We start from the raw sequence: 72,089 nt of genomic DNA, 5'->3' as shown, positions 1-72,089 counted from the left end.
TATAGTAACTTTCATCTTTAGTGGGTAGAGATTAGCTATTGCACTTGGCTAGAACCAGCCAATCTCCAACCAGTGGCCAGAAACCATAATGACCATGTTGCCCAGGTACTCAGAGGGAGAGTTCTCAACCTCAAAGCTGCAGGGCACAGCATGGCTCATGTCCGTAGGCCTAAAATCTCTTACACTGCAAGAAACGGTTGATGCATTCAAAATGCTTCTTAAGAATGGTCCTTGGTCCTCCTCTTTTTGGGAGACTGCTGTTTGGCATGGGCCAAAATCATGCCAGGAGCTGTGCTCCTAAAACAATGATATGGATATGCTTGTACAAATGCTTCCACTGTGATCCTGTTTCATTAACAGCAACAAGGTCAGAAGGACAAAGAGTGTGGAAAACAGTGAGGCAGGATTCATTTGCTGAAAACCAGACAAGTATGAGAGAGAAACATACATCTATCTTAGTCTTTGGGGTACTACAGTAAATGAAAAGAAAGGGGTATTTCTAATGCATAATTCTGCTTTTCCTAAAGTATGTATTTAAAACAGGTCAGATGAATTATACCCTTAAAATGCTATAAGGCATCCCACTCCATTGACTATAAGAAGTCTGCTAACTTGGAGATGGGTGTCTACAGTGTGGACACCAAAAGTTAGGGAAGATGATTGCACTGTCGTTGTCTGCAGACTCAGCCCTAAAGCAGAATGCTTAGGACAAGCTCGGAGGTAAGAAATATTCAAGGGCACTCTGAAAACATTTTTCTCCTGAGCTCTGAGCTACAAAAACATGTAACACCACCAGGGTTTTGTGGTTTTGATATACATAGTTATGCTAGCAAAGTCCATATGATAACTACAGTTTTAGTGTATAAAAATGCTGTATTTCAAAACATGACTATTGTGTCCCCTCTTAGTCTAGAATAAAAGACATAAGCTCTTTTTATTGAGATAATTGCATGTATACTGAGCTGGTTAGATGCTTCAGCTGCACTTGCCTACCTGAAGGAACACAATTCTTTAAGGCATAGAGGGGAACAATGGTTTCTTCACACCGTTTGCACAGTATTTCAGTATGTTGGCTACATTTAAACACATTGTTAAAAAAACATTTACAAATTAATAAACTTAAGAAGCACTTAAAAATATGCCACCACTATGAAATAATGAAGATGATAACACAACATTCTGCTTATACAGGGCTTTGTCATAATAACAGATGGGTGGGATTCAACTCATCTTCAGAAATCTACAGTGTAGTTGTCTTTGAGATCTCTGATCTCTTCTGGCAAATGAAGAAAAATAAATGCATGCAGCAAGTGATTCATCTCATTCTAAGTGAGATGTCTAAAATAAGCAAGATTCATGCATTTTACAAGTGCCTGTTTCTTTCCTCCCACCACACAGGGAGTCCAGATGAATAGCTCTGATGTAGGTGGCTACAGTATAGACATTTATAGTTGGGGAAATTAATCCTGTTCCACGTTTCTCAAAAGGGTAGCCAAAAATGGGTGACCAAATAAGGGATAAGATGTTGTCAGAGCTGTTCCTCACATAATCATGGAGTTCTTCCAAAGTAACATAAACTTTTTCCTCTTGGCTTAGCAAACAAGAAACCAGGTTTTGAAAAAAAGTCAGTGTCAGACCAGGTTTGTCATATGTTAGTCCCTAGGGCTAAACAGAGGTCAAGAATCAATGTTTTTTAAATTAAACAGTTCATTAATGTTACATTTGTATATAATGTAGGGGGCGGAGGGTGTGTGCTTTTGTGTCAGAGGGAATGGTTAAGTAAAGAACTGGCTTTCTCACATTGGTTATGTGAGAACTGTGGAACGGTTTTTCTGTTCAGCTCTGTGGTCATTTGAGAAAACTGCCTCCAAGAGCCTCAGGGAAAATATTATGTCTAGAGCTGCCAGAACTGCTCTTTACTGTTAAAACTGCAGATGCGGACAAGGGGCATGTACAGAGAATGGCTCTCGTGGCTCTCCTCTCTACTATCCACAAGAAATTGTGTAGCTCAGAGCAGATCCTGAACTATTGCCGCCAATACTGAGGGACTTCTGAGTACCCCTTAGCCCCAAAGTGGCTAAGTGGGAGGCTGTTTAACAAGAGGGCAGACATGAATAACATTTGCAGAAAGTTCTACTAATAATCATGCTTTCTTCACCAAGGAAGAGAAATGGCTCTACACTTCAATGTTTATATTATTTTTTACACCTATGTCTACTGGCATTCTTCTTAAATAATCACCTTTTCCATCTAACTCCCACAGAACTTGATTTAGAAACAAAAATTTCCAATCATACATAGAAAAATGAAGCTGGTTAGTATCTACATCATACAGCAACCTGAACTGATGTCTCTATCTACAGATTTACTGTTTGGTGTAATTCAAAGAGCTGGAAGCAGCACAGCACTAGCATAGAGATGTTTGTGCTGGGGACAGGTGGTACTTCAAGGTACTGCTGCTTCTCCTGTTATATGAACCAGACAGCACATGAGACACTGCTGCGGCCCTACACAATGGGCCTCTCCAAACATAAATCCTTTGGTTCAGGAAAATATAGCACAAAAGCAATGACTGTCAGGAGCAAATTATTAAGCAGTATTTGATCACTCTAAATTTGTGTCAATAATGTAACTAAATTCTTTTGTCCTCTCTTCTGTCCTCCTTCTTTCCTTCTTTCTTCCCATCCTCTGTTCCCGCCTGCCTTCCCTCCTTCCTTCCTTCCTTCCTGCCTTCCTGTCTTCCCGCCTTTCCGCCTGGCTTCCTGCCTGCCTTCCTTCCTCTCCCCTCCTCTTTCTCTCTTTTTCTCTCCTGGTGCCTAGGTTTCACTGCGTCACCTTAAGGCTCCTTGAGCAGGTAAAGTAATATTTGAGCTAGAACTTGGGGCATGTGCCGTACTTTCTAATTCTGACACACGTTTTTCTTTAGTAGAAGTATCTCCTACCCTTGATCTGGGTCATCTGACAAATCGTGTGGAAACCTTTAGGCTTATATGCCAGTGGTCCTAGTTTGCTTTCATAGTACTGCTAACTTAGCATTTTGAGTTGACACTATTCTGAAGAGGAAGAAATCAATATTTATTTATTTATTAAAACTGAGCAGACAGCTCATTAGAGGGATGATCTTCAAGCTGTTGCTGTGAGAGCTCTTCTTGGCTCTGTACTGTACTACATACGGATCTCATGTGATAATACAGAAAAGTCATGTCCTGGGAGGAATATGTGACTAAAAATTAATTTGTTAATTTGTACAGATATTTTATATCTCTTAATCCTGCAGAAATTTCTGTCACATTGGACTGTGTGTGTGATATCTGCTAAACCTCAGAAAAATTATTCCCACATTTTACATGCATTTGATACCTTGTATGGGAGCATAAAGATTGTTATAGCTAGTTTGTGAAGAGATGACTTCTACAGCTGAAACATCCTCTTAAAGCTCTGGTTTTCATTGTTAGGGCGAAGAGAGTGAACTTTGCTTCCCATTCCTAGTTGACTAGTGTGTTAGTGCTACAGATGTGGATGTCAAATCCAACATGGGAAAGGGCTGCAGGGACTATCAGAAGCCCAGAAACAGGGTTGTCACTGGGTCACTCACACCAGCAGAAATGTGACATCTGAAGGAACTTCTGTTAAATGGCTTCACTGAACCTATTCAACTCAAAACTGGCCTACGGGCCTTGCAGTGCTGCTAAGTTTTGAGAGGAGCCTTTTGTGTGGAAAGACTTGAGGCTGTCTTATAAGCAAGAAAGCATGGAGTCTCATGCTGTAGTGTGTCTACCAGTGCATGTGTTCTCAGATACAGGTCACTCCAGCTTCTCTAGGAAAGTGATTTGTAAGGATACCATGAAGAATCTACATGAACTATAAAGGGTTAAACTGCTGTCAGATGGCAAAGCTGCTTTCAATGTAGAATACTATATATGCTATTACATTTAAGTTATTTTAATGCTTTAAACAAGTTGCCTTCTGTTACATTTTATAGAACTTGGCTTGCCCTTGCTCAAGGACAGCCAGACAGATTGAAGGGATTTGAATCATGACCCTGTCTCTTCAACTCCTCCCTGATCTCCTTCCTTGCTATAAAACAGGGGGTCTGTTTTTTGTGCTTAGCACTCTGGACAGTTGTGTAATGCACCAAGGGTGCTCCAAACATACTCACAGAAGAGGCATCAGAGCTAGGGGTGATTAAGACCGTCCTTTTTGCTGAGTCACTAACAAAACCAACATATGGCACTTGTGGCAGCATAATAAAGTCTTAAATGATCCACAGGAGAGAATCACAGATATTTTGGCCATGAAACTTCTCAGCTTATCATCCCCGCTAGATCTGCTTTCTCAAAACTTCACGGATAATTGAGGCCCCTGCATCATTCTGGTTCTTAGCTGCCAAAAGAGCTTCCCTAAAATATATAAATAAAGTGATGGATTTTTTTAAGTTTAATCCATAGTTTCACAAGTCATTATTACTGGGAGAAAATGTTACCTGTTTTTCTGGTCTAGCTAGATGTTAGAGTGGTCTTTAATTATCCTTATTTTTATCCTTCTGTCTCCTTTTTTTGTTTCTTTTTTTTTTTTTTTTAATTTTTATTTTTTTCCTTGTTTGGTTGGTTGTGGGTTTGTTTTTTTGTTGTTTGTTTTTTGTTTTTTTTTTGTAATGAATTCATTTAAAGTTTTGCAAAACTATGAAAACTGTTTCAAGATTCAAATCAAAAGGATTCAGTTCAGCAAAGGAGAATTTAATTTTTCATTCTGTTATTGGCAAATATAAATTCCTGTTTCAAGTGTTACAATGTCATAGTGAAAATATCAATAGGTTACACTGCTCCAAAATACAATTAATATGCTGAAGGAAAGGGTTTCAATTTAGATCAGCTCTTATTTCATGGAATTGTGGACCAAACTTCTTGAGGAACACTGGTCTTACATTTGCTGCACATTGCTTGTGATAAATTAGGCAGAGTGAGGTCTGTGCTTTTTCTAGCTCTGTCACAAGTGGAAATATGTAACAATATGTTATCACAAATACAATTATAATAATTTATAATTATGCCTTTGGAAATGCATATTTTAAATCTCTAGATTGTTCCTTATGTTCCATTTTCTCCTTGTAACTCATGTGGCTGGAAATGGCCACTTGTATTATGAAGATTTCTTATACCTTGGCTGAAACTTCTGTTAATCTTTGTCACTATGAGCACTTCCAGGATATCAGTTTCTTTTGCTGACAAACATGTTTTCCAAATGTTCTTTGTCAGTTTATGCCTGTGAGATTTTTCACAAATCCAGTTTTCCTCAACTTTCCACAATGTGCAGATTTGTATATAGTATTACCTGCCTCTGGCACGGAAGTTAGAGAAAGGAATAATACTGGAATTTTGTAGCAGGTCTTTAACCCTCTTCTCTGCATCTGCCCGTGATGAGAGGCTGAAATGTGAAGAAGCAAAAGGATCAGGCCTCAGGAAAAGCTTGTTAGGGCTTCGTTTCTTTTTATGCCAAATAATTCAGTTCAGGGAATAGAATAACAACTTTTTTTTTCTCATTCTCCCCACACTCCCTCCCATTTTACAGCAAACAAAACTATTCCTTGGAAAAGCAAAGGAAGTTGTATGGATCCAGGTTATGTATAATCAGAAAAGGAAAGGACCTTTGAAATTCTGAAAGTTCTTGTGCTGACAGGACATTACACCACACATGTTTTTAAGAACAGTTCTTGAAATATATACAAGTAGAGGTGAACTGAATCAAAACTTTGAGCCATATATTTCCTCACTGTTCATGCTTTCTCTGTGTATAAGTCCTTTAATAAATTTTTCTCAGCTGACATAACACTGAAGATTTTTTTGTTCATTTGATTTAGAATAAAATACATCTTCTGACATCAGTGCTTAATATGAAGTTTTCATATTCTCTCGTCTGGGAATTACAGGTCCATCAGCCTAAGCTCTGTGCCTGGCACTATTACAGAGCAGACCCTCCTGGAAACTGTGGTAATGCACATAGAGAACAGAGCTGTGATTGGTGACAGACAACATGGCTTCCCTAAGGATTAATTGTGCCTGCCCAATTTGGTGGCGTTCTGTGAAAGGGTTAAGATATTGGTAGATAAAAGAACAACTGACATAATCTACCTGGACTTGTGCAAAGCATTTGGCACTGTCTCACATGGTATCCTTGTCTCTAGATTTAAGAGAATGGATCTGATGTGTGTACCACTTGGTGGATAAGAATTGGCTCATATGTCACACTCGAAGTGTTGTTGTCAACATCTCCATGTCTGGATGAAGATTATTGATGAATGGTGTCCCTCAGGGATCCATATTGGGGCCGGTGTTAGCTAACATCTTTGTTGGGGACAAGGACAGTGAGATTGAGTACACCTTCAGCAAGTTTGCAGATAACAAGCTGTGTGATGCAGTTGATACTCTAGAGGAAAGGAATGCTATCAAGAGGGACCTTAACAGACTAATGAGGTGGGCCTGTGCAAAACTCATGAAGTTCAACAAGGCCAAATACAAGATCCTGCACCTGGGTCAAGGTAATGCCAAACATTGAAACATGCTGGGCTATGAGTGGACTTAGAGCAGCCCTGCAGAGAAGGTCTTGTGGGTTTTGGTGGAAGAAAAACTGAATATGAACTGGCATTGTGCACTCACAGCCCAGAAAGCCATCTGTATCCTCGGTGGCATCAAAAGAAACATGGTCAGTAGGTTGAGGGAGGTGATTTTGCCCCTCTACTTGGTTCTCATGAGATCGCACTTGGTGTACTTTATCCAGGTCTGGGGCTCTCAGCATAAGAAAGACCTGGTCCCATTGGAGAGGGTCGAGAGAAGGCCACAAAGATGATCAGAGGGCTGGAGCAACTCCCCTGTGAAGATGGGCTGAGAAAGTTGGGGTTGTTTAACCTGGAGAAGAGAAGGGTCCAAGGAAACTCTATAGCTGCCGTCCAACAGTTATAGGAAAGGAAGGACTCTTTATCAGGGAGTGTGGTGACAGGATGAGGGGTAACAGTTTTAAACAGGAAGGAAGTAGAGTTAGATTAGATATTAAGGAGAAAGACTTTACTGTCAGGGTGATGAGATACTGGAACAGGTTAACCAGAAAAGTTGTGGATGCCCCATCGCTGGAGACATTCAAGGCCAGGCTGGATGGGGCTTTGAGCAAACTGATCTAGTTGAAGTTGTCCCTGGCTGTGACAGGTGATTTGGAAATAGATTACCTTTAACATCCATTCCAACCCAAACCATTCTATGATTCTATATAAAAGCTTTTCGACTCCAGCTTAAATTTGTCACTCAATCTGTGATTTCTGTGGCTGCATGGAAGTACTATCCTCTTTCTCATGGCACAAAGGAGTACATTAAGCATTAGGTTATTCCCCCAGACTAGAAGTTAACAGTGTTCCTCTCTGTACCCTGTCTGAGGGCATTTACTTCCCCTCATGGCTTGGCTGCCTCCTCTGCTGCCCTCAACCTCAGCCTCTTGCTGGTTGACCTGACTTTGCTCACACATTGCATTCTTCTTTTGCCCTGTTACCTCTCTTGTCTTTTGCCCTTTCCACATCTTTCTGGTTAGCTCAACCATGGTTAGCTGAACCATTTCACGTGCAAATACATGAAAGAGGGAAGCATATTAATTACAAACAGGGATAGTTTGTGTTGCCTTTCTACTTGCAGTCTTTACCTCATGTCATTAACATGTTGCTCTGATGGAGACTGATTTTTACAGGCCTGTGCTGCCTCAAAAAATACACTCAGTCACGTGGGTAGGGCTCAGAAACAGAGAGTTCTCTGAAGAAATGGTCCTGTGTGGCTCTTTGTTGAATAGTGAGGAGTTGTCTATACCCCATCTCTGATTTATGCATGCTTTATTCTCTTGTGTATTTTTGCCTTTTTTTTGCCTTTTCCCCCCTAATTTCAATAAGATATTAAATACATCCCTTTGCATTACATTTTCTTCAATAACAAAAGATAATTTATATACACAGATTCATTTTTAATAAGTTAATAATTGAAGAAACTCCTCTAATGAGTCTTAAAGAACCAAAGGCCAAATTCCTTGTTGTCTTTAGACTTCCATATTGAGATGTTCTATTATACTGAACTTTAAATGCTGGGTTAAAAACAAAACAAAACAAACAAACAAACAAACAAAAATGACAACAACAACATCTTTTCAGGCTTCTTACAACTGAACGTAAGAATTTCAGGCTATGGTGAGAGTGAACTGAAATATAGAAGAGCTCACAATGACATGCAGCATTCAGAGCTGCAGAAATCCATCTGCACTCACATGTCTTAACTAATTGCTGCAAGACTTAGAATTTATTCCTTATAAGACATGTTCAGACAAAAAATGGAAATGTTTAGTCTGTGCCAGCTTTGTAAAGTACTTGCTCCACAAAGAGACTTTGCTGTGAAATATTGTATAGTCCTTTTAAGGACCGAACTCTGGAGAATTCTTATACTGTGTTGCAAGAATTCTTCTGTGCAGTAAATATTGTTGGTGCTACTGTACAAGAAGCCTCTCCAGCACTTGGCCTTATGTGGTAAAGACATTAATGTCAGGAAAAATATTGTTCAGTATATAGGGAAGAGGGTGGCTTTAAAACTTGGCAATGTTCACTCTGGTAGAGTTTCTAAATGTAATGGTAGAAGGCCTATGTTCTGCAATTCTTTAATGTCAGGTTATTCAGTTTTCTGCTGCTGTGGTTTATGCATTGGGGTCTAATGACATCTTTAATGGCAAGGGTTTTTCAGAAACCTGCACAAACCTGGCAGATACGACACAGGGTTCTTGAGAGACCAGTGTTATCTCTAGCTAGTCTCCATTCCATTGGGCATCTAGCATGCATGGTGCCCCACCTACACACATGTGGTGCAGCCCTAGGGATTCTACGGAGAGAAATAACAGCTTTACAGCCATGGCACAGATGATCACACATGACTTTTTGATTTCTAACACCTGTGGTTATTAGAATAAAGAAAAAGGTGTCAGACTTCATAGTATTCCAGAGCAGACAGTGCCTTAAAATATGATTTGGAGACAAATAATGTTTTAAATTCATTTTCTTTCTGACTAGTTGTGGCTATGAGTTGTGTTTGACATTTCACTCTATTTAAGGTCTAAAACTTGTTTCAGAGTCGGTTTTGAATACTTCAAATTCAGGCTGCTGTGGCTAATTGTGCAGCTTTATTTCCATTGTGTTCTGTTGTTGAAAGTGGTAAATACCAATTTGAAATATGCTTTTTAATGAATATATTTTCACTTAATTTTACTGTTCTAGTGAAAGTTCATGACAAGTAACTCATTTCATCTGTGACTATTGGAAAGTAAGCACAACAGGGATTCAAAAATAATGTCAGTGATTTTATTTAATAGCTCTGATTAATATTTTCAGGGATTTATTTTCTTTTTTTTCTGGAGTGCATTAGTTGCTCTTCTCCTCAGCAAGCTATATGAATAAGTGGGGCTACTGTATATCTGCTTTAAAACTGTTGTTCTTAGAATAGTGGAAAAATAGTGAAAAATTGTGTTTTCAAATGTTGTGAGGGTTATCCCAACAACAGTAGGAAAACTGCAACTGAGCTCTATGTGAAAAGTATCCACATGCATTTCGGAAGCAAGCAGGTCTAGGAAAGAACATAATGCTGTCTTAAATCTTAACCTTTGACTATTTTTGAGAGCAAAGCCTCACATATTACTAGCTTTCTTTATATTTTTTTATTCATTGCTCTGCCTTTTCTGGAGACACAAAATTACTGCTGATTCTCCAACACTGAAATTATCCCAGTGGATTGGCCTAATTCTGCAGTGATACTCCAGAGCTTAAGTAGTTAGTTCAGCTCATCATAAGAAAGGGGGTAATTTACACTTCCATGTGATAAGGCAGAAATTAGTCTTTTATGTCTTAACTTTTTGCGTGTGGCATGCAGCTGCTAACAACAATCTCCATTTCAAAACCCTGAACCAATAATGCAGACTAAATCTGATTCAAAGCCATTGTGTTTGTATTTTAATTAACGGTTTAGAGGAATAAATTATTGTCTCCACTTGGAAGCTAAACAATTCATGTCCTCAGAATGTAGCCAGTAGTATTAAGCAGTAGCAGACTTCATTGACTTCTTTGAGAAGGAAGTAGCATTTGCTCTAGCTAAATAGCTTATGCATTTATCATAGCAGTTACAAGCAGTCTACATCCTGCCATGTTACATGTCATTCAGAAATGCCAGGCCACATCTCAGCCTTTGATATCTGAAAATATGTATGCATATTTTCAGGAAAAATATTTTATAGCCCCTATTGCATTAAGTAAAGAAAAAGATGAAATACATGAAATAACAAATAGGATGAGCCAGCACATGACGCACAGTCTTTTATAAATAAAATGAGATGAAAAATAAACAAAGTCCCTTGAAGAAAGAAAAAATAAAAATAATAAGAGGTTAATCCCATCAAAAAAAATAAGTCACTGCAAAGGAAATAACATTTACCTTGAAATTTTAAGGGAGAATATTGTTATTATAAAAAGTTTTCAATGGAAGTCAATAGATAGCAGGAGTTCTCTTTCTTGCAATAATGACAGTAGAGATCTCAGTGGATGTATGTGCACTTTGCTGTCCCCATCCCATGAAGATGCTCAGCTGTGGCAAGCAATGGTGTCAGCTTCTCCTGCTCCACAGATAGGAGTTCTGCCCTAGAAGAGCAAATCAAAGGTGCTTCTCTGGGTGTGGCTTATATTATGTTACTGTCACCTCTAAATAGAGAGCTGTTTCATTCTATCTTCTCATCAAGAATTACAAGTAAACAGCTGAAGAAAAAGAGGGGAAGTAATATAATTTGATGGTCTGAATATATCTGTAGACTTCTCAGTCTCAATACCTAGAATGACATAGTTCTGCCACTTTTTCTGTCTCTGCCTTTCAGGCCTACACACCTCAATCCTGGATCTTTAACAAGGAGGGTGCAATTCAGTTGCACCGATTTCCAGCTTTGAAGTGAACAAGTACAAGCACAAGATGGACAGAATTTAGGCACAGGTCTCCTAGGATAAAAGGCTGCTAATTACTCCTTATGTTTCTGTATCTGCAATATTCATTCTGGTTTTACTGTAGCCTCCTAAACAACTCAAAAACAGTGCAAGGTCTTTATGAAATAATGTATAACATTCCAAAGGAAAGTGGATTTTACTTAGAAATGCTTCACCCTCTAGAAAATTTATTTTGCTAATTCTGGAAAATAAACACAAAGCAGTATTCAAACTAGTCCATTTACCAAGAAATGGTAATAGAAAAGAGTACAAGCAGAATTACATCACTGCTGAAGGTGGAAATGGAAGCTCAATTGAAAAAATATAGCTGAATTACAAAAGACAAAAAACTGGATAATGGTCTTTCTCAAACAAAACGGGATTCTTAGCATAATGCCTTGTGATGTCATAATTAAGACTTCACTTGAAACATAAGAAAATAGTCAACAATGGCTTGTGATAACATTCTGTATGGCCATTAAGCTTGTCTTTCATTCTTCAGACTAAATTTACAACTCCAGTTTTCTGTAAGTAATGATCCCAGAAAGGAGGGGTGGATGGGAGTGTTAGTTTGGGCTAGCTCATTGACCAAAGACGCTTTGTCTACATCTACTGGGTTTCTGTGCTAAGTGCATTGGGAAATAATATAATAAAAAAGGCAGAAAAGAAGAATATTTCATTTGAGAGCAGCCAACATATCAAATCACTGTCTTATTACCATATTCCCTCAAGATGCACAGTATGAACATTTCAGGAAAATGGTATAGACTTCACAAGTTGTTCCTTTCTCCAGCACTGGAGAATAACTGCAGGTGAGCATTCCTGCCAGAATGAGGAAAAATGATGCCTAAATGCCTGATGTCTTGATGTTTTAGTTTTCTGAGCAAGAAAGTCTTCATTCATTCAGCAGTACAGCAATTCGCCTTTTAATCCCATCCAGTACTTATTTCAACCACATGTTGAAGAAGATTAATAGAGATACCATTTGGCATTTAGGATCATTGAGGAAGTAAAGGTCTGGACTCCTACACCTGAGGTTGATAAGCCCAGGCATTTCAAAATCCTAGAGACAAACTAAAAAAAGTGCGAAAATCTGAGTAGTATGGGTTCAAAGACTATAGCTGCAATAGGTTAAACAGAGTTCCTCAGAATACGCTGGTTTTGAAACCTCAGTGGAATACCATATCCAGCTCTGAGAAATCCCAGCCACCAGAGTTTACATGGTATGGTATGTCCATGCATTAGAATTTGGAATCATTTGCATGTTTCAGACAACTGTCACACAGAGGGACACTGACTATTGGTCTGATACAAGTTTCCTGAGTACACAAGATTTGCTTCTCAAACACATTTGCTAGCAGCTGATAATCATGACACATCATAGGCACAATTTTTAGGTAAGTTGTTGCTTTTCAACGTAATAGTAGTATACAGAGATTGATCATCTGAAAGAAAAAAAAAAGCTAATAGAACAGGCTTCTGCAGTCAGTGAAGTACCCCAAACCACGCCCAAACTTCATTTCTATTAAAATAACCTTGCACAGTTAATGTAGAGAAGATTACAGTTTTCAATGCCAAAGACAAGTTAAGGGATCACCCTTCGTATTTACTATTCTACTAACTTGGTCTGTTAATACTGGGAAGATATTAAACAAATGAGACATGCCCCAGCCAGAGGAACAGAAAAGGATGCTCTTCAGAGCAAGTGGCTGTTGCTATGCAGGAATGTGACTGGAGCACGGAGTAAGGGAAGAACGGATTAAATAGAACACATACCAATAATGAGTTGGGGGATTTTCTCATTTACTAGACACACTTTTAGTCAACCCATCCTGATCTTTGCTAGTACAATGAATATCAAATTACTCCATCTATTCTGAGGGTAAGTTGACTCTTACGCCATGTCCTTCCTTAATATTATTTCCCTAGAAGTTCCATTTGGAAGGGAATGTCCTGGCAGCAAAAACAATTGAATAGCACATATTTTATTACAAATACAGTAAATAGTTTTGACCTTCTGGACTTCAAATACGACATGGAAAAACTACCTGATCTCAGGTAATTTTGGGGATTCATTGTAAAGCATTCTAATAATTGTTAGCTGTGATCCTTTTCTCTGAAGGTTCTGAAGTGTTTCTGAATTCCATCCATATCTTCTTGTTGAATCCAGACAGAAACACTGTAGCATAGGGTTTGTAGCACGGAGGATGGAGTTTGGTAAAGACAACCCTACTGTATATATGTATGTATAGTGTTAATTAGTAATAAAGAGACCTATTTAATATTTTTATAGAGGAGTAGCAGTTATAAAATTACTGGAAATCATTTGAAAAATTTAGATTTGAGATAAAAGAGTAAAAACAGTGTGAACTGAATATTTTGTATGACATCTCTGAATACAGAGTTTGGATATCCAGCTTTACCATACCAGTTGCCACAAACAATATTGAATGCCATCCAAAATCTTTTATGTGACACTAGTCATAATTTTTGTGATTTCATAATAGAAAAGTTTTTTTCATAAACACAAGTGATTCCAAAGAGGCTTTCACTAATATCAGCTGCTTTCTGGGGACAAGGAGCATTCCATATTTATCTGAGTAAATGCACCTAAAGTGTTGATTTGTGTGAGGACTGGAGCAGAAAATATAACATCTCGTTATTGGTTTCAAGCTTCTTCTAATACCCTTTGCATATTCTCATTTCTAGTATATTTGTGGAACTTTTTATTTTTACTTTTTATGTGTCCTTCGAGTTGAAAGTTATATTATTTGTAGTTTTCACTTTTACATCATACAGTTGGGGTCTGATGGCTACCTTCAGCTACTTGCCTTCCAATTTTAAATTCTTTCTTATTTTTAAATAATTAAAAAGCTTCTGGAGCTTATAAGCCTCTCACCCATAAGGTACTCTAAATGCATACCCTATTATTTCTTTTTTGTTGGGTTACACTTTGCTGCTAAGTTTTGAACACCTCTTCTTAAATTACAGCTGTTGCTCCTAGAATCCATGGGCTGTCAAGAGATCTGTCAGTTTCCAGTGTTTACTGTAGTCTGCTTTTCCATAAGGCACTATTCCTCTTTTGGTGTTTCAAATTCATAGAATAACACCTGATTTCTCATAAAACTAATACAAATTTTCTTCCACCTTCAAATACTTACTCAGTTCTTCTTTGTTCTTTAACACTTTTCCTTTGTTTTGTTTAATTACATCTTAGCAAGTTTGTCTAAAAGGGTATTTAAGTGGCTGGGATTTAGATTGATGTAGCATTACACTTACTATGTCTCTCCTACAGTTAACTAGAGATAGAACTCTGCCATGACATTTCTCTTTCTTCATAATTTTCTTTACCTTTGACCCATCCTTAAGGGCAAAGTAAGTACATGTACTAAAACAGTAAATTCTTGAATTTTCCATTCTGTTCTTTGTAATTAATTTGTACTCTTATATCAGTACTTACATCACAGTTTGATCTACCACATCTCCGTGATGTCAGTTCTGCCATGGCTTTGGTTGCATTCTCAGTTTCTCATTGCTTCTCAGGATGTCTCCTGACATATGCAGAGACATCAGAATATGATCCAATAAGTTATCCCTCTTTCCCCATGGTCTTTTTGTTGCTTTTTCTTTTCCCTTGGAAGGTAATTCTCTGGTTAGACTATTGGTCTATTTGGCTTTCTTGTTGTCTTTTATCATCTGATGCTTTCCAGTTTTAAAGCCTTCCTTTCTAGGACTGAGAGTCTGTAGCTAGTGATCTCTCTGCTGCTCTTTGGGAGCTTGACCCACCTTTTTGTTAAGGTTCTTCCTTTCTGAGATGTTCTTTGTCAAAGAGGCTAAAGCTTTACAGCTGACCCCACTGCAAAAGAGTGCTTATTTCTAGAATACATTTATACCTGATTGACCTTTACTCATGTGCTTATTTCTAATTTATTACTCCAAGTGAACCTCCAACATATTGAAGTCACTTCTTATATGTTATAGATCACCTCTAGCATATTGTTAGCACTCACACAGAAAGTGTAGGTAGCACTAAGAGAGCTGGATTGACTTAGAATAACACTCCCTACTCTCAAAGAGACAAAACCAGTTCCTGAATTATAGAACTAATCAGCAAGCAGGTTGCTTTATCCCCCACCAGAGAACCTCTAACATGTTCCACTTTTGTTTCTCATTTTGGAATTATGGTTATAGCCTCCCAGCTGCAGCTACATATCATTCCCCCACCCCAATTGTCATGGTTTGCCACTGTTTTTTACAATAGCACTAAATGGTTCTTGAATTCAGTGACAAATGGATTTGGGTAGGAAGTGAACAATTGCTCACTGTCTGGGACAGACAACATCTGTCCTCCTCTGCTGAGAAGTCACTGTTTTTCTCCCGAGGTTAATGTAGATGAATACCAGAATACAAGTTCCCAAACCTGTCTTCCTATGCATTTGGGCTTTGGGAGAAAAAGGGGAAATAAAAATATTCTTACGAGACCTGAATTTCTGTACTATTAATATATTGGCTGATTGGCTTCCCTTCTCTCATATGGGGACATAAAGCTTAAAAAGGTTTCCCTGAGCCTTATAGCTTCAAGAATCCAACGTTAACCTTTCTGTGTTGGTTCTGTTCTCCAGTTGCTACATAGAGGTATGATAATGGGCTGACTTTTGTAGTTTACTAAGGACAGAGACATTTACTAAGGACATTAAGACATTCTGTACATGGTAGAAATGCGTATATTGCAGAGGAAACTGTATATGGCAGGTGACTGGGAGATGCTAACTTGGTTTAGTAAGTCTCAAAAATAATGAGAGCAAAACATATATAAATTACATATATACAAAATATATAAACAAGGAGGGCAGAAAGATTTGTAAAGACACTGTCCCTGACTCTAGCAGTGGCATGGCAGAGCCTCAGCAAACTGAAAAAAAGCAGAAGGAGCTTTCTGTAAGGAGATCAAACCACTGTCAGAGCAGGGATTTGGGATGTAGAGCTGAGGTGAAATTAATCACTCTGGACCTGTGTTGTGGAGCGCTGCCAGGGGGCTCAGCTGGGACTACAATTTTTGCCTTGAAATAGTCACTATTAGAAGGTATTAATATCAGGTTTATATGAAGGTGCTTCATATCAAGTTTCTTTTTAGAATTGCGTTAAAGCTATCTCACAACTGGAGATGTATATGCACATGCTACTGCATTCCCAGATAAAAAAAAAAAACCCAAACTGATCATATGATGCCCTTAACCTGCAAGTGAAAAAAATCAAAAAATGTGATTAAAACTATGTTCATACAAGGTTATTATTCTAATATATGTTTTAATATGGTTGTGGAGTCATAAGGAATTTCTTTAGTTTCATGCCTTTTGACTACCTCTAAAGAAGTTATGCAATAGAACACAAAAATCCTTAATTTACTTAGAACTTCAATTAATAACTTAACTATTTAAAGCCTTTACACACTAAAACTATAACACAGAGATGATGCGTTTCATTCCATTTACACTTCAGGAACTAGAGTCTGTGCTACGTTCATGAATAAGCAAGTTTCAAGTATACTATGTTACAATGAAAATCTACATATCACTTTAGCTAAACTAGTTGGTATGACACTATGGTAGCAGCATTGTAGATTTATTTATTCTGTGAATTAACTATGCACAATATATGTTCATTTTATTCCAGCTAAAAATACTTTAGCATTTTATAAATTCAGTTACATGTCCATTATTTTGCTGTAAATCTTCAGGTAAAATAAGAGTGGACATTACTCTGTTTTCACAAATCCTCATAGTTTCACAGCATAACAAAATATTTGACTGTATTGTGAAGCTTTTTGCTGCGTATAACTATTTTTATCCTGAAAAATGTCCACTCTTTTAGCAGCACATAACTTTTTTCACTTTTTCCAACATGCCTCTCCCAGACCTTCTTTTTCTTCAGTGAATAAAGATGCGTGTTTCCAGTATACATGGCAAAGAAACTGAATGTAATTTTAAGATACTGTGCTGATGTTACACACAGCATGAAGTGGTATTTTTTATGGTTTGGTTAAACATTTGAAACAGAACTTGGTCTTTCTTTAAATATTCATTTTCTGGAGAGACTGTTGTGCCTGAGGAAATCATAAACAAAACCACAAGTATGCTTTATTCATCTCCACAGGCTTCAATGGGAGATTTTCAGACCATTTTGTGTATGTTAATGACTTGAGCTTCACACGGTTCCAATGGGAAAAGACAGCATTATCCACACTTAGCAATGCAGGAAATGAAGGAACATGTGTAAGTTATTTGAAGGTATCAGGTGTCAATCTTACATGATGAAGTGCTGAAATACTTAAGAAAAAAATCTGGCTCACTGAAGCTTGATGATTTAGTCAAGCACATGCAGGAAATCTGTGGCCTTGCCAGGAACCCAGAACCCGTAATCCACAGAGCTCTAGTCATAATCCTCCTTCTAGCACAGTCAGTGCAATGTGCAGCTGCTGTGGGTAGGTCACCGATGTATTCTCAGTGTCTCTGTCCAACAGAACAAAGGTTGAAAAGAAGGTTCACACTGAACAGCAGATTCTTACGGTACTCATGCCATAGGTATTGGCATTGGTGGAAATAACTTCCATGTTTTTCTGCTGACCGGATGAGAATCTTGTTTCTCTCTGTGGTGTTTTTTAAAGAAAATGGGTAAAATCTGTATTTTATGAGGGAAGGATGAAAAAATCCAGACAAATTCTATTTTCATTCTTAACTCCTGTTCATGAAATGTTGTGACTTCGCTTTTTGTGGGCCTGCAAAGCCTGGCAGACTGAAGTCCAAGACCTGATCTAAAATTTCTAATTCTATTCTCCATAACATAAAAATAAAGTGCTTTAATCTTTTCATGTACTTTGGGGGAGGGATAAGAACATAAAAGATTTATATGAGAAAAGACACTTTGAACAATTACAGAAGTTTATGTAAAATAATAAAGGCAAAGTAAACTCACTCAAGTATTTATCAAACCAACCTGAAAGACAGACTATATAAGATTAAAGGCTTATTCAAGTCTTTACTTAAAAACTAAAACATATCCTCGCATTTAGTTATGATGACATCCTTATGATGATACAAAAGAAAAAATTGTATCAACATGTAATTTCTTCTTATGCCATTATGCTGTGCACCTCCCTGACTCAGCATGGTGAATTTTAGTCAGGGCTGTCCACACTTGGTTCTGCAGATTAAGTGTTCAGTCCCTACGTTTCTGCTGACAAGCAGACTTTGACTATACAGTTTGCTAGCTGGAGCTAGTAGCCCACACCAAAACCCTGATGAAATGTTAAGGCTCCTGTGATCTTTTGCAGCTGCAAATCTCTCCAGTTAATCACTGCTAAATCATGATACCATGAGGTGTCGTGTAAGAAGGCCAAGATTTTGGAGATATGCTGATGTTTAGGTTTGTTCTAAACTGCCTAGTGTTTCAAGTACTCTGATGGATATAGGCTGAGCTTTGCATCCTTACACTGTCTGATAAGAGGTACAAACTTAAAACTATGTTTTCACATACAATAATCTTCAAGTTTTTGTCTATTCTTGAGAGGGTCTTTCTTAATCTTATCTTTGGGGTTGTTCTGGGTTATAAATAATTAAATATTCAGCAAAGCAGAAACTGGAACCTCTTGTTCCCACCTCAGCGCCCTAACCACTGACCCTGGAAGTCCTTCTCTCCTTCTCTTTGACTCACTGAATATTTAATTATTATCCCAAGTGGAGAATGACAACAGGTTAAGATGGCTTTTCTACAATATCCAATAGCCTGGCAGGTGGGACACACTCCTGGGATGTTTCTTATGCTTGTTCCACTCAATGGCTTGGAAAACCAATTTCTGACCTGCCAAATGATTACCTGATGGTGGAGTAAGTTCCTCCACATCTTTATTTTTCTTAAGCTTAAACATTTGACTCGTGGAAGGGGTCTCAATGGACTCAAAATGAAGCATGTCTGTAAATGTTTTGTGTTGAGATCTCAACAGATACTTTAATTAGTGATGTAGAAATTGAAGTTGATATTATTCAATTCCAGATTACGTGATATTTGGCTTATAAACAAGCAAGAACATCTACAACATAAAACATTGCTACAGGCATTACACAGAATTCCAAACTAGACAAGAAACAAAGGTGAAGCCAAAGGCTGATGCTGCAGAAAGGTGATGGGAACTACATCTGGGAAATTTATGTGGCCTATAGCTGTTTAAGAGAAAAGAGGACGTTGAAAATCAATACCTTTGGAAAGCACAGGCAAATGATGAGAGATGGCAAGCTAAATGAAAATATTTGAAATTACAGCAAGATCTCTAGTGCTGCAAGGGTTGCATTTAACCCTTCTGCATTGTTTCAGTCGTGTTCCTTTTTCCACGGTGATATTCTTGTGTTTTTGTTTTTTGCTTTTTTTTTTTATTTATTTTTGGCAAGACCGTGTATTCAGTTTTTACCTTCAAATCCAGAATGAAGCAGACTGTGTGTAGACTGTGTGTATACCAGCATTTTTATGTGATGTTAAAATGCAATAGAAACCTAGCCAGGCAGAAATGCAAGCTGTTGCTGAATTAGATCTCTTAATATCATCTAAATTCAAGACCTGGTAAGGAAAAGTCCTTCTTGAATGGATTGAAAATACCTAGGAAAAATGGAAAGAATTAACAATCTGACAATATTTTTAATCAATATGTCTTTTCTGACCTGACAAAGTGTTGGAATGCTTAATTCAGATTAGCCAACATATATAAATCATCAACCTTTTCAAATCTAGGCTTGTCCAAATGATTTTACCACTCCTGGTCTTGCCTTTATCATTGAAATGTCCTTTGCTGCTCTTTTATTTCAGTTCTCATTATTTGTTTTTTTAGCTAACTATTTTTAGCTTTGTTTATTTCTAGTCACCTAGGCAATAATGTACACTGGCTACATCTGTGCCTGTACCTGAGATCTGATGTTACCAGAAAGTTATTTAATCAAGAGCACTAGCATTGAAGAAGAAAACTGCATGAAAATTACTTGTGTTGACATTTAGACAGCCTCCAATTATTTTCTGGTCTCCTTCAGGTGTGGGAGCTCAGTGGAGGTGGCAGTGAGCGTAACAGGAGCCACTCTGATGGATTATCCAGCACCATGATCTTAATGATACGTTGCTGGCTACAAAAGCTCTCAATACTTCTCAAAAATTTACATTTGCAAGAAATGCGGCAGTTGTATTATGGGGAATTAGATAAGTCCCATGAGCAGCAAAATCTGGTTGGGTTGTCTGTCATGATTGAGATGGACAAATGACATAGACCAAGTTCTTAAGTATAAACAGAAGTCTCCATTTATTGCCACAAACGCCTTTTTATATAGTCTTTACCAGCTCAAGTATCTTTTTGCTATTGGTTACAAGTTGCAGTAGTAACATCTCATTCACTAATTTTGCTGTCATCAATGTTACTCTTTTACTCCCTTCTCTCTCTCAGGTACACCTTAGCATCTCCGGATACTCCTTTACTCTCTTTTTTTTTTTTTTTTTCTCATGGGTGCACCTTAATATCTTCAAGGCTAACCTTTGTTTCCACGCCCTCTGTCAGGGAATCCATGGACCCACCATAGCCCCCAGAGTTGTCCTAGTTTAGGCTGCTAAAACCCTGTCAAACCAGAACTGCACTTAGGTCTTCATGCCTTCTCACCACAGGTGAACAACACTGCACAAAGCTCCATGTACCCAATTTATGGTTCTGTCACGTAACTTGCCTCCTCAAGGGATTCTGCACAAGCCATGCAGAGTTCAGCTGACTCCTGTCAGCACAGAAATGAATACCAAAAGGAACCTGTCTTTCTTCTCTACAACATGTCCTTAAAGGAACGAGAAAAACAATAAAAGCAGGTATTAACATTAATTGTAACAGAAAACTAGTAAAGCAAGATATACTGCACATGGAAATGACAAGATTAAAGCTTTGTTTGCACAAGATAAATTTGTTTTCCTAGTGCCTGTGCTTCCTCTTAGCCTGTGTTACATTTCTCAAAGGTGAAGAAGGAACTAAGAACTCCAAACACAGGGAAATTATATGGAAAAAAAGAGTCCATCTTGTTTTGTACTTAGTTTCAAGGTTTCTGTTCCTAAACAGAAAGTCTACAAAGCATGCTATATTTCAAAGCCAATAGGGATAAACTGCTATATTACCACACAGAAAAAATAAATTAATAAGGGACAAATAAGTCAAAGCAAAAGTGTTAACTGTCTTGATTTACAGAGTGTGATAATGAAAACATAGTTTGCAAAAACTTGTCTGTGTGCCTTAGAAGTCCTCCTGTGTATCCTCCAGGATATTGTCAACAGCTGAAGCAGAAAAGCAGTCAAATGTTTTGTGCAAGTATAGACACACTCAGCTGATGTTTGGGTCTGCATTCATTGTTCAGAAATTGTAACAGAGGCACAGGTACAGAACTACACAGTACCCATGATAAATGTTTTGGTCCTATCTCCCTTTACAGTTGTGTTCAAAACCAGTTCAGCTGCACTCATGTGGTTAATTTTGCAAGGTAGACAGGGCCTGCCGCTTCTTCACATCTATGAGTCACAGAGCAAAATATAACTTCCTTGTCTACTATACATCAATCCATCTAGATCACCTGTGCAGGGGATAAATTTGAGTCCATTTGTTATAGCAGCTACCAGCTATACAGTCTAACTCCAGAAAACCTCTTACTGTAATTTACTTTAGTGTTACTAATCAAATGTAATTTTCTACTAAGTTCTACCTTTTATGAAATAGAATGCAGGATATTAACCTAAACACATAAAAATGCTTTGCTTCCAACATTTTTTTTTTCCATAGGATACATTAGGTGAATTTGTTAGTTAGAATTTAGCAAGAGATTGTAATAGAAAATGTTTTCTTTTGACACTTTCGGTTAGACTTACTCACATTGAAATACAAACTTGTCTATGGTGGAAAATAATGTCAGCTTGAATGACTCACTCTTTTCCCTTTCTGTAGTGAATAAAATGTACATAATTTAAGTAGCTGAATTGCCTTAGGTTTTAAGTCTTCGGCTTACTTAAGTTTTCCAAATAAAAGTTTAATCTATCTTATTTTACAGAATTATAATAAGCTGGATTTCTGGATATTTTAGGGAGCACACAAGCCTTGATAAATAGAAATAATGATCAAAGCATTTTGTTTATCTACACTTAAATCTCACAGGATTTGTGAACTTATTTATATAGATATCTCCTATCAGAAAAGCTAAAGGAGAAAAGACTGGATATCCTGAGCCTGCGACTTTGAAATCAGTCTTTCTCCTTTATTTTATTACCATTGCCTAATCTACCTTGTGAGGTAGATAGATGCTAGAATAAGATAATAACAAGACAACGTGGTATTTCAATGTCGTTATGATAAAGTGAACATCCCTTTCAGGATTTCTATGAAAATCTTCCTTTGTTTGCTTGCCAGGCAAACCCATGACTACTAAATGGGAATAGGTATGATAGTGCAGCACTTGGCTCTTTGGCCATAGGAGATAGGCCTGAAAGGATATTCCTGGAGTTGCAGTTAACCATGACATGGACCCCTTGTCCAGAAAGACAAACTTCACGTTTGAATTACTGACAGATCACAACCTGCCTACCTCCCAAAGCACTTTATAAAAACTGAAAAGATTTTATGACTGCTGTGCAAAATTGCTGGTGTGCATTTGTGTATCTGGTGCGTATCTGCTGTGCTACTGCTGAAAAACAGCTTGACCTCAAAACTGCCGATTTCAAAAAAGCCAACTGTTAGTTTTGAGACGTGTGTTATACATTCCAGGTTAGGAGCAGTTCTCTTTATTAAAATGCCTCTGTGAAAGCACAGTTAAGGAGACTTCTTCCTAAAGGAGCTGGTGTTTTGATGAATAATGATGTATCATCCATGTCAATAACAGCTCATCCTGAATGACCAGGTGAGGAGGATTTTTTTTTTTTTTACTTTAATTTTCATTGTACAACTAATGCCGGAGTCTTTTAAACACCCGGAATGAAACTACCTACAGCCTCCCAGCAAAAATATCCTTTCCTTTTCTCTGGTTTATCTAAAACGCTCGATTGATTGCTGATGGGGAATGTGCTAGTTTATTCCAACATGTCACATGTAAAGGAAAAGTCTGCAGTTGCTAAGGATCTGTTTCCCACTATGACTCTGTTCATATCAAAAGTGAAGGGAAGTCTCACTAAAAAGCGTAGGAATTTGCTCTAGATTAGTAATGTTACTGCCATCAGGCTGCCCATTTTCTCCTGTGTGATAGACCTGTGCGATCTGAATAATATGTAGCAGTTCAGCATTATGATCCTTCTGCCAGACCCAGTGGGCTGGGCAGGGGCACCGCTTTGCAAATCATCATTGTGTGCAGCAGCCCAGCATTACAGGTCCTGCTGCTTCAGCATTGTTCATAGCTTTAGTCCCACATGAAGGTTAGAGGGATGTGAATGGGGCATCTCCCTGGGCTCCATGGGGAAGCTCCTGGGAACTTGGTCAATATGAAAACATATCACTCTTTCTAAGTAATTTAGGACTTACACAGATCTGAGTGGTAATAAAATCCAAAAATATATTTTCCTTGCATGGGATGGTGTTTTAGAGTTTATATGCAAACCGTTTAAGGAATTCAAAACACTCAGCCTTCAACCTCTACCTTTTTCAGTCAGGTATTAAATTCCTAGATCAGTCCCTTAATATCTCTATCATATGCCTTTGCCATTATTCCTCATGTGTTGTTTCTACAGTGTTGCATTTAAGTTCCAGTGCCAGTATCTGATTTGTATTTTCTTGGAAAAAATTTCTGAATAGGAATGTATTTAATATTATTTTGATATAAATAGTTTCTGTATGCCAATCATGTTTTGCCATTAGTTTAGAGTACAAAATCAAACTGTTTTTAGCTACCTAATAGCTATTATCAATTAGCTTCATCCTGGATTTACGTAGTTTGTTGGCTGACCTATTTAGAGTACATTCGATTTTTAAGGCCTCTTGAAGAATTGCAATATCTACTAGAGATTGCTGGTTTTATTGCTATACAATGGAAACATTAATTCATGGATGCAAATAAATGTTAAGACTGATACGACATTTGAAGGTGTTACACTGTGTCAAACCCTTAATGATGTTTCAAATCCTTGTAGTTGACTGGATTTAAGACTATTTTCTTGAAGGTCATATATGATGTGACATAGATAAAAATACCACAACCATTGTAAAGGCTTGTCTTTACACTATTTGTCTTTGCATAACTAAAAGCGGTTTTAGAATATATTCAGATAAGATGCTGCAGATTTCTGCTTGCACAGATTGTATGGATTCAACCTGATTAGAAATGTATTGAAATAAGGTAAAGCTATTTCAAAACAGCTACAAATCCACACAGGAAAGCTTTGTAATTAGCATAGTTAACCAGTTTTCCATGTAGAGAAATGTAAAGTGAATGAAGCATATGGAGTTTTTGTAGCTGATATGTACAAGCATTAAGGCAAAGCACTGAGAACCAGACTCAAAGTTGCTTTCCTGCTCCCATGAAATGATTATTTAATGTCTATGTATGTATATATGTATGTATATACTATACACACACAGAATACATACTAGTGTATTCCTATGTGAGACAGCTAGATTACTTAATCAGGAGAGAAAAATTCACCTTATTAAATAATGATTTAAATAAAACACTTTAGGGTTTTGAAAACCTCATTATAAAATGAAAAATAAGTGGTAAATTTTGGAAAGAGGCACAAATCCTTTAAGTCTTTTCTCAGGAAAATGCAATGTTCTGAAACTTCTCAGAAATACTTTCCTATTATTTGGATAGAATGCCCAGACAATCTCTGAATTTTTTCCTCCTTTAGCAAATAAATAACAGCCAGAAAACACTGCAGAATACAATTGCAGATCTATACTGTTTAGACCTATGAAGCTATTTAGCATAGTGGGATTTATTTTTAAGTAGAAGCTGGTAAGAAGATTATTTTCTCAGTAGTACTGTCATAGATGCATAATGAAAGCTTTGGCTGGATAAAAGGAGCAATAAACGCATTTGACCAGCTACTGCAGTTTGTTTAGCACTAAGGTTGTTTTCAGATTGCCTGGTATTGAAAGTGTGTGGGTGGAAGTGGGTGAACAGAACCTTTCAGTTTTACTGGATTGGTGATGATGCACTACAGCTTTTGTCTCGTAGCTGAGATATTCCATATGTGCTTACTAATCTTTTCTTGGGCCTATGCTGAGAGGGTGAGGTAGCGTGCAGACAGAGAAAAATGTTTTAATTGCCTTAGTTTAAGGTAGTGAAGGCCTGTCTCAAAAAGAGTAAAAGGAAAAGAGAGAGGACCTTTGTGAACAGTGTCATGGCATCGAACACCTGCAGAAGGAAATGGAAAACTGAAGGGAAACTTTGCTATTAATATTTTCACACTCCTGCTTATTAAAGTAGAAAGTAGGCCTTACAATTCTCTCTCTTCTCTATGTCACATCTATTTGTGAAATTGTTTTCCAGTGCAAAACTGTTAGTTTTTATTTTTCTAGTAGTAATGGATTACTTTCTAACCTGATTTCTAATCTAATTTTTGAGGAGAATGTGATCACAGATTTTGTCTCTGCAAATAAGTTATGATTGTGTTGACAAATTTCTGTCAGAGTGTAAGGCCACTCAGAGAGTAAACACATGAAAGTTGCATTAATACACAGTTGAAGCTGGAGACTCTCCCCTCCAAACCCTCTTTTTTTGAAAATGAGAGGTTTCAGGCTTTGCTAGATACTATGAGATATACCTGTGATAGAATACAACAGTCCCAAAAAACCTTCTTATTTTCTCATTCTTCTCTAATCTTACTTGGAAGAGATAAAAGCTACTTTAGTAAAGTTGTGGGCAAATATAAACTCATATGTTGCTTACTTGCTATGTTTGTTCAGAGCTTTATATCACACATTTTTTGCTTACTGTTTGCATGATCAGTAAATGAACACAGCAGTGAAAAATTATCCTTAATAAAAGATATTTTTAAATTTCATATTGTTTACATAATGACCCCAAATATCAAGCTGTATGTTTTGAAGTTACTGTGCATTAGTGTATGTGGTTAAAACTGGCATCCATTTTGTTAAGACTTCTTAAAATTTGCTTTACTGTGACACTGAAGGAATCCATGACAGGTACTGCTTCTACTGATGATCCTATAGCAAAGAAGATTTTATTTATGTGACCTCACACTTTGTTGGTAGTGTTGATTCTGTACACCACTTTAATTTGTTTTTTGGGTTGTTTAATTTGTTAACGAAGATTTTAACTTTATAAGAATACTCAAGTAATTTATAAGAATATTCAAGTCATTTGATACACAAACACATTTTGTTACAAGTTGTTTGCTTCTAATTCACAAAGTGATTTGCCTGAAGAGATATCAAACACGAATGTCACTGAAACTGCTCATATGCTTAAAGTGAAAGTTAATGATTCCTGATCACTGTTTTGTGAAAATCTTGTTCAGAATATTAAGTGGAGAAAATCTGCTCAAGAAACATGAATGGATCAGAAACTAGTTTTAATATTTTGGGATATAATTTTTGTTGCACAACTGCTAACTCCAAAATATCTTCATTAAGTCATCCTGGCTTTAGAATTATGATCACCTTTGGGTTAAGGCATCCTTCTTTCCCATCCCAGATAGCTTCATATGTATGGTACTTTGGGGTGCGGGGTGCATGCTGGGATAACACTTTAGGCAACCACTGGCTGTTGCTGTCTTTATAAGTACATTGGCAAAATTGATATTCTGTGATCTTCTCAGTTTTAGTTCATCCTGGAGTGTTACTGAAAGATGAAGTTAATGACAATATAAATTATGTGTGAGCCTGTAATATGTGCTATTGGAGGCCTGTGCACACCTGCTGCTGCATGTGACTGCTTCATGATTGAGCTAAGCAGCCACATCTGCTACAAATGGAGTTGGAGTTCTTTGTGTTGTGACCACCGCTTTGTCTCACATTGGTGACCAGACAGGGAAATTCTACAGTATAAAACTAATTACACTTAAAGATTAAAGACAACTTCTTAAGCACAGATTTGGGATACGGCCAGCACAGATATAAGACATGGCCAGCAGAAAAGAGGTTCTGCATTCATTGGTGGGTAGGTTATATCTGTTCCATATTCACTTTTACAAAAGCCACAGTGGGCTGTGCTATTCCATTCCAAGCACTGTTCAAAACTGAGAAGCTATGCACGCATGCTTGACTGCCATGTGCATTAATGAGGGATTAATGAAGACTCCTGTAGTGGCAGTTATGAAAATAAAATACTTACAGCACTCCTACCAGTGCAAAGTCCCATGGGCTCAGTCTTCCACCTGAGTTCATTTCTTTGTAAGATGAATCCCAATAAAGGTGCATGACGCCATCTTTCAATGTGAGAAAACAGTCCAGTCATGTCACTGAGAGAGTAAGTGCAGATACTGAAAACAGTTTATCAAAACCAGCGCTGTGCTGCACCAAGGGCGATCAGTGCCTTGTACCAGGCACACTTCTTCACAGTAACTCGAACTTCTTTAATCTTTCACAAGAAAAGCGTAGCAACTGCTGGGTCAGCAGTTACTGGCCACCAAATCTTGTTGCATGTCATACGCTGAGATCACGTTCACAAAGTACCGCATCAAAACTTTTCATCCTGACATTTTTATGTAATGGAGGAATCCTGCCTGTCTGGTTTTACTCTCTGCTAAGGAACAGTATATTCTGTTTTCCTTCTCTGAACTACTTCTAGTTCTTTGGTTCCCGTTTCAGATTTCTGCCTTTTTTGTCGTTGTTCTGATTTTGTTTTGTTTTTCAGCCAAGAATGCTGATTCCAGCTGAAGGATTCCCCTGGAGGAGTCAGTGCTTTCTATTTATAAAATTGTGCTATTTTCAGGTTTGGTCTCCAGACTTGCTTCCTTGTGCCATGGAAGGCCAGCAAGCAAAGCAAGGCCTCAGCACAAAATGACAGTGAGAGCTCCTGTGGGTTCAGCCTGCAGATTTGCACACGATCATCAATTAAGTCAATTTTGATGACAATGTACAGCTCCTTGGAGTTAGCATTTTGAAAATAATGTGCAGATGTACTGCTGAGGAAAGATGAGAAAGCGAGTTGAAATTTCCATTACAGACTTCTCCCCAAAAGTGGGCAGGGTTGTGAGGGAGCAAATTGTCTGATTCTAACCCTTCTTGACAGGAGCAAGAAGGGTTAGCAAGGCTTGAGGTCAAGGGAACTGATGGGAGATGCAGCTGACCCACAGAGGGCTACATGCATACAGAGAACATAATGCAGTTTTGAGTTAATGTTCATTAACTTTGCATTAGTTCTTCTCCTAACCATTCCTAACTGTAAAAAAGAATTACTTATCAGTGAGCCTTATTCCTTATTTATTTTATTTCCCACAACACTCTCACATTACCTCAATTTTTCTGCATCTTTGACACAAGCCTTGCAAGAAAACAAGTGTTATTTTTTCAAGTTCTGGCTTCTGCAATCAAGAAGCAGGAGGCTGAACACCCTTTTACAAGTTTGTCAGGTTTTGGCTGTTTTCTGTCTTTATACTCACCTTTTTTTTTTTTTTTCCTTGAGGAAATGGATTCACTGAAAAATACCCAAAATATAAATAAAGTAACTCTGGGATATCTGGAGATTACTAATAGAATGAGCTCATTCTCCTACTTTTTTTCTTCGCTTTCTTCTTACTTTTTTCTTCTCATTCTTCTTTAATCTCTCACCCTTCCTAACTGAGGGCAGAGTACTGCTGGGTGAATGTACTGAGGAAAATGCAGGGAAAGGTGACTTGTCTATTCCAGTATGTCACAGATCCACAGGGCTGTTGTACCCAGTTATGGCCATAACTGCTTCTTGCAGCCCCACCAAATGCATACTGTCTAGGGGTACTGAATGAATGTGAGATGCACATCCTGCATGCACATGTTATCTCTAAGGAGTGGACATGCCTCTCTTCTGTGAGCAGACGTGTTCTTGTTACAGGAAGCTGTTCTCAGGATAACGGGGCATGGAAGCCCCATCCTGCACTCTTCATTAAACAACCAGTCTTGTCTGAACTGTTGCACCACTCTTCTGAGCAATGACAGGTGAAACACGTGATGGGAGTTCCCCACATACTGTTTGTATTTCCTGTATCCAGGGTTGGCTCAAAAATACTGAAAGAATGGAATGCTTGTTAGAGATATTTACATGCCCATGCTCAGATATTTTGCAGTCTGGTCATGTTCAAGTTGAATAGTCAAGACTAGCTGATAGTTTTCTTCTGCATGCCTGGAACTGAGGTCTTCTCCCCTGTCTCCCCAGTCCCACAAAGAAAAACATGCTATACAAATATATTAGAAGTAAATACTGTGCACGTTAAAATGAGCAAAAAATTTGGGTCTAGAATGCAAAACTACTTTCTCTGAAAGTTATTTTAAGTCCTGTTTTAAAGTCAAGATAAACGACACATTGCTGGAATAAGCATCATAACTTGCCTGCTCTGTAATTAGTTATTTAATTTCTGTGCTACAGAAACATGATAAGATGCTTGACTACTTGGACAGGTACCTGCTACCAGTACCACTGGCCCAGCTTCCACTGACATTATCCAGATAACATCTGAGATGTGCAGTGTTTGGTCTGAGGCAAATATGCAACCTATCTCCCTCTATTCCTCTGCAGATTCTGGGTTCGTCAACTATTTACACAGGCTTCCAAATGTGCATGTAAATTCAACAGTCACTGTGGAAAATCACGACTGAGTCACCCTGAATATATTTGTACTGGGGGACAAAAGTTTTTAAGATCCCACAGCAAACTAACAGGCTGAAACTGTGCACTAATACCATAGCTACCATGGTCTTGGAAGCACAAAGAAGCAGGAGTGTCTGCCTGAGCAAATGAGCATGAATGCTTTCCCAGTTATTATTTATAGCTGAACAAACAGGGAAAAATGTGAGAAAAATAATAGATTTTTAAACATTTTAAATCAATTTCAAGATGAAATTTTTAAGGAACATCCTGGTACTGCCTTTGAGGTTCATTTATTTCTTGTGTAGTGAAGCTGTAAAAACCCTAATGTGCTGGTGTCTCTCTCCCAGAGGTAGCTGCAATCAAGTGATAGTTATTGCCCTCTGATTTTCTAACTTGCCCATAAAGTTTTACTTGTATGCCGTGACTCTGAAATGAAAGCTGCTGCTGGTATTTAAGGTATGCAAACAAAATCCTTAGGTAGGGCTTTGATCTCCTTTGTCTATAAAGCAAACAGACATGCTCTGTAATGAGACTGAGTTGGACACAGCTGGATTCTCACTCTTGAACAGGAGTAGCAGCAGTTTTTCTAATCTCATCATCTGCATCTCAAAGAAAATAATATGATGTTGTCTATCCCTACACAGCTTTCACAGGGCTGACTGAAAGTGACTTAAGAGTTTTGGATTACATTTAAAAATCCTGAAAATCTAGACTGAAGGAAAGCACTAGACACACTTCCAAGTTGTGCTGGTTTGACTAGTTCTCACAATAAAGTTCAAACATACATATCACTCAATATCTAATGCCCTTTAAGTATTGCTTTAGTAAAGCAAGTAAGATAAGCCCCAGATTTCTGATCTGAAAGCTTTCTCTGAGTGTAATAATTTGTGTATCAAATTTCGGTCTAGGGCACTTACAACACCTGAAAACAGGAATACTTTAGGCATATGACAGCAGAATTTCACTTACAGCTAAGCAATTTAAGAACATTTTTCATGCTATGATGATATTAGGTTATTTTTTTTTCCCTAAATAATCTTGCAAATTCAGATTTGCTATTGAATACAGCATTTGAAAGAAAATTAAAGAGGTACTCTCTAAAATGTTCCTGTTCTCTGACAACCGATATGCTAATGTTGTGATGACAGAGTAACCACAGGGGAAAAGAGAAAGGATCAGGTGTGGAAATTTTCATTTAATGGCTTTCGTTTTCTACTAGTTGTTCTGCACTCGTGCAAAAAAGCGTGAGGAGTTCATATGCTCCTCATCCTCATTTCACTCTTTGGATAAACCATGTGAATGTGCTGCAGACAAAAACTTGTTCCGAATAATTTAGCTAGACAGACAAGATAACTAAAGTCCACATGCTATAGCTAAAGGACAGAGGCACAAAGATTTTGTGTGGAAGTTAAATAGATGTGTTAGCATATGACCATGCTCAAGCCAATAAGTCCTATTTTTCAGCAGTTATTCAGATGCTTTTATCTTCAGAAATCATTCGTTAGGATAGAAGATTTTGTTTAAATATGAGGAAAAGTATAACAATTACCCTATAAGAGAGTTTGTTTGGGAAATATCCACCTATGTAAGTGTTTAAAAATACTAGTCAGTTGTTACATATGTTTCATTTAATTGTCATTATATTGAGTGGTCCCTCAAAGTGCCTTTGGGCAATGGGCTATGTTCAGGGAGCATGCAAATGATTCAGTACCAATTAAGACTTTGATGCAGGAGAAAGTAATGAGAGCGTAAAGATAGTTGTTATCTTACAGTAACAGACACTTTGATAAACCCACACAGAGGTTAGAAGTGAATGAAGAGGAAATGATGAACCGTGGAACTGATTTTTTTTGTGGCTGTGAGCGATAGTATTCTGGAGATGAGTGCAGGAGCCACAGATGGTGTGGCAAACAAGGCATTAAGGTTGTGTGCTCTGACAGAGTAGCCAAAAACCTAAGGCCTTTCTGGTCCTGCTGATAAGCACTCACACAAAAGAATTGCGGAAAACAATCACGGGTATTGCAGTGGGACACCAGTGCCTTCACAATAACAACAGCAGTCCATTAAACTGATTGTAGTTGATTTGGTATGAGTATTACTAAGGTCAGAAGAAGAATGTGGTGTTGTGGATGCAGGGGAACCCTGAGCAAATATGGCATAGAAGGCTCTAAGAAAACAAGTTGTACTAATAATTGAAAGAATATAGATGATATAATTCAAAGAACAAAAGCTGAATTTGGGTGGAAGTAAGTATGCCTTCAACAGCAGTGGCACAATCAAAAATTTGGAGATGACTTTAAAGGCCATTACATATGAAGCAGTATGAACAGTAGCAGGCTACAAAGAGTTGACTGCAAGATTTACACTTAATTGATGTCTATATTAACAGACACCTGCAGAATAGTTGCAGTAGTTCTTACAAGGGTGTGTGATGACCTGAGTAGAATGGAGATAACGGAAGGCACGTTTCAAGTGAGGAGAGCTTGGAGAAATACCCAGAAGGCAGCCTGTGTGATGTGTTGTTAACATGCATGATAGCGCCTTGGAGGAGACACCAGCAGGGACAGTGAGCAGAACTCACTGGGAGCACTCTTCTGATAAAAAGATTCTCAGGGATTAAAAATTAACCAATTAAAGGAAATGGTGGATAAGGTTTTACTTTCTGAAAGGCATAGTGTGTTGCAATTTAATCAAGGAGGCTAATCCAAGATTAATGGTTTCTGCCATAGATCTGCCTCAGGTTACTAAAAAGCATGAGATACACAAATGGCTTATTGCAAAGGAAAGCTGTATGAATTGATTAGCGTATGCTTATATAGTGCTCTGGACATAGTGTAAATGCTTTCCAGAGAGGAATATTGTGAAGTAACCCAATAAAAGACTCTAGAGCAGGAACTGACAGATTCAAACCCTTCATCTAAATTTAGGCATAGCAGAAGAAATTGAAAGAAAGCATATTCAGTAATTGTCTGAAGCAACAACAGGATTAAGAAATTATGGGTAAAAAAGCAGATTGAGGAAAAACAAACACTGTGCATTAAAAAAAAAAAAAAAAAAAAAAGCCTTTTAGCTCCTTGTCTTTTAGTTTCTTCTTTTTCAGATTTGCAAAGACTGAAGTGAATGACCTAAATAGTCTAAATAGTCTGTGACTAAACCTGTTAATACTCTAGCAACTAATACATGGTAAAATGTAAGGTCCAAATTAGTGTGTGTGCTTCTTCCTTGGACTCCTGTGAGAAACAAACTTGTGTGGCTGTTCACCTACTACTTTGTTTATTTGCATGTTTCCTCCATGTCTCTTCTGCTGCAAACACTGAGAGAGTATTTGTCTTTCCCTGGTAGAAGAGGACAGTTTGCGTTTGCATCTGCAGGCTCAAATGGCTGTATAATTAAGACACAGTGCCATCACTGTGAAAGTTACCTCTTTATGGTTTCCAGCTTGTCTGCTGGGTTCCTCTCTTTTTTTATTCAAGAAAAATATCTTCTTCTGTAGCATTTCACAGATGTTTCATGCAATAATGAGGCCAACTAGCATTCCTAACTCTGTATAAGGCAGTCTAATGTGTGCTCTACATTTTTTGGGCAGTCTTCTTATACTAGAGTGTGACAACATCGTTATTCAAATATCAGTCAAAAATGATATGGAGGAAGTTACTGTTAGTAAAAAGAAACCTGTGAAATCTGGAGACTTTAAAGCAGCCCATGTGTGTTAATATTTATAGTTACACTCAACTTTCACTGTTTTCAGGTGCACTGGTTACTTGAATATCTGTCAAAAATCCCAGCATAAACTACTCACATTTTGAACTTAATGAATCTGGAACCTTTTTGTTTTACCTTCTACATCTCCTGATGCATCTCTGTCTCAGTACAGTGTGCACTGAGGCCTTGATTCCATACGATAAAATGCATGCTTGGGCCTGCACCTGGTCATCGGTGTTGCACAGCATGAGACAGTCTACCTGTGTAGACTGCAGCTGAGAGTCTGGACTTTAAAAGAGCTGGACTGGTCTGCATTCACAGTGTCTTTCATTCAAAGGATGTGTGGTAGATTGCCTAGGAACAAACTGGGCTGTGGATCTGTGTTTGGCTTTCTAAGGATGCCAGACTTGGTGTGAGAAGACAACATGGCTGAGTTTATAGGACAAGGCTATGTTTGACTAGGGGAGGCAGATGTAAATCTTCACTGCTGACATTCGCCTGTCTCCCCTTCTAATGGAACACGTACTCTGCCGTACACCCCAATTCAATAGCATATTTACTGGCTTCATGTTCCATTTGGTAAAGGAATATAAAACAATTCTGCTTCTTTGAAACTGAGATATTTATGAACTGACAGTCTGCTCTTAGTTGAATGCAACACAGCTCAGTGCAGGGTGATACTTTGGAAGAGGTGCCAAAGAGCTTGAAGCAGCCCTGCTGAAAGGCAAATGTGTTCTCAGAGGCAGCTGGCAGACAATATGTATTAGCAGAAAACTTAACTAATACTTCAACATATACAATCACAAAGGAAATAGGGAAGAGATGCAATAACAGACACACTTTCTGGTGAAGAAAATGTAGTATAAGTGAAGCAATTTAACTAGGGTGGCTTCGGAGTCCTCTGCTATTTTTTCCTCACTAAAAGTGACCTGGTCTTGGGTAGTAAAGCTTTCTCTATGCTCACAGTATTTTGACAACCAGTGTTGAGATTTTGTTGAATCTCTTTGTATAAGATTCACTCAATTCACACAAGGCATGAACAGAAAAAAAGTAGGAAGCAGCCAGCACTGAGGATAGGACAGAAGCTGTCCTGGAGTCCCTAAGCCGTGACACACTCAGGCCTGACTTCAGTGTTGGACAGTGTAACCAGGAGCTGGGGTTTATGGAGGGGACAGGGCAGGAAATTAGAGATAAACTTTAGCCACAGTTTACTCAGGCCAGTGAAATTCTCAGAACAGCTAAATAATCTGTAACCTGACCAGGCACTGAAGGGTGTCTGGGAACATCAAATGTTATGAGGTGTGTTTAGCTTCCTAAAATGGTTATGTTATCCCTGTGCTGCTCTGATGCCTATTCTGTACAGCTGGATAAGCAGAGAAACAGTAAACAAGACTAAACAACAATTAAAAACTCTTAACTAAATTACCTGTATCATTGTGGAAAAAAAGTCTTTGCAGTCAAAAACACTGAGATTTTTGCTTTGGTTTCTGATGCTTAGACTGCTGAACTGTAGTTATCTTTTAATGCAATAATAAAAAGAATTTTACTTTTTTAATGGACTGCTATGCAGGTTTGAATAGGCACTGTGCAGGTGCAGAGCAGAAAGACAGGTACAGTCCCAGATCAGCAATGGTATGTATTTGTGTCTCATTTAGTGCAATGCCTGCAATTCATGTCAAAAGGTATAGTTTATTGGAACAAAAGAACACACAAGATCCCATCATGGCTGAATGAAGAGGGATTCTTTCAATGAATATCGTAATTACTACAGCCTGAAACACTTAATGGTTTTTTGTTGTAGGCAAGTAAGTGTGTGGAACAAAATTGCTTTCTTCAGTTGACTGTGTAATAAAAAGTATTACTGCAAAAACCTAAATATTGAGAGGACTCTAGGGGGTTCATTATCCTTTTCATCAGAGAAGAGGGTATAAGAGACTCAGCAATTTACTCATGAAACAATAAAAGTAGTTACGTTAAACTGTTTATCTCAGACATTTGGTATCTCACTTGTAAGCATCTGGAGATCAGCTGGTTAAACAGAAATGGTCAGAAGCACAGAAGACCTTCAACCGAAAGGTGAATAATGTTTTATTTCCAACTTTGTTGGAACGTGTGGTGTGTTAACAGCAAAAGCTGTCATTGGTGAGCTCTGAAGTTTTACTCAGTCTCTTGCAAAATCAATATGCAGTCAGCCTTTGTGATCCTACTGCTTGCTTTGGCTGCAGATGGGAAAGCACCAATGTGATAATTCAGAACAAAGTTCACTTTCTGGATTGCTTGTTGTTAAGTAATGCGCTGAAAATATTGCAAGGTGAAAGATGGTTCAGGACCTTCCAACAACCATTTCCTTTTTGGAGGCAGCTTCCATTTTATTTTGTTCATGTTTGTACCTAGAGCTGGACTTTAAGAGGCTGCAGGCCTGACAGGTGAATAACAGAAATGTGTCTGGTAAGTATTTACTTATATGGTGTTTCTGAGTGTGATGGTACAAATCAGTGAACTAGAGGATTCCTGTAGAAGATTTAAATATTTGTGCGCACAACCTGTGTCTGGAAATATGTCCATGGTTGTAAAATATGTTTTCTGAAGAGGATTTACAAAGCATCATCTGGCAGAAAACACGTTGGACTGTTCATCCTTAGAAGACAACTTCCCCAGTAGTCCCAAAAAGTATTCTAATGTGGGGTTTGGAGGATCCAGTCCAACAACACAGGCTTCTGATCTGACCTGAAGGAGACCTATCTAAGCATATTACTTCTAAAGCGTCTAGAACTTTAGCACTCTAACACTAAGGCAACACTTAAATTTGAGTATATGAATCTGAATACTGTACATGTTCTGAGTTTTAGCATTTTTAGATCAAATCCCCACCTGTGACACGGGATTACACTGTGCTTCCCAGAAACTGTTAAAGAAAAATAAATACATAACAGGCCATGAAACTAGCACATACTGTGATACTTTTATCTCCTTTTTGGTGGTATTTTTCTATTTTTTGTAGTTTGGGGGGGTGGGAGGTTGCAGGGTTTTTTAGTTGTTTGGAGACTAGTTTGAATCTTGATTCTGTTTTGTCTAAGGAAGTTTCTCTTAGGGAGATGAAATGATTTTGGTTTTATACTGAAGAGTCCTCATACGTGGATGTAGTGTTAATGTCTTGGATTTCAGTAGCAATAAGTGACAACTCCCACTTAAAGACACTAGGCAGCCTGAATTTAGGCAGAAGGCTTTGAGCTGCCTGAATGGCTGGTGAAGGGGGAAAGGTCTAACTTGAATTCTTCCCATGAGCAATTCACTGATGCCTTTCATTATCTATGTGGAAAACCCTGGATATCAGCTGAAGTACCTAAGTCTGACATCTAAGATGAGATTGTGAAAATGCTCTTCACTGAAGGATAGAGTCCTACTTCAAAGGATTAAAAAATCAGGCTTTTTCATGCACAAATCTCTCAAGGAGTATGACAGGAGAAGTCTTTTTTTTTTGCAGCTACCAGAAAGAAATATGTCCAAGGCTGTAACTAAATAAAGAAGCTTTATTCTTATCAGCACTGACATTCTTCTCCATAGTCATCAAACCCAGATGTACTACTGCAGAATCATGAGTCACCCCACATTGTTTGTCTGTTAGACAAGGGAAATAAAGGAAAATACTAATAGCAGCCTTACAGACCTGATGAACCTCAGCTACCTCTTTCTTGAATCCAAGAGGGAGAGTCCACTACTGACTAGTTCTTGACTTCAGTTGCAGGGCAATGTGGTGGAATAACATTCATCTTCAGAGTTAAATAACTGTTGTCTTTCAATACAGGATTATAACTTTCAGTTTAATAGAAGTTTCCTTGTTAACAAATGCTACACTAATAAAAGAGTCCATATGGTGCATTATTTTTTCTTTAAAGATGGCTCCCATTTTTCTTCTTGTCTTCTGGAATGAACTAAGAAATAAATACATACAGCTATTCTTCTTTTGTTTGTGATGTTTCTGCAGATCCAGGAACATCTTTGGAAGCCCTGAAGGGAAGGTTTTCAGTGCTATTCATATGCTGGAGACATGTTGTTGTTATTTTAGTGGGCAGATCCTTTCTGTGCTTTGTTTTTTTGTTAACGTTTTATTAGATGCAGCCCATTCTGGGCACTGCACTACAAGAGCAACAATGGAAACAAAAACTGTCATCAGGTGTAACTATAGGCAGCCTCTGGAAAAAGAATGAAATAAAATAGTAATAACACAGTCAAACAGGATAGAAATATGACTAATCAGTGCAAAAGCTCCACCAGCAGCAGAGTGTGTGGGATTTTCATATCTATTTCAGTCCTGCAGTATTGTTCTTTAGTTGCTGCTCAAATATACTAAAAACATTTGGAAGTGAAAAAGTATTTACTTAGGGTAGTTATGAGTGGAAAGCCTGCTGTAGTGATCTGGTTGGTGTGGGTTTGACAGTCAGAGCTTAGCCGTCCTGTGCCACAGCTGAGCTGTATTTTGGTAAAATGGTGGCAGCAACTCGCTTTCATATTCTTCACTCCTTGGTGTAACCTGTGAAAGTCCAAGACCCTGGCATTCTTTAGAGGAGCTTAAAGAGAGCTGCAAAAAGCAGATATCTCTAAGAGCAGGAGATGCTTTAACTATGTCCCATTTGCCTCAGATGCTCCCCTTTCATCCATGTGAAATGTTCAAAAAGCAAAGGCATTGCTTTCTTACGTGTGTGGATTACCTGAGTTCCAACTTACAAAAGGAAAATTCTTAAGAAGCTCGATAAAACAGATGAAGGGTGCTTTGTTTTGCAAGCAGTTACAGTCACACTGAAGAATTTGGACCTTTGAGACAGTGAGCACTGTGCGGAGGTAAGCAGAGGTAAGCCAGGTTCATGGGCCTGTTCTGTTCTCCAAAATACCATTTGCAGGAACACCACTTCCCTGGGTTTTTTTCATCATAAATGGTAAAACAAGGAGAGGAGTTACCTTGTGTGCACTATTGGATGTGACAATATGCACTGTCATGGTTGGAGAGCCTATCGGCTGCCTGCCTGTGTCCTCAGCAATAAAACTGATCGCATGAGGTAGCAGCTAGGGAATGCTTGGTATTTGTATGATAGCATTACCTAGTACTGTAGCACACAATAAATCCATAAATACACTTTTCCTCTGCCTTTCAAAAGCTGCTTGGTTACTTATTTACACTTGGGATCATTGTAGTTCATATTGTCATGGGTTCGGGGATAGTTGTGCAACAGTTTAAAGGTCTTAATTGTGTCAATGACAGAAAACAATGTTTCTGGTTTTTTAGTCTGTCAGGTAACAGGTACACCCAACTAATTTTTACTCATGTAAACCTGGAAAGCAAGAGTGGAGTTTTCCCAGTAAGTTGCTATATGACAGGGTGGTTTGCTATGGTTTCTTGGGAATAATGTTTCACTTTGTGGAAGTCCTGACTGACTGCTGACATCTTCCTCCTGAGCAGGGATAGTAAATGAAGGAAAAATGCCTCCAGACATCATGAGGAGTACACTGCCTTAAAGTGGGTATCACATAAAGCTAAATACAAAGGAATATAATTTCTGAAAAATAGCGTAGAAAGTCCTTTAATGTTAATTTTCCAGAGGGGAATACATCACATGGCATATTAATTGCAATAGTTTTTCTTCTTTCTATTTATCATTTTTGATAGTTACACCCTCCCCCACCCCCCCAATACAGCATCAATCTTTTAGTCAATTTGCAGTGCTGTTTGTTGCCAATGTTAACCAGCTTTACACAATCTAGTGGAGCATAAGCATGCTAACTGCCTTAATTGGTATTTTTACTTTGAAAAGTATATAACCATCCCTTTGCTGTAACCATATTTGTTTGTTGGTATGATACCTGTAATCCTTATTCCTCTGACATTCTTTATCTACCTGAAGAGATTTCTTTCTGAGATATTAGTCATCTTTGTATAGATGGATTTTCTTTTGAGCATACACAGTGAAGATGCAAAAAACAGCCAGCCCATATGGTATTATTTCAGAGAATACTATGTCTTTTAAGCCAAAGCCACACCACAGGCTGTTTTAAGAATATACAGGGTGCTCAGAGATATTCTTTAGCACAATTTAACTTATTAACACAGATGTAGACTAAGATGATGCACTGCATTTAGCTCATAAGTTTGGATTTGCTTTTCTGTTTTGATCTGTTAGAGGAAGCAAGCTTCTTCTCTCTCCCCCTCCCACTTCCTTCCGTGGGAAGATTTAGCTCACACAGTTCACCAGTCTTTCAATACCTGACAATCTTTGATGTGGATGTCTACATTTCTGCCTTGATTCCAGGTCCTTTGTCTGTGAACGGCACAGCAGATCTCCTAGGTGGTACCGTGTACTGTCCACTGTCTGGGCTGATCTTGACCAGTGTTTGACAATACTGGAATTTAGATGAGCTATCTGCATGTTTTGTATGAAAACCCCTTCATGTTGATGGGTATTTGAGGCTTTTTTTTTTTTTTTTAAGCACTTTTCTATTAAGAAATACTGGAAAATAGATCCTTAGGGAGTTACAAAATGTGAACTGGAGGATGGGATTTGGATGTTTTGAAAGGTGTTTTCAGAAGTTTCTTTTTCTTTGCTTTTCTTTTTTTTTTTTTTTTTTTTTTCAGACAGTTTAAACAATCTTTTCATTGTTTACTCCTTGCCTATTCTTCAGGCAACGTAACATCCTCTGTATTAATGTATTAGTCACCAAGCATGGGCTGTCCTAAATCACAGCCATCTGGATTTCTTATAGAAGATAAGAGTACTGTGGGAGCTAAAGAAAACAGGAAGATCCCATGTAGAGAATAGAAAAAGAAATTGGATCATCTTGCCTCTTACAAAGCAAGCAAAAATATAACTAATCCTTGAGTATGTCATCTCTGAAAGCTTCAAAGAATAGCTATAGCTGTTGTTTTTTTCACTTTTGAAAGCTGTCACTCTGAGAAAAAAAAAGGTTGGTTTGTTACCTGAGGGAACGAGTAAATATTGATGAAAACTGCTTTTAGTTCTAACAGCTTTAAATGCAATAAATCTCAAAAAAATGGGGATTTTCTCAATAATTACATTTATGCATTGGCAAATACATGGAACTTGATAGACAAAACTTAATATATATTATGTTTCAACTGGCTGATATTTTATAAGAAATTTATGTGTTCATTATGTTACAAAGTATGTATGGCACAAGTCTCCTCCTATCCCACTTTACTTGCTGAGGTAATCTGTTTTGTTTTTTGTCAGCCACTGTTTATCAAGCACTCTGTTTTTTCAATAAATCTCAAATGAGATAAAAATGTGTTTAGTGTTGTTGACATCAGACCTCTGAAACCAGCTGCAGAGTTGCTATTGTTTGGTTTGAATGCTCACTAAAATTAATTTCCTTTCTGTTGAATCCGAGGGATATGATGAGTGACAGGTCAACTTTTTTTTTTTTTTTTTTTTTTTTCTTAATCACACAGATCTGTGTGTTCCTCTAGATGCCCTGATAAGCAGTGCATATGTGTGTGAAAGGAAGGGAAACAGGAATTCCTTTCGGAAGGGTGACAACCTTAGTAAGACTAAAATGAGTCAAGGCAGATGTTCCTGGCAGAAATCAACTGAAAACTCACATCTAAAAGCTTGCACAGCTGCCAGCAAAGAGATGTACATTTATTTTGGCTCTTTTTCCAAACATTGATCTTGTTTAAGGAAAAAAGAAATCAAACAAAAGCCCTATAAAGAGCTAGTTTTATGCCAAATATATAGGACATGGACATGCTGCACCATGAAAAACAGGACTTGGCGATGTAATTCCAACAAACTATCATCCCAGCACCCATGTTGCTATTCTCTGGTTACCTCAGGGACAAAATGTTGCATTTAATTAAACATTTGTTGATATTGTAATCAAAGTGGTGAAAGTGAGATAGAGAGCCTTCCAGAAGAAAACAGAACAAAACAAAACAAAACAAGAAACCTGTGTTTGATAGTACATCTACAACTTGAGTAGGGAGCCTTTTCTTTTTCAGATGTACCAGAAAAATGCCACAGACTACACTGATGCCCTTGGCCTCCCATCCAGCACTTTATTTGTGGTGCAACCTTCCTCCTGTGATTCTGTTGAGCACCAGGCTCTCAAGATTTCCCCATTCCTCTCCTTGTCTTGTGCTCCCATCACACAGAGTGCTACTGCTCACTTATTTTAAGACCTTGGGTGACAATAATTTAGTACAACTTCTAGTGCCTCGAAGTTAAGAGGTGGTAGTAATGGAGGCAGTAGTAATAGATAGATTAGTTTGACAAAATGAAAAGCAACATAGTTTGGTACTTCATGCCAAGTGAGACCCTCCTTGTGGGCTGCTTGAAATCTAGAGACACATCATTGGAGTCAATATAGCTACTGTAGAAATACAGTAGTTTAGCTGACTGAAGAGTTTAACATGGAGTTCTGAAAAAAGCTGGATTTGGGGAATGCTAGATCAGATGATCCAGCAATTAGAAGCTAATTTTCTTGATAGTGGGGTTGAAGAAGTGGTGCCATGGAATGGAAGTGTATAATTATTCAGGTTCCAACTGCTCATGAAAGATGAGCGGAGTGGGGAAAAATGAAGTCTTGTAGCACACTAGAAAGATCACTAAAAATGAGCTCCTGTAAATCCAAGTGGAAATCAAGGCTGGAACAAGGACATATCCTGTCTACTGCCTCTGATTAAAACAGAAACTGTTATCCAAAGGGTCTGGGATTATAACATAATGAAAGAAGTAACCGAAACTTAAATTGTGACATGGTTTTTCAAACTCTAAAAAATACCTTCAAAAAGCAATAAAAATAATTTTAAAACTATGACTGTTTGAAAAGGGAAAGGGCTGAAGTAATTTGAATAGAATTAAACGCACTAAATAGCAGAAGAAACAAGACATTTTCTTTTTTCCCTGTTTCTTAGCTATATCTACCTTCTTCCTCTCCCTCCTCTCAGGGGACAATTTCTTTCAAGCCTATCATATAGTCTTACCACCCTTCCCTAAAAGTGGCTACCAGCACAACTTCTCTGAACAGTCAAATTGCTGTGATGCCATTTGTAACATCATCTTCTGGAGACTTAACAACAGGATAATATTGATCAGTCTTCCATGAGATATGTTTCTGGCTCTCCCCCAGGTTCCCTATAGGCTGGATATTTTAAGAATTGAAGGAAGGGTATGTGCTTCCCACCTTGTGACTCCCCATAATGTTTTGCTCACTAGGCAGCTCTATGCTGGGAATCCTGGACTGATGTGAAGGCAGCTCTGAGCAGGTCTATTTTGGCTAACATCTGTAGTGCAGTGCTCAAGAAGTCTGGTAGAATAACATTTCACTACTATGTGTTTTCTGGAAGAGCAAGTTCACACCTGTTCCCCTCTCTTCCCCAAGAAAACTGCTTAATCAGACCTGAACAGACCATTGCAGGATGGCAGTGCTCAATACACACAAAGTATCTTCTATATTCTTTCTCTGTAGCTTGAAAGGTGCTTTGAGCAGTTTGTCATTTGAGCTTGAATAGTCATTGCCAGCAAATTATATCACCAACGTTAATATGCTTGTTTGTCATACTAACAGTTCTTCTTCTTTGGCAACAGGACTGATTCAGTTTAGTTGCTGAATAATATTTGAGTGTTGTTGATCCCTTCCTCATCTAATTCTTGTATTTTCCCTTTTCCACTGTTCCTTTCCCTGATCCGAATCTTCTGCCTTAGGGAACCCTTTACCCCAGAACTTGTCTTTCCTTAAACATCCTGCTGCTCCATATTCTAACCCAGGGAACAAAATATTTTAATGATGTAGATTGTATCCAATACCAGGATTGTTTTTTAATAACTATAGATAATTTGTTTATAGATTAATGAATCTCCTGACTGTGGTTTGTTTGTTTGTTTGTTTGTTTTTCTTTGCATCCTGTGTTTTCTGTGGAGAACATTTTATTAAGTAGTTTGTTCCCGGATCATCTTCAGGTGTGAAAAAGACTAGTTACAGAAATATGTGAGGACCCATTTTCCATAGCTTTCTTCTTTGAGTCAGAAGATTGTTTCTAGGAGGCATGTGATACATTCACTACTCAGAATCACTTTAGATAGTGGTCAGTTAAAATTTTTTTATCAGGATCTTACTTCTTTATCTTCATTCATTTTTTAAGTACAGATTAGAAAGTCACAAGTACAGTTTCAGACTATAACTTTCTGCAGTACCAAATTTAGACAGAAGAGCAACAAAAATATATTTATAATTGTATAAAATGCAGAAAACAAGCAGTTTTTTGCAAAATTGCAAATGTCATGGTTGCACAATAATGACTTCCAATATGTAAAGCTATGCTGAGATTGCAGTACTTGCAACACAGCCCAAAGGGTGTCCTGGCTGTGACCCTTCTTCACAGGGGCAACAGATCTGCAAGATCTGTCTAATACAGACCAATATTGCATCAATATTCAAGGATTTTGATCAGCTTCTAAGTGACTGATTTGTCTTCCTCAAAAGGTTTGTCTGATGGGGGAAATCAACTGCTCTTCCCTGGCAGTGCATAAGATGTTGTATTACAATTAATGCACCATTCTAGTGGCTACCATCAACTTTAAGAGTAGAATGAAGATGCACTGTGTATCCTGGCTCTTTGTTTAACCATTTGTTTACCCATTTATGTGAAGGGCATGAGACAGTGGGAATTAATTTACCTGCACTGTAGATCAGGGCAGGTTTCCCAGACTTTTTATAGCCAATAGAGAGAAGCTGATACTCTAGCAATGTAATACCTCTTGTCTCTAATTTGGGATGAGATCACCAATGTGCTAGGGTTGCATTTTTTCTCTATTGTTTATCAACGCCCATTAGTAGAACTACTAACTAGGATGATAGTAAGATGAATCCCATGTTAGGAAACTTCTTCTCTGCATAAGGATGAATATTGAAATCTTCACCCACTTATTAAGCTAAATATCAACTGAAACCAAGGCATTATTACTTTAGATATAGACTCTGGAGCCTGGGGGAGAGATATGAGGGAAAAACAACTTGACTATATATGTTTTAGAGATTGAAGGGAAAGGAAAAATGCATGGGTTATTTGGCATTCACTGTTGTTGGTGTGATAATAGCAGTTGTATCCATGTGATCAAGACCCCTTTGCTCAAAGGACAATGACTGGGGAAAATTATATTGGTCAAGGGACAGTGATTGGGGATGATATTGGTGAGCTATTGTTATGCTGGACAACCAGCAGTGTATGTGAGAGGGCTGTCACATTGTGGTTACAGGGGAAAGGCTGTAAGTCACTGAAATGTGGAGTTTGCTGACAAATTCAACTTATTTGCTGTCTATTCCCTGTGGAGGAAACCCTAGGTCACTTCTGCATGTTTATTAGATAGGTGGGTGGGTGGATGGATGGGAGTGGACAATTTATTATGACACATAAGCATCCACATGGAGAAGAGGTTTGCCAAGTTCCTGCAGAGGCCAAAGTGACCAGGAAACAGGCTGCAAGAGTGACGTAGGGGAAACTTGGTGGAGTTGCACAAGTAGAACACTTGGTGAGGAACAGCAAAATGTCAAAGTTAGCAGGCAGGAGGCTCTTTTGTGTGCCAGGGTGGAGCTTTTTTCCACTTCAGCAAATCCACAGTGATAACAGTGATAGACAATATGATTTACCTCTGTGTCTCCTAAAGACAACAAAAGGATATTTGCTGTTTTACAATTGGTTATCTTGTTTGAAGAAACCCAGCTTGTTTCCTCTTTCTCATCCAGAGCCTGGAAGCCAGATGCTGCAGATGAAGCTTCCTTTGCTGTCATGGAGTGCAATCTGTTAGGATTTTATGTTAAAATACATTCAACTGTGTGAAAACAGTAACTAGACCACACAAACCTTGTGTCAACAGTCAATGTCCTAATGGGGCGTATCTGACAGGGGGTCATGTCCCTGGACCAGGATGGTGTGATTTAGCACTGCCTCTGTCAAGTGCTTTGGATAGCGTAGAGCTGAAGGGAACACCAACAGTATGCTGCATGCTTGGAGAGCACATGGCACTTCATCCCGTCTGCTGTGCTGTTTGGTGCAGAGCAGGGCCTGCAGCTAGAGAGGGAACAATGCTAGATTGTCATGACTGCTGCATTTACATAGAGGTTGCCATTTATCAACTAACACTGGAATGAACATAAAATGTTTAAGACTTTCTCAAACAGTTTTGGAAGCTTTTGTCTTTCTGTAAAGGCTCTTTCAAAATTTGTAAGGTTTTGGCTCTGTGCTCCACAAGCTTTTAAAAAGTGTAAGATCTTCCAGTTAGCTGCTGCTCATGGAATACAACACAGGACTGTATTTCTGGATGTACTGGTACACAGTTTTATTATTCAGAGGATGGCACACAAGACATAGCAGAGACAATTAGAAGGATCTGCTTAAGTAGATTACATCCAGGACTGCAGTCAATGCTGAAATCTCTCTTGCTTGAAAGTTCCCTCCCATCCTTTGGTCAGAGTGTGAGGAAACCTGGTACTTTCACACTGTCCATAAGAACTCTGGATCATGAGAGATGGAAAGGCAGTTTAATGTGCCTTTAGGAATTCTCGTAAAAGTTTGGTGCAGTGCACCGCACCAATGCAATGCATGTCTAAATTTCCAAGGGGTGCAGTTCTTAGTCCAGGAATTTAAAGGTTTTCTGGTTTTCTGTCTCTACCTATATTATCCTTTTATCTTAAAATGGAATTTCTCCAGGAATGGCTCAATTGAGCAAGGCATTTATTTTATTTATTCATTTTTTTAAAATCCATTCCTTTTCTAAACTAAATTCACATTCTTTACAAAATGAAAAAATAAAAATATTTTAATGTTTTTCCCCTCCCCCCATTGTCATATTTTCTTTCTCTTCAGATTCTTGGAATCTAATATGTGCAACCATGTGGTGGTGTGTTGTTTTTGTTGGTTTGTTTGGAAACCGAAGTTTAAAAAATCCAGATACCAAAAGTTGTCCCTGCCTGTTTAATTTCTGGTTCATTCTTTTATTTGGACTACATAGGAAGACCAGCTGGGTCTGACTGTAGGTATGAATTCCAATATTGTATTAGAATGTCTTCAGTTTTGCTGGCACTAGAAGGGATGACATAAGGGCTGCAGTGTGTCATGCAAATCACAGCAAACATATTTCTGTGTTCCTGATGTTCAGTTCAGAGGGAAAAATACCCTGGTGGTGGTTTTGCATTCTATTTTGTTGATTAAGTCAGTTAAATTTGTATGTATTTACATTTTAATTTATATTCCTGATGACCAAAATAGAACTTTGTATCACCTTCTCTGTCCTCCTGTTACACTTACTGTATTTATTTCACATGCCATAGTTTATATTCAAGTGATACTTTCATTTGATTAATTTAACACTTCTAGAAGTGCATACACTTTTGATAGGAAGATAAAGAAGATAGTGAGACCATCACTATTTTTTATCAGCAGCATTTTTTAATAGCTTAAGTTGGAATGGACCCTTAGAGGTTATCTGGCCCAACCTGGTGCTCAAACCAGGACTGAGTTTGAAGTCAAATCAGTTTGCAGAGGTCTTTATTGTTGAGTTTTTTGAATCTCCAGGAATGAAAATCCCACAAAATTTCAGGGCAGCCTTCCCTGGGGAGAAATTTTTCCATATGTCTAATGAGAATTGACCTTTCTGCAACTTGTCTATCTCTTTATGATTAATCTATATCAAGGGACAGTTACCCTTGATGTAAACTTGCACTGTATTTTGTTTTTATTTTTTTCCTACCTTTGGCTTCTGTTCATTGGTACTGGTTATACCACTTAGATGTATCTCAGCTACATTAATAGAATAAAAGGTTCTTTTGCAAACACAATTCTTTTTTTCTTGAAGGCAAACATTGTGAAAAGTCAGCTGAGGACACTGTATGGAGGAGGAAATCCACTGAGCTCTTCAAAGCTCTATCTACATGTGCAAGTCTTCAAGGATGACTTCCTCATACCTAAGTCTCACACACAGCCTTATTCCTGAATATGCATAACATACTCTTGCTTAACTTGATTTTTTTTCTATATCGAGGATAATGCTAGGGCTCCCACAATAAAACACGTTTTCCTTCTCGCCCCTGCTCTCCCCCAGTATTTGCAAATATTGGAAATGTGCTCCCTGAACCTGAATGTGTCATTCCCCATGTGAAGGCAGGAGATGTTCTGTTCTGTACTTATCATCACTTAGTCTCCCATTTTCCTTGCTTCCTCTGCATGCTTATTCTGACTCCTTCCACTCTTGCATTTCAGAAAAAAAAATATATGCAAGTCAGAAAATGGTGAACTCATATTGTTTCCACCAGACACTCCCTCATGATATTAAGGGATATTCTGGAGACTTTTGCAACACTTTTTAAAATTTTTTTTTTAATTTTAATTCAGGGAGATTTTACCTTTTGGGTTGTCAAGGTTTAAGGTGAAAAAACATGTGGAAAAAAAAAAAGTGCACCCCCAATATTTCTTTATGAATTGTCTTGTAACAATGTATTTGAAAGTTTCTATAGGAGATTATGGAATTTTTGCTAGCTTTATCAAGGACCTCTCTTTTTCAGAATCTAGCACATTACACTGCAATTACTTTTGTGAAAACCAGGAGAGCAGTGTGCAAAATGGAAAGCAAGTTACTTCTTGTGCAAGTGGAATACAAGTGGAATAGTGTTTCAGTAATGTTGGGGCTTATTTAGACTTGTCCTTTACAAAGGTACTGTGTGAAGATGATGGCATTGGCAATGAAGTCTTGTACCAGCCTTTCCAAAGAGAAGTATTTAGTTCCATCAGACTTCCTTGCTACCATGAAAGTGTTACACGGAGCACCTTAATTTCCTTCTCACAACCACCTGTAATAAATGAGAGCATATGACAATGGCTACAGGGTGACAGATATAAAAGAGCATAGTGCACACCAGTGGTGTGCAATTAAAACCCAGTTACTGGAAAGTCACTTAAAGGATACGGGATATTTTAGCCAAGTGTCACAAGGGTCCTTGCTTTAGTCCCTTCAGAATAAAACTACATGGAACCTGTAAAAATTGCCAAGGGCTTAAATTAGGGTGGTGGATCATTTAAAATGTTTGTTTTCTTTTTTAATGTACATATAATTTCCTTAGCAACACCGAAATTAAAGCCCCTGGGTAACACCTTGCCATATTTTCTGCATGGGAGTTTATTGAAGAAAAAACATCATGGGCTTGTTAAATTAACAGCAAGCCTGCCCAAGTAATAAGGAATACTAATATATTTAAAGTGAGGAGTTAGAACTCACAAATCCTTGTTACCATATGTATGAATACAATGTCAGTTCTGAAACACAGTAAGTGTTCTGCCTTTAGCTCTAGCAACATGTTCCATTTATGAAAAGCAAGAAAACTTCCTAAGAAAGTGAAAGAGAATGCTGATTACCTTTTTGAAGAGGTAATATTCAGAGTATGTGACTGACAAATATAAATACCACAAATAATATCAGGATGCCATATGGGGGTTATTTTAAGGGTTATTTATTAGCAAAGAGAGGACAGACATAAAAAGACAACACATAAATGCAGAATATGTTTACTTATACTCCATTTCAGTGACATTTTATTTCTCTGTTGTAAGTCATGTGCACAGCTCACATATCTTTAACTTCACAGTTCATTTGCAGAATTTTTTCCTGCTGGGTTACCACTTTGGGACAAATATTTGCTTTCTGTTTTTGTGAGAGAGGGAGGAAATAAGCAAGAAAAGCTAAGCATCCTACAGCAATGAGGATAGCGGAGGAAAAAAAAAAGAAAACAGACAAAACAAAACGAAAACTATACTGCCTTGTTATTTCATTTCAGGAAATTTTAAAAAGAAAGGCTTTAGAACAGTCATATATCAGAGTGCAGTATTTTAAAACTGTCAAGTACAGGCTGCAGATGCAGCACTATTGCCCTCTTGGTTTCACCCAAGCTTCAGATTTGTAGATGCGTGTTACAGATTCAGACAGACCCACACTGTGCGGTGTGGTGCACCATAACTGCTGCAAAATGAGCTGTCAGGATGTTAAAACCTACCTAACTGCAACGGTGCAAAGTTCTTACCCTTCACTCAGAGCAGCGTGGCTCGGCTGCCATTTACCCTTCCGAAAATCCTGAAGTATCCTCTACCAATAAAGTCACGACAATTTGGACAAACCATGCCTGGTCTTGTATGTGTTATAGTAAAGTCTGAGTAAAAGGGTCACCTGTTAAGACACCATGTCCTTTTTCGGTGGGGTATTTGCAGCTTTGCAGATTGTTGTAGGCTGAAAAAAAACCTTTGAAAATGCAGTTACTGAACAAATATTTGATATTATTAATTTAAATGTCAGTCTTCTGCAGTTTAATATCATAACTCACAAAACTTGGGAAAGTTACTTATTACAGAGTAAAGTCTTTTGCATTTCAGAGAAACAGGCAACTGCTGCATCTGTCTACACGAAAGATCATGGCTATGACTATATAAGGAATATATTAAAATACAAAATAAACATTGCATTCCATGTAAATTTCAACTAAGTTTACAAAAGGAATATTGGAGAGGACAGGTTTCTCTGGAACAGCTGACAGATTTGCCTTTTCTTTCCATGTGAGATGTCTTCAGGATGCTGCTTTTTGCCTGTTAGCCTGCACTCCCTACTTGGCATTGTTTCCTTGACACGTTGCTTTTTTTGTTTTAACCTGCCAGCTAAACAAAAAAGTAAAACAACAGCTGTCACTAGTGAAATGTCCCCTTTGCAACAGTTCTACCAATCATAAAAAGAGGTCAATTAGAGGGAAGGTTTTTAAAAGCACAAAGGGACATTGCATCAGTGGGAGATGAATGATTAATTCTCACTCATAATTCTGGTAATATTCCACTCGTCAACAAAAGCCATGCATGTATATATTTTATATAGATTTATATTTATAATATTTGTGTTTATAAAAATAAATTCACAGTCTGAAAACCTGGATCTGCATTTTTATTTAAACAAAATTTCTATGTACTTCAGTGGTAGCACCATTCAAGTAAAGAGTTCAGGATCAAGCCCACATTTTGAACAGCATGTTGGATCTTCTGTAATTGTGTGGCCAGAATAGTGAATTCAGTTCTTGCCACCAGCAATTTGAAAATGCACTGAATTTGAAAATGCACTGAATTTGAAAATGCATTTTGTTCCCTTTCAGGATCCTAGAAGGAAGTGGCACTAAGTTGCAGAGGTCAGCAGAGGAGCTGTTTCTGAGAAAGAGCATAGTGATTGTGACAAGCAGGCACCTAAATCAAATAAGATCACAGACAATGAGTAAAAGCAAATTAAATTCTGTTCAGTGCAAGACTGAAACAGAAAAATCAGCATGAGATTTTTTTAATCCCTCACTGCTGTCAAGATTCAAGATTGAAGAGGACATTTTATCTATAAATACATGGTTTATTTGTGTAATAATGGAACATATATGGAAGAACTACTGGCACACAAATACTACATAGAAATGTAGTATTTAACAGGTAAGACTTAATTTCTGTTCCTGACAAATGAGACTCATTGTCATCTATTTTAGGTGTCTGCTATAAAATGATCATCAAGGCTCCTTCTACAGTCATCGAAGAGATAGAAAGGAGGTTTTGAAAAGAAACAGAGCAATTCAATATTTTACACCTTTCTTTAGATAGGATGTAACACCCTTTGCAAGTCCGTGTTTCTCTTTATTTTTGTCTGTAGAGAGAGCCTAGGCAATCAGCTTCAACAAGAGGCTTTTCTGAAAGTAGTTACCTGGGACGAAACCTACTGGAGTAAGGCCAACATTCTCAACCTACCCTTTCAGACCAGGCACCAAGAGATTACAGAGCTGCTTAGGAGATAATGACAGATAGGGAGAAATAAGAACAAACTTTACAAATTTGTATTTGCTCAGTTATTTTCAGACACGTCAGTGTGGTGGGTTTTTTTTAAGAAAGACTTTAAATTTATTGTGAACTCTTCCTCTGAAAGACAAGGCCTTGGGCCAAGTTACATTTTTCCACCATCTACAGTTACACCTTACTCTAGTCGGCCTCTGTACATCTGCTGACTGTTGAGCTGCAACCCATGCAAATGACATCACCCTGGTATATTTTCCACTCTACAACCATGTTGTTTAATAACACAAATGTCTCCAGTTTTCTCGCAAAGTTTTATTTTAATCTCACATGTCTTTCTGAACAGACCAATTGGCATTCTTTCCACTGATGAAAAGCTTTCAGTTCTCTCTGATAGGACTTTCCCGTTATTCCCTTCCCATATTTGAGAATGGTAAGATGTCTTCAGCACAGAACCTAAAAAGAAGAAATGTGTAGTTTAGTATAGGTGTAGAGAAATGGCAGAAGGGATGTTTGTACGATATATCACTGTATTCATATGGTAAGGTGAGAAACAAAAATTATTTTAATTGTAATATATGGCAAGCAATTGGTTTGCTCTTAACAAAAACCCCAATGATTAGAATGTACTCTAAACTTGGGAGCTGTTGGTTCTCTTTTGTTTCTTTTAGTTTTAGTCTAATCCTGATCCTAATTTGATTTTCTGAGAGTTTTATTCAGGTGCTGATTTTCTACAATAACGTATAGCATTACACAGTACATTACATAGTGACAATATGTGATTCAGACTGTCACAAAAACCCCTGTGATGTAATAAATTCATAGCATGAGATGTGAAGGCCAAGAACAAGAACATTATGAGATTGCCTGTCTGTAGATTTTAAGGCATGAAAGAAAACCAACCAATGACAGATGTTGGATGTTAGGATGTTGATAAGGCATGAGAAACAAACATTTATGAAATTGAGATGAAGTAATATAAATGTGTGGTCCAGGAACATTCCTGTTTGGGAATGTGGTCAGCTGCTGTGAAACATGTGATATCAACATGTACTGTTTTATATTACAGGTATCTCCAAGGCCCTGTGTCTGTCAGAAAGCTTGAAGAGAGAATATTTCTTCCTCTGTGATGTGGAAACATTTGTGGAGGTGTTCTGGGAATTTGTAGGTACCTGGGTCTGTTGCCTGTATTTTATTTGCAGTTTGATCATATGAAGTGTTGTCATTATATCAGAAAGCTAATTAGATTTGTTGTTTTAATATGTGCAACACTACACAACCCAGTGGTGAAATACAAAGTGGGAGGGATATTTTGTTCCCTCCTGTTTTCCTCTTGCAGGTTGCAGTGCTAATGTTACTGTTGCTGTGTCTGTAATGGAAGCAGAATGTAAAGGCATTTAATTTTTTTCAGACTTTTCATCTTCCTGGATTAGGAAGAAATAGGCTTTTTGTATTTGATTCTAAATGGTTACTTATATTTCTTTTGAATTATTCTGCTCTGTGTGCCTCCTTTATACTGTTGCATATAAATGACAAATTATTTTATTTCCAGGTGGTGTGATGTCAACTTTTTCCCTTGTCGAACAATGTAGTTTGATGGCTGCAGACCTTGAGCAGCAGTACGAGGTAAGAGGCTGCAGGTGTTCTTCAGTGACTAAAGATTAGCAGAAAAAACAAATGTTTGTTGGCCTATATGCTTCCTCTCTGAACAGAAAATGGGAAATCATCCAACACGTCACCTTTTCCTTAGAGGAAACTAGTCATAGGAACAGGAAGGCTGTGTCAATAAAAAAAGTACAGCTAAGCATTTAATTATTGTTTTTAGTCTCAAAGTATTGTGCAAAGCCTAAAACATGTACATGTGTTTGATATGCATATATATCTTAAACATTGATGCTGTCTAGCAAAAACATCAACAAAAACCTTAAAAAACAGATCCAAACACCCAGCCCAAATTTACTGATATTTATGGCAAAAAGCATTATTTAAAACAGAGAGGTTGTTGTAAAACTGTGAAACTCAGAATTGTTTTTAACTAGACAGGATCAAATTCCAATTGGTAAGACACATCATCATTTTGTATCTTTCTTTAATACAGACTTGTGTATGAAAATCACATTAATCCTGCAGATGTGGAGGGGCTACGTAACTCTGCCTGAGTGGCTGCCTGGAGAGGTCAGGTGCTCTGGGAGAGCTCTTATCTCTCTCGAGTTTGACAAAGTTGCGTCAGTGTTCATTCTTTATCAGAACAACTTAGGAAGAAGGCTCAAGATGGTTACTACTATGTAAAAAAATGGACTGTAAAAAAACTTTTACTTCAGCCTGTCAGCTCAGTTGTGAAAAGTTGCCTCTTGTTTTTGTATGTAATTTTTGAACTGAAAATGTGCTGCAGTAGACATGATGTCATTTACACGTTTAATTACCTTGCTGTCTTGGCACACTGAACTGCAGCTATATGAGAGACATCATTTTCACCTACAAACGCCTGAAACTGCCACTTTTTTCTGTTCTTACCTGGAAAATGATGGGCTGATTTTCAGACAACTTTTAAGAGTATCTTCTTTCTGCATAGGATGTAGAACTGCCTTTCCAAACTCTATATCATTTTCCCTGTAGCTTCCTGCCAAAAGCCTGGAAAGTTCTTCGTCACAGTTATTGCGTTGTGAGTGTTATATATGCCTTACATCAATACACGTGGGTGAGAAAGAGACAACCTAGGACATGTTAGCTCATGAAGTAAATGTGTGGAAGCCTGCATTTTAAGATGTTCTGTCTACAGCAACAAAGACACAGTTATCAAATGAGAAACTAGAGACAATTTACTTTTAAAAATACTATAGCAGTGTCTGATTAATGGAAAGTGAAAAAAAACCTTTCTGTCTTCTGATGCATTTCACTCTAGTTGCCTCTTAACCCCCCTGTGGGGTGTGGAAGGAAGAGAATTCATAGCTAGGAATAATAATGTGTCCTGATGGATGGTACCCAGGTGCTTCCAGAAATGGGAGGGAAACATTTTAAAAACCTTCAGTAGAAACAGGTGCTGTCCTTTTCAAATACTGAGGTTACAGAGTGGTGGGGAATATTGTCAGGAGTGGATGCAGTGGCAGTAAGGGTTATTATTGGCTGGGAAATGGTGGCGGGGAAACTTCTGTCTGTAGGCATGTTACTGTTGTTACCATCACTGCATTAGAAAGAAGCACACACACCACTGAGTGCTGTACTTCCTGACCTTCTTGTGAGTATGTGTAGATCATGGTATTTGACCTGGATATGTTTGGAAGAGGCACTCTCTTTCAATGATCATTACACAACTGTCAGTCTTCTGTGGTCAAAATGTAGAATGAGAGCATTTATTAAAAACATCATTCTGCTGCCATGATCAGTGTGTTCTCACTGGTTGTCTAGATGGCCACACCATTTCTGTGGCATCCATAATCTGCAACTTTCAAAACACACTGAAATGAACATTGCCATTTATAGTCTCTGAATAATGGACACACATTGTCCCAACACCACAAACACCTTTTATGACCCCACAGCCATCTGAATAAAAATGCAACACTGTTCCTAAGCTAAAGAGTAGTAGGGAAATTGCACACATAAAATAATATTTCATCTTTGGACAGATTACCAGGTGTCCTTCAACTTCCATGGGAGGAAGGAGGAAGAGTCCCTTTGTTCTACAGTGTTGTTATTTTAAGATGACAAAGGATAAAAATATCCAGGTAAAACAGTTCATAAAATTACCCTGTCTGATGCAGGCTCATATCATCACAGCTCTCTTATATGGCCAAGAATGTACAATTATTTTTATTGAAATCACAGCTCTTGGGGTGTTAGGCATGAAGAGTCACACTGCTAGCTGTAAATCACAGTGCTCCAGCAGGACCAATATCCCTTTCTTACTGCATGTGAATTTCTTACAAGAAAAAAGGATAAAAGACCCCAGAACCGTGCATTGCTTGTTCCAGCAAGTTCACAGACCACACACCTATTCTTTTGGTGCAGATAATGTCAGCTAGTCCAGTTTTTATCTTCTCTCCGCAGGTGTACCTTTTGTGTCTCTAAACAAGTTGTCTTACCTTCACCTTAGCTTAGGGTGAGTTATCTTGCACCATCACAGAATTGCTTTGGGTAAGACCACGTAGATGGGAAGCCACCACTAAGCGGATGCTAAATATCACAGTAGTCCAGTAACCTTTCTGTGGAATATGATTCCTTGTCAAAGTTGAGATTACAGGTGTGTTGAGAGATCCTGATGGGTGGAGACCCAGATAATCAGCAATGACATAGGATAGTAATTTTTTTTTTTTTTTTTTTTTTTAATATAGGGGCAATGAACAGATTGGCAATTAATTTATTCATTGAAATCCAGTGAGAGTTTTCCAGATTATATTAGGTCTGTGATTCTAGTCAAAGTGTCAGGAGACAAAATCAGGCATTGATTAAAAGGATAAATCCAGAAGAGTCAAAGATCATGCCCAAGTTGTTGAAAAGCTGTGTTATTTTATATTTTTGACTAAATCAATCTATAGCTTACTCAGATTTTTTAAGAAATATAGGTAAGTAAGAGTAAGTATGAAATGTCCATTGCTGAAGATGTTACAGAAGTTTTGTGTATTCCTTCTCCAAAAGAGGACTATATTATTCTGTGTTTTTATTGGGAAATAGTAACTTCCTAATATTATGATGTACGCTTTTAAAACATTAGCTTCACACGTGTAGTTTGAAAGTACTTTATATGGAAATGACAATTCATTCTCAGGATTTTAAATATCATTCACTTAGTTTCCTTCCATGACAAAAATACAGTTTAAATGCTCTCCTCTTCCAATTAACATTTGACAATATTTTGACAAGTAATTTTTTACAATTGCAGCTGTTGGGAAAAAAGGGAAACTTTTATCAAAAATAATAGAATGTAAACACGTGATAAAGAATTTAAACTGTATTTTGAAACATCATAGTGTTATAATGACATATATGCCCTTGTTTTCTATTCTTAAAATACAGAAGGAGAATAGAAAATGTAAATTAAGAGCCAAGAATAAAGCTGCTTTTCATCTTTTATGAATATTTCTGGTGGAATCAAGTATGAGGACACGGGAAGGTCTCATCAAACAATTTTCTTGCTGAGAATCCAAATTTGAGGCTGTGACTCGTTCTGTTTAGAACAACAACAACAACAAAATCTGCAAATCCTCAAACTGTACAAATTAATAGATAAATATTAAATATTGTCCTGGGCCCATACAATGCCGGTTTCTCTTTCTATTAGAGAAACCCTTATTGCAGTTTTGTTTTTCCAGAGCCTAGAGAATGACTGAGGAACATTATCTGTCTTTCTTTTTAAATAGCAGTGTACACCGTGGCACTGTAGTTGCATGTTTGTATATATAAGGTTTTTTTTGTTGTTGGTTGGTTGGTTTTTCCTTCATTTGTTTGTGGTTTTTTTTTTTGACATCAACATCAGCCTGCTTGGGTTCCAAAAGCCTGTGTATGCAAGGCCTAAGATCCCCTACATATCCATTTGCTTGGTAAACAAAGCAATGAAAATTTGAGTGTCATTACAGCTACCCAGTGCATTGATGGTATAAGTAACTTTCTTGTTTTGTAAGCTTTATGATTTTGCCTGCAGTTTCTTAGCTGTGTTTCTGGAATCTACTAAACTCAGGACAGGTGAGAGTGGAAGCATTGCATGGAAAACTCATGAAGTCCACAGAGGGGCTATCAGCTTGTTCCTCTAGGTCATTGCTGCTCAGCAGCTGCTGCTTTTGAAGCATGCAAGAGGTCTAAAAGATGTTCAGAGAAGGCTATAATTGGCAGCTTGTCCTTGCTACCTGGTATTTGCTTGTGTACCAGCTGATACTTGCCCAAGCTTGATCATGGCAACCTCACCGGGCTGTGAAAGTGGAATATTTACAGAGCAGTTACTTCCACATACTTGCCCAGGGGAATGCAGAACACCTTTAGGCATGTGCGTGTGCCGAGTGCGTGTCAAGTGTGCCTGGACACATCCATACATGAATGTGCTCTGAACAGAGTCTCTTTAGGTAAAATCAAATACCCAAAAGCTTCAAGAAAATTGCTTCTTTGGGCTTGAGTTCCCTTACAAGTAACGCAAATATAACAATGGCCCATCTTCATTGATTGTTTTTAAGTGCTTGAATGCAGCAGATGATTTAACATAGCCCTATAATGAGAGAGAATCCCGCTATGGTAGTTATGAGAAATGATAAGAGTGTTCTTCTCTCTTAGACCTTACAGTCTCAGTGTACACACAGCAAGATAAGTAACAAGTAATTACACACATTGCGATGAAAAAATAAAGGGTGAAAAGTTCTATCAAAATGCAAAATGTTATTATTTCTTTGGGGTCATGTAGTTTATAACATTAAAAGCAAAGCATATTGGTTTTCTATGAGTCAAAAATTAATTTGTGTTTTGAATGAATCATTGCCCTCATGATGATGGAAGACGTGAACATTGTATTCTGTTCACAGGTTTTATTATGTATGTTCTGTTTCCTTGGCACTGACAATTAAAAGTTTTTTTATATCAGGAGTAACAGAAGATTATGTAGACAGAAAAAAGTTTTTAAAACAATTATCATTAATATCAGTTCACCCTTTGATTTTCTTCTAGGTAACCATTCATATAATAACAACCTACATGATTTGTACAGTCTTAGATGCTTACTGTATCTCTTATTCACACAAAGAGTTTTTACCTGCATGTAGACATGTATGAAAATATTTTTACAGATAATTCTTTGAGATTTGAAAAATCTCTATATAAATCTGGAATTTAATTTTGTGCTTAGGAACTCAAACATCTTTTTATCTTAAAAGTCTCTTTATGCATTTTTTAATTTACATGTCCTATGGTACAGAAAAGGGCCAACATGATATAAGTAGTGGTGGTATGTTAGCAGATGAAAGCAGATGAAAGTGACACACTCCTTCATATGACAAAATGTGTGTTCAGACTTATTTTGGACAAAGCATCACTCTGCGTACATGCTTTCTTAATAGTAGTTGCCAATGGGAAGATTCCATAAGTGAACATTGTAAGACTTGGGGATGTTAATTTTATGGGGGCATGGTTGGCCCTAAATACATATTTGAAATCTTCAAAATTGTTTTCAACACTGCTAAGCAGGGTTTCTTCTTGTTTCAGCTTTTGCCTGTCATCCTATGCCTATTTCAGGAATGTCTTTCATTTAAAAAAGGATACTTTAGAAGAAGAAAAAAAAAAAAGAAAAAGTCCTGTCTGGAGGCCCCTGGCCAAAGCTATTGAGAAGTTTGATCTTTAGCTGTTTCAGGGCTTAATGAACTTTTGCAAAAAGAAGTGGGAGAAAAACAAACCTGGGAAAAACTCGTTTTGTGAAAAACACTGAGGCTTCACCCTTTTCATCAGGATTTCATCACCCAGATTCAGAAGCCTACCATGGATGAATCAGTTCCTGGCAGAAGTTACAATAGCCTGGAGGATGTATTTATTTGAACTGGCTAAAATTGTTCTTCCAGACGAAGTTCCCAGACTGCTCACCTTCTTTCAGTTGAGAAGAGGCGTTCACCCAAAACACCCCTTCCTGTCCTAGAATGCCACTGTCTTCCTTGATTTATGTTTCTGTGCAGTGCAGTCTCTGTCAGGTGGCATGTGTAGATGGACAGAATAGATCACCCTCTGTTGCTAGGAGCTCTAGTCTACGTGAGGTAGTTTGCCAGAGACATATCTGTGTTGAATTGATGGGGCATTTTGCTCTTACAGCTAAGATATTTTCATTGAAGGCACACTGAACTTGACCTATTTGAAAGGAAATAGAAAGTAGGAACTGCTTTTCCAAAATAATTTACTTACACATACCCCTTCTGTGTAGTCAAAAAAATAAACCGCTTTTATTGGGGGGCTATACTCTATAAGCCTAGGCATACTACGGTCCTGCAGGGAAATCCAGGAAAGCTTTTGTAATACTCTGGACATGGTGTGAGCATTAGACGTTACTGAGGTTCCTCAATATGAAAGGAACATTGTGAGGAACCCGCAGTTCTGGTCCACACACATGCCATGAGGTGTTCAGGTCTGGACTGGCTATCCACTATACCATGTAAGGCAGTGTGGTCTTCTACCCTGGGGCCAACACCACAGGCTGATGTCCTGGGCAGCTCTCTTTGCTTCCCCGTTTTTTCAGTTTCCACCCTGTGTAAAATAGGAATATTAAGCCTCACTTCCCTTGTGGAATGTATTGACAGAGTGATGAAAAAATGCCATGTATTACTGTGTCTGTCTGCTGAAGAGGCTGTGACTGTGCATAGGAAATGGAACCTTCTGGCATTTGCAAGTCATGAAGGTTCATTCCATTCATAACCACAAAGCAGGTAAATCCTAAAACTACAGAAAGGTATTCTGGAAATTTGTATGTTGTCTTGCAAAGGTTTCATGATCATTCATGTTTGAAAAGAAGTTGTTACAAGCTTTGCAAATTTTAAGGTGGCAATTCACTAATTATTCACTAATTATTTTGTTGAACATATATTAGGGCAACGAAGGTGATTAAGGGAGTGGAGCACCTTCCTTATGAAGAAAGGCTGAGAGAGCTGTGTCTCTTTAGTTTGGAGAAGAGGAGACTAAGGGGGGACCTTATTAATGTTTATAAATATATAAAGGATGAGTGCCATGAGGATGGAGCCAGGCTCTTCTCGGTGGCCAACAATGATAGGACAAGGGGTAATGGGATCAAGCTGGAAAACCAGAGGTTCCACTTAAATTTGAGAAATAACTTCTTCTCAGTAAGGGTGACAGAGCACTGGAACAGGCTGCCCAGGGAGGTTGTGGAGTCTCCTTCTCTGGAGACATTCAAAACCCACCTGGACATGTTCCTGTGTGACCTCACTTAGGCGTTCCTGCTCCAGCAGGGGGATTGGACTAGATGATCTTTTGAGGTCCCTTCCAATCCCAAACATACTGTGATACTGTGATTTGAGGAAACCACATAGATCACAAAGTAATAAGTAAAAAATAAACCACCTTCAAAGAATTTTTAGAAGTGTACCCCGAAAAGCACACAAAATTGAAAGAAGTAAAACAAGATTTTTACGTAGAGGTAAATTAAATTTGGTCTTGTACTGTGAGGTATTGAACGTACATATTTCTGTTTCCTATAGAGGTTGTTTGTTGCTCACTAGACTTGCACCTATTATTAATAGAACTGTGCAAATAGGGGGTATTTCGATCCAGCTACCATAATCTGTTCAACAACTTCAATTCAGTGATTTTTTTTTATTTTTAAAATTTGTCTTGCTACATTTTGTGTCTGTGTGGTTTGTTTATTTTCTTTTTCTTTTTCTTTTTCTTTTTCTTTTTCTTTTTCTTTTTCTTTTTCTTTTTCTTTTTCTTTTTCTTTTTCTTTTTCTTTTTCTTTTTCTTTTTCTTTTTTTTCTTTTTTTTTAAGCAGAGTTATGTAACTCATTTTGAAAACTTTTTATAGTCCAACTAAATTTATTAACCAAATTTGATCTGAATAATTTTTAACAGTTTCAATACCTGTCCAACTATGTGATTCATTAAACTTGCCACTCATGAGAAAAACAAACTAAATTCAAAAATATCATCAAGCTTTGCTTATAGAAAATTGCTGTATGTCAGTTTATTGTGCTGTTGTATGGGATTTGCAGAGTCCCAGTTTTGGAGTATTAAAGGCTACTGCACCAGAACTGTAGTTTTGTGGTACAGCCGGTGTCAGGAGATAAAGACCAATCAGAAGATAAAGACTTATGTGAGAGACAGGGAGACAGATGTCTGCAGACACTTAGGTACCAGCATTTGCAGGTACAAAAGTAGAGTTGGCCCTGTTCACCACTGCTGTGTGCTCACAAAAATCTCTTTTAGTTTCTATGCAGTGGCTACATGGCTCAAACACAACTATAAAGTTGAGGAATACAATAAAACAATGTCTCTAAGAGCGCTAATACACGACACAGCCTCTGGCAAGCTCTTCTTCTCATCAGTTTGAAGTGAGGACATATCATCATAATTCTCATTATGCCACATCTTATCCTCACTGCTGTTGGAAATTTTTTCATAGATGAAAATGAGGACAGCTTGGGCCTTAAATTGGTCCTTTTGAGGAAAGGAACAAAGGTTTGTCAGCACTGTAGCATTAAGCCTTCGATGTGAAAAGAGTGGCAACTAGGGGACTTTAATCTCAGTCCCGCCACATTTGATTTTATTCATGCAGAAAACCAAGCAGATTCATCAGACCAACTGCTCTGTAGTGATGCAGCTGCTTTCTGCCAGTGGGACATCTGAGTATCACAGAGCTGTCACAGAGACGCGTGACGCAGATCTTCCTTTGTCAGGGAGGAAAACGACTGTAATAGGAACAGCAGATCTGTGCCAGGACTGCCCCTTAGCTTCGCACAAACATACAAGACTGGTGGAAAAATAAGAAGTGCTTGCCACATCACAGAGGCCATGTTTGTGCACAGGACAGGAGAATGCACTAAGCATGTTTCTTCTCTGCTTTGTAATTCTTAAGCATCTCCACGATCTGCAGTTGGACACTCTTGAAACAAGTAATAGAATGACTTATTCTTTCGGCTATGGAGGTTTTTCTGGATATTTATTTCCTTTGTGGATAAATCAAAGAAGGTTTTGTCTTACTCCAGTTTCCAAGGACAGTTTTAGCAAAGCCAGGAAAAGTAAAACCAGTCTGCACTTCCCTATCTCTCTACATTGTGATGCTTGTAATTGTATTATCATCATGTCAGGACATGTCAGAACAGTTCCTTTTGCAAGTCTGAGTTTTATGAGCAGAGAGCCCAAACTACCAAGCTATCCTCATACTATTCTCATGATACTATGAGGTTTTGTTCAACTTTAATGAGAGTACAACTGATATAAAATGTATTTCAAAGCAACTTAAATGCACAAGATTTTCTTCAGTCTAAGTATGTTATAGTGTTATATGCTGTGTGATAGACTTTATTGCAGAGATTTGTATTCTTATGAGAGTGTAGTAACAGTAGAGAAGGGTATTCTGTTGAAATGATAGTCACATACCATTGGACATTTAGACAACTGCAAGACCATGCAGCACTATCCTGCTTGCACATTGTAAAATATTTATGATTTGCCAAGGATGAAAGTATTCTGAGTTAAAGCTGACTACCTATTTTAGGATTCTCAATTACCAATAATACAGAGATAATTTATAATTACATATGTATATTGGAGATAATTAAGAACAGGTTTTCCACTGTAAATGGTCATTTAAAGTTTTCTAAAAATGGTTGTGTGAGTTGTCATCATTGCTGAAAATGTAATTTATTTTTTCTCCAAACAAGTATGGACTGGTTATAATTCATAAAGCAAAAGAAGCAAAGCTCATGAAAGAAGCCGTATAAAGAAAAATTAGTAATTGACTCGTATAATTGCTTTAGAGTTACTCCAAAGAGAAGTTCTCAGTCTATGATGTTTTTAAAGGCAAATTTTCCAAACTCATTACATAATTGTCACCAAATCTTCTAAACAGCTAAACAGAGCTGTTGAAATTTGTGCTGCTTTCCCCCTGTAACCACTAGTATAACAGCTGACATGTGTTCTGTATATATACCTACTTATTTTCACTTACAAGTGTTTGTCTGGCCACAGATGTGCTCATTAAAACCTTTTTCACAGAAGGTACAATGTGAGACAGTCAGTTTTCTTCAAATAATAATGTTTTGAATTTTTCCACTGTAATGTATGTCAGAAAATTACATCTGTATATACAACACTACAGCCTGAAGTGTGATTACAGATTATTTGTTTTGCCAGTTGCAATCCGAATTCCATCGGGATTGTGTAAGGCTCTTGGCAGTTTTTGCTGCCTTATCGTCTGTAAGCAGACCAACAACACACTAATTAGAAAAAAAAAAATGCGGAAGTTCCTTCCAGATAAATCCTATGCCTTATCAAACCTTTGAGGTTTTACTCATTCTGCTTTTCAGTCCTCCCCCTAGCTCTCGAGTATCTGAGTTCAGCTTTGAAGAGTCATTCATTAGCTCGATTGATATGTAAGGGCTTGACTTACCAGAACAAAGCAGTTACTGACTATGGGCAATATTGGTTTTCATGCAGAGTTTGGCTGCATGGAACAGGTAAAGTAGTTACTGCCCTACATGGCCACCACCTGTCCCAGAGGCTAATGCCCTCCTACTAGACAAGGATATGTAAGTGTGCAAACAAGCATAGATAAAAACTTGTCAAATTTAAAATTTCAGTTCGTGTTAAACACCACAGTTACAGTGTTTATCTAAACACAGAAATTTGTGGCATTGTGTGTAGAAGTATGTCCCATTTGTCGCTGCTGTCAGGATGGCAGGCACTAAAGGGAGGATCGTAATACTTCCAGACATATAAATTTAATCTGTTGCTACGTGTCAGCTTTTCACAGCACTTTCCTGCCAAGTATTTAATGGAATTTACAAAGTCCGAGTGAGGTTTTTCAGCTTATTATGAAACATATAGAGCAAGTCAGGACATGTCTTCCTGGGGAGCAATTAAACACAGTGCAGTGATTTCCTGACCTGGTTAGCAGTGCAGCCTTGTTGACAGGGGTCTAGGAGCAATCCCACAGAATTTGCATGATGGTCTCCCAAAATTAACTAGTCCTATGTGCACATACCCCTTGTGGTGTCTCTCTAAGGTGTTTCTCAACAGTACTGTGTTAACAGAGCTGATGATAACATGAGTGTATCTCTCTGAAAACTACTTAGGTGTTCAGGAATGGGGTCTGCAAAAGGCAGACATCCAACAGGTAAGCCACCCACCCTAGCTGTGGGCGAAAGTCTGAGGAGGGGGATGAGTCTCGTAGTCCAAATGCCATGACTTTGGCATCCCAGCTGGCATGCAAGGGGCCGGTTTCATGTGATCAGTATTCACAACTACAAGCATGTTCCTGAAGTATGACCACCAACTCTTTTTCAAAAAGGTTAACCAGTGATAAAGGAATAATGTTTCCTTTTCAAACCACCATGGTCAGTAATGGTGGGTTCTAGTTTCTGTTCTACTGCATACGTAGCATAAAACAGAAAGTTCTTCAGTGAAAAATATTCTGGGCATCAGTCTTTTCTGTTATATAAGCTTCCTATGTCATGATCACACGCTTTCTCTGCCTCTGCTGTCATCTTTCCATTCAAAGTTGACAATTGCTCCAGGAGGAAATGTGAAGTACTCATTCCAGAGCACCATACTGCCTAGCAGCTAGGGTGGTCTCTTTCAGGAGGTTACAAAGGAATCGAATCCTAATTGTCATAAGTGAGGGCTCTAGTCATTCAGATACTAGGTAAAAGAGAAAGAAGAGCATGATTTGCATGGAGCTCTGTCTCTTGCATATGCTAAGAAGACACCTGCTAGGGGAAGTCTGGAGGTAAGACGAGAAGACCAGCTGGCTTTTGAATCCTGTAAAGCTTAAATTTTGATTAATTGCTTAACTGTCCCAAACCATCAAGGCTGAAACACTTCTGAGCAGAGCCAGAAGCAGAGCTTTAGGCAGATAAAGAGCTTCACAGCTAAAAATGTGGTGATTAAAGACTTTATGTATCTCCAGGGCTAGGTGGCAGCTGTGGTAAGTGTAGTCTTTCTTGCAGGAAGAGCTGTTTCCACAGAGGTGAAGGCTGGGGTTAAGGGCAATTGAGCGATTTCCTGAGGAGAGCAGGGGACTTCTTGGGCCTGGCAGAAGATAACTTTGAGAAATTTGGATCTGGCAAAGAAAAGACAGAGGTTAAAGCAAATTCATTCTTAAACAAGATTAATCACATTTCTGATCAAAAGGTTTCTAGGTCAGCTGATACTTGTGTGAGGCTCTAGAGAGATATTAAGGTGTTATGAATAACTGGAAAGGAATGAGGGTTAGGTATGACCTTTTGGTTTATCTTTCAATTTACTAAGAGGCATTTATTTTCCTCTCCTTTCCCGTCTTCCATATTTCCCAAAAGCATCTAGTGTCTTGACAATGACTGATAGCACAAGAATCCTAATTTTGTATTCTTATAACACAATCCAGTTCAGTATTCATTATTAAAATTTGGCAATTCAGAAAGGTACAGAGCACGAACTATTTTAAAATGTCACAGCAATGCTGATTTTATTTAGATATTTAAATAATACCATTCAGTGTGTTGTTTTCTAGTAAAGGTCTAATTTATGTTCATTTGTGAATTCAAACAAAAGACTTGTGTGCTACAAGGATAGGGTATTTGCAGAAGGATCTGATGGTTTAATCTTGTCCTCCTCGGAGTTAGCACTGTGTTGGGCATCTCACTGCCCACTACCCCAGACAAGATGCAATGAGCATGTCTAGTTGCTGTGGTAGATCTGGCTTCTGACTCACCAGTGAAAGGTGGTGGTGGAGTCTGCTTTGTGTTCTGCAGCTGCTTCGGGTACCAACTTGCTCACTTTCAATGTGATTTTTGAGCAAAGTTGCCTCATGCCTTCTGTTTCAGATCTATAGAAAGATATTTCTGCATATATCTTTATGTAAAGTCTTTGGTTTGGGTGTTTTTTTTTTAAATTGCACCCAGAACTGAGGGAATATGTGGTATCTCTGTGCCTTACATAGGCAGGCCGGGTCACTTAATTTCACTTGTAGTCCTGCAGGTAAACTGGGATTTATTGAAAGGTAAGGGATAGCACATGTATGAGCTAAAGCCCATGGTCATTACCTGCTGCTAGGAAAAAAAAAAAAACAAGGAAATGTTCAGGTCAAGGTTCTTCTGCTGACTCCCTACATGCAATGGACCTGGACAGTGCTTGGTGACAACAGGCACCTGACAGCCCAGTTCCATCCTAGCACCTGCAGATATCAATAGGTATTGAAGCAGCAAAGCAAAATTGTATTTTAAAATTAACCCTTCCTCCTGAGACTTACATTCAGTATCTTTTCTCATTTGTCTTTTGCACAACCCTGTTGATTTCAATGAAGCCCTGACAGACTATAACCTTGAGTCAACAAAGCAAGTTCTGCCTTGGAGCAGAACTATGTCAATGTTTGCAGTATCTTTCTAAAGTTGTGAGGGCGGATTTAGCTCAGTGACTTCTTAGCAAGACCTGTAGCTAGAATGCCTCACGTGTATAAAAGAATTACACAATATTTTTTTTCCAGGAAGTAGTGTTATCTTTGGTTAGCTTAATCCATCATAATCTCACTAAGAGGGACAAAATATTGTTTTTTCTGTGCTGTTCCGTGCAGAGCTGTCAACAGCCATTGACAAGTTGCTATTTCTGTCAGGCCTCAATGTATGTATGCTCTCTCATCCTGATGAGCAGAATGTATATACAGGACACCCCTAGATGCAGTGTATACATTTTGTCCATTTCTTTTCCACCCATGGTGTGATGTCAGTTGCAATTTTGCTGCCATAATCTGTCATTTTTAGCATTCTTCCTGCTCTTTGCCACACTTCATTCAAGTGGAGACAGTTTCTTTCATATATAGTCTTAATGTCATGCTTCATTTAACTTATTCAGCAGTTAAAATTCTGGTTGTTGCATTATCCATGTTGTTCTGTGATATGAAGGTTGTCTAGTTTTGTCTGTCACAGGTTGGGGCTGATGTAAATGTCATCTGAATGGCCATATATTGACTGGAACAGCCCTTTTCATCATATATATAAAAGACTAACTTGTAGTGGGCAATTTCTTTATCCTATATTTTCTTCTTTTTTTTAATATTCAAATTAATGTTTTTAATTTTGAATATACTATGTCCTTCTTTTATGTACATCAGAGAACATTATATTTCAAAAGGCATAATGAAATGTACTGTTTATAGAATGTTTTTTCTAATAAATTGTACAATAAACATCCAGTCAAATTCTTGCAAATTCTGAAATACATTCCTGACTTTTAGAATGCATATAGTCATGATCCCTTTTTGGTATTGTATACTATATTTTACTAAGTCTTTGCTCTAGAAAGTAAACCCTGATTATCTGTAAAAGTGAGAGAGGGAAGGAGGGAGGGAGGGAGGGAGGGAAAGAAGGAAGGAAGGAAGGAAGGAAGGAAGGAAGGAAGGAAGGAAGGAAGGAAGGAAGGAAGGAAGGAAGGAAGGAAGGAAGGAAGGAAGGAAGGAAGGAAGAAAACTTTTAATTCAAATTCTTGAGAATTATGGTGACAGCTACGGACCACTGCAGCAAAATAAATAATCTTCTTATACTGTGCTGCAATTTTCTAATCACCACTGCCCCTTCTGTGTTTTTCATAGGTTTACCACAAAACCTTTTTCTATTAAAGCCTGTCTAATTGTGCCCTCTTACATTTTTATTCATATTAGAGAGATCCAGACTGCAAAGACACTGAGATAAGAAACTATATCTTCCTAATATCTGAAGTCACCCAGAAACAGAATAGTGTTCTTCATTTTGCTCTGTACTTTGTGTAAAGTGTTAGACCTGACACATGGTTCCCATTTGTGTTAGTGTTATGAAGATTCACTGAGTTGTACTGATGTACAGATAACAGTGGCCCAGCTGAAAATATCACATGGAAACAGAGGCAGGGCACCGTAATCTGAATGAAAAATTTTTTTTTTCCTTTTCCCCTAAAACTCAAAAGTCAACAGAAGGAAGAAAAAGAGAGATTTGCTGAGAAGACAGTTCCTTTCAATTCTGTAATGAAGCCTGAGGCATACTGATGATGTCTTTGTGCTTCTATGTTGGATTATAAAAATGAGTATTATTCTAGCAGCAAAACTTGGTTAAAGCATAGAGCACAGTGAGGATGACACATACATACCCATTTCTGGAAATGCCTGTCTCTGTTAAGTCACATGAAATAAGTCACAGGAGTAAGTATTGATACCTGTACTACTGTAGGTCTGGAAAATAGTGGATCTAGATCAGCAATCAGCTACTAGCTCTTTCCTGGATGCACTATAAAGATGAAAGCATAAATTTTTTTTGAGATGTCCGTCTGACCCCTCTGACTGCCTTCTGTTTGTTTCTGCTCTAGGTTTTTTCGGATTCCCACATTGGATGTACTAACCAAACTGTGCTGTTGTAAGAATCATCTATCAAGAAAAGCTGTTTAAGCCTTCTCCTTTCCCTCCACCTTAAAACTTTCTCATAAAAGCATTTTCCTCACAGTGGAAGGAAACAAACACCATGGTGAAGTAGTCTGGAAGAAAATACACAGCTTTAGCTACACAGCTGACATGATCATTTAGCTTGTGTGATCTTCTAGCTTGTGTTAAAGACACCCTTAAAATTGCAGAGATTGAAATTTGGAGGAAGAAAATCAGTCACATCTCTGGTTATATATTTGTGTTTTAAGGTAGTTCATGAAGGTCGGAAGCGAATGTAGCAGCACCCACTTGAGGAGCCAGAGTGTTTCACAAGGAAACTGTGCTGCTTTCTCAGCTCACTCTGGTAATTCCACAGCACTTAGCTTGTAAAACCACTCCTTCAGTCTGGGAAGACTTGCTTCTCTCCTGACCATTCTCTTGTGGTTATGGTTATCTGCCAGCTCGTACCCTGGTGAGAATCTGCTTGCAACTGTCTGTGCTTAGCTATGCAGACACCCCAAAGGCAGATGGGTGTTGCTAGCAGAGTGCAAGGCACAGCGGCCTCAGGATAGCTCGCTCTCCCACTTCAGAGGTAGCTGTACATTCCTATGAGTTGCTTTCCTTGCTGTTCCCTCTCCTTTGCCCACTTCAGACATCCTTTGAGTGTGCTGCACCTTCAGTTTATCTACTGGTGTTCGCAGACAGATGAGTCTGAGAGTGAAATGTTTAAAAAGAACTGGTACTTGACTTGTGACAAGAGGCAGGTTGCAGGAAATGCCCATTTTCTTTAGCACTGTCTCTGTTTTCTTCATCTCTGCTTTCACTGTCTCTGTCTTCTTTATCTTCTTTCACCGTGTCTGCCTTCTGTATCTCTCCTTTATTCATAATGTATGATAAGGCAGCAGAGAGCTCTAGATTGACTTGATTTGGTGTGATAGGATGTTTCACATGAAACCAAGCTCTGTCACAAATGGCTATGGAAGTGAAGCTGACAGCTTACAGTTCACGAACCTTTCCCTTTGGTCTTTAATATATAGCCCTGCATCATCAGCCTCTTAATTTTTAATGGTTATTCAAGTGCTAGAATTTTGTCAAAAACAACTTGACTTTCGGTTTTGTACAAGGGAGCTAAAATCATTGCTGTAATATGGGATTCAGGTAAATTAGTTTCTACATATAAAGAAATTGAAATGAAATTTGACAAAAGGCACAAATATGATAATGTGGTTTTGTTCGTTTTGTGTTTGTGTTCATTTGTCTTATCCACATCTCTTGCCCTTCTCATGAGGCTGGGTGCAGCTCCAACTGTTTCTGGTATGTTTTCTACAGCATCTCAATCCTCAGTCTAGCCAGGAAATGCTCTCCCCAGGCCTAAAATGTCTTCACATTACTATTTTACAGTTGTATTTTTTATCTCAGTCACTCAGCCACTGTGGGAGATGTAACTTACCCTTCAGAGAAGACCTCTGAGCCTTACAGGCTAATGAGAGCAGCTGACACGCATTCATGCTTCAGCCTGCAGTGTTGAGTTCAGCAGTTGTACGTTTTTAAAGTACTGTGACATAGAGGTCAGGGGATGATATCCAGGGCAGCACAGAATTATGGAAGAGGATTAGGATCAGCTAGATTTTAAAACCGCTGATCACATTTGGGGTACTAAATGTAATTTGTGTAGCTCTGATAAAATTCAAACAAAACAAAACAAAAAAAATATGACCCTACTTCATCTGAGATAAAACATCTAATTTAAAAATATTTAAAATCTGAAATAGATTGCATTGCGATGTTTCAGTCCTCTTGTCAGATATGTGATGCCATGTTGTCCTTTTGCATATTAAATAAGGCCTGCCAGGACTTTGTGCACTTGCCCAGCTCACCCTGTGCTGTTGGAAGCTGCTCTGCCCCTGAGCACAGAGGTCTGGCAGGGTGGCTGCCTTGTGACAGGGATTTTAGCCTGGCTAATGACAGTCCAGAGGGGCATTTGCAGAGTGACAGAGATGACAGAACACTGTTTCTTGCTCTTTTCCTTTTATATGAATTTTCCAGTTATTTTACTGAGGACTGTCATAAGTGTGTGTCCATATTGTGTGCAGATAATTGTACATTACATTGGATTCAGACCCCTAACCCTGGCAGTCTGAGCAGCCTGCTGGGAGCTCTATGGGAGGGAGAGGAAGTCAAAGCCCAGCTTCTCAAGTTTGGCATATGAAGTAAATGGCCTCTGCTGCAGGACAACTCACCAAGCTCAAGTAAGAGCTGGGTTACAAGTGCACTTGATCACATCTGTGTCTTAACAATTATTCCACCTGGGTTTCATGCTTTATAACCTTGGGGTAGTTTGATGCAAATGGAATTGCACTTTTTGCATGGTAGAAAATTGTCATTTGATATTGAAATACATTTTTAAATAAATGTGGTTATGTTATACATAATTTTAATGCACTTTTCTCATTTATATTTTTTTTTCTTACTTATTACTTGCTGTTTATTTTATATCAATTTTAGACTATGTAAATTATGTTAGACAAAAAGCAAATTCAAAGGATTTTCTTATTTGAGTTCAAAATTTCACCTCTTGCTAACTGACTACCACTTTTTCAAGTACCTCAATAACTTTTTGCAGGGAAAACACAACCAGGAGGATGCAGAAAATGCTTTCCAAGAGTTCACTGAATATCAAAGCACAGATTTTTACACTACAGGAATAGACAAACTTATTTATCTTTTGTGAATATGTGTTGATTGTAATAGTTCCTATTTTGCTTAATAAAGATGTCTTTGAGCCTACTTATGATGATTTAAAATTCATGGTCCAAAACCACAATTACTTTTGCATCAACCTAATACCTGGATGGGTGCTGACTATTGGCTGAGCCAAAGCCTTCTGCCTGAGCTGATAAGCCCATCTGAGAGGCAATTTGTAATTGCTCAGGCTCAGTGCCCTGCCAGGACAGGTACACAGGACACAGACTTGTGAAAATATCTTCAGTTATGTGAGAATTGCTTAGTCCTGCCCCGTCTCTTTCTTAGAGTTGGACCAATCAGGTGGCTGATGATAAAACTTGATTTGATTTAAAAACTGTACACAGCCTTTGAAGAATTCCGCCTTGCTGACGTGAGTCAGATGTAGGGACAAGGGGGCTCTCAGTCATATTCCACAAATCTGTACCACAAAGCGGCTGCCTGCACATTCCATCTAATTAACAAAGGTCTGTGTAAAACAAAGCGGGGACAACAGGTGGCTGTTGAAAACCATGTCTCTCATTATTTCTGTTTTTAAAGGGAACGGTAAAACCTACTTATTGGGCTACATGTTCTTTCTGTTCATAGAATACTTATCACACATCTTAGAAAGGTGTGGGGTGCCAACAAACTGGTGATAAGTGATGTGAACTAAAACTAGTACAGGCTCAAGTTTTCCTGTGGAGTGAACACTTTGCCTTGAGAACTTGTGCCCACCATCCCATGCCCCGTCATTCTTCAGAAAATGTTCTGCCAGTCCAAGGTTCATTAATCTGGTGATCTGGTTTCTTGATATTCTAAGCCAATAAAATATCACAGGGATGTATACAGATACCAAAGGTGTATATATATTTTTTTTTTCATTAGAACCTGTTAAAATCTTAGGAATACACTGTATTTTCCAAGTGGCAAAGGTGATTAAGTTGTCATTTATCTGGA

General features: G+C 38.1%; 1 long non-coding RNA gene across 2 annotated transcripts; it reads left to right on the top strand.

Moving 5' to 3' along the window:
- Window positions 1-35,812: 35,812 nt before the first annotated feature.
- LOC110357388 (uncharacterized) lies at window positions 35,813-71,885 on the top strand. 2 transcript variants are annotated; one of them, XR_002411019.2, is made up of 6 exons: window positions 35,813-35,958; window positions 46,382-46,551; window positions 50,692-51,010; window positions 52,431-52,525; window positions 52,914-52,987; window positions 68,357-71,885. It is a non-coding gene; the product is annotated as an uncharacterized LOC110357388 (long non-coding RNA). The 2 variants fall into 2 exon arrangements; XR_010468805.1 differs by lacking the exon at window positions 68,357-71,885 and adding an exon at window positions 54,988-55,315.
- The last annotated feature ends 204 nt before the right edge of the window (window positions 71,886-72,089 follow it).

The sequence above is a fragment of the Columba livia genome, chromosome Z, assembly GCF_036013475.1.
Source record: "Columba livia isolate bColLiv1 breed racing homer chromosome Z, bColLiv1.pat.W.v2, whole genome shotgun sequence".
Classification (NCBI taxonomy): domain Eukaryota; kingdom Metazoa; phylum Chordata; class Aves; order Columbiformes; family Columbidae; genus Columba; species Columba livia.
The sequence above is the reverse complement of the archived record's forward strand: the minus strand, read 5'-3'. Positions and strand labels throughout refer to the sequence as shown.